Below are 72089 nucleotides of genomic sequence, written 5' to 3'. Positions count from 1 at the left end.
AAAGCCTAGTCGACATTCTCAGACAAGTACCCTTTAGAATAAAATAGAAGGAAAAAGAAAAACCACTGATACATCAAAGTTGGGGAGCATTTTTTAAAGGTGGTCCCTTGGTTCTGTCTGTTCCCTCATGGTGAATGTTCATCTATACTTTTTTTTTTAATGTCAGTTTATCCCAACTTTCTACATATTCATCATTCAGTGCTTCATAATGCCCATTCATGAAGGTAATAGATATTCTCATACTTCTCTTTAGCACTGTAACGTTTACTACCTTTGTACACAATGGGATTGGGGAGGTGGGATCATGTAAGTGATACTAATAAAGCAATTTGCATACTACATATTCATGTCATTTGTGTGATGGTATCATGGTCCATGAAGCATTATACTGGCTTGCAATGAATGCCCATGATTTCTGTTATTTTGATTGTTGATGCGTCTAAAATCAACTGGTTCACCACATTTTCCTTTTTTCTTTGATGAAGTCCATTGTGCATTTGTCCTCAATATATGAAGCCTGTTACCACATTTATGACATTTAGTATTCTTGAATAACGTTATAAAAATTGATCCTACAAGAGGGTGGCTGATTCAAGGTCACCAAAAGCTTTACTTTGGTGTAAAATGTAAGGCTACAATACTTACAGGCATATATTTTAATCCTTCAGTACAATCCACAATATTTATCCTATACATGAATAAAATACATTATTCAGGGCACATTATTCTTTCTAAAGAGGCTTTCAGGGAGAATTGTTTATATACTTAGCAGTGACTTTGTATGAGAAAATCTAATTGTGTTTATCAGAAGTGCAAGCATGTTTAATGTAAACCGCCCCAGGGTTGCTTATGACAAGGTGGGTGGAAGATAAATTTAATAAATTAATAAAATAAATAAATAATAAACCATAGGGTTTTCTACTTCACCCACAGCCCAGAAATATCTAAAATGAAGAGTACAAAAGAAATGAAGTTGTATAATGTATAATCTTACTATTTAATTTCTTGGAAGTTTTATTTAGAGCAAGCATGTCAAACCTGCGATGTCACATGATGTCACACAACGTATTGCATCTTTTTCCCCATTGCCGGCAATGGGGTGGGCGTGGTTTCAGTATGATGCATCTGGCCCACAGGCCGGCAGTTTGACATGGCTGATTGAGAGGATTTGAAACTCTAGAGCAGACATGTCAAACACAAGGCCCGAGGACTGGATGCGGCCCGCGAAATGGTTTCATGCAGCCCATGAAGCCATCCTGGAAACAGTGAGGGAACAGCCCCCGCTGCCTTGGCCCTGGCCCAGGCTGGCCGGGAGCCAATGTACAATTTTGTGGTGGCCATCTATGCTGAAACGCATTCAGTCTTAGCTCCACAAGGCCGTCTAGAAACAGCGAGGAACCAGCCCCTGCTGTGTCGGCCCCTGAGTGCATGCTGGGGAGGTGTCACCCTTTGTGAGGAATGAAGAAATCGACCATGCCTTGGCGCTTGCCCCGGTCCCGGCCCCTTCTGCCAGAGACCCTCAGATCTGTCCCACTCCTGCCCAGGCCCCCACAGGCACCCTTGACACGAACGATGTAGAGCTGGCCATGCCCACCCAGTAGGCCACACCCACTCCATCCACGCCCACCCAGTAGGCTGCACTCACCCTGGCCACATCCACCCAGCCCCCCGAGGGCAACCGCAATGCTGGTGCGGCCCTCAATGAAATTGAGTTTGACACCCCTGCTCTAGAGCAGGGGTAAGGAAGTTGGCTCTTTTATGACTTGTGGACTTCAACTCCCAGAATTCCTGAGTCAGCATGGCTGGTTCAGGAATTTTGGGTATTGAAGTCCACAAGTCATAAAAGAGCCAAGGTTCCCTACCATTGCCCTAGAGCAAAGGTGGGTAATTGGGCCCCTTTATGACCTGGGGACCAACTTCCAGAATTCCTGAACCAGCATAGCTGGCTCAGGAGTTCTGGGAGTTGAAGTCCACAGTTGAAGTCCACAGCCCCTGCCCTAAAGTAATTATATATATTTTAAAGAAAAATGCAGGTAACGACATATCCAGTCACTATAGTCCAAATTTTTGTTGTGTTCTCTAAATGAAAGAGAAAAACATCAGCTCACTAGGTCGTATGGTATGAAATGAGAGGCCTATCAACCTCTTCCTGAAGTTTATGGGAATAGAAGAAAGCCTCTTCTATTAAAGAAATCATGTGGAAACAATGGAAGAAGTGTGTAATCTAAACGGCCTGATGTGATCATCTGAAATACCATCAAAACATAAAGTGGATTTTGCTGTGGTGAGATGCAGGCAGTCATCTGGTGAACAGCACTGTTGGCTTGTAAATGAGGAACAGAAGTAAGAGATGGAGAAAGGAAGGCTAATTGTTTGTAATCCTTTATTCTCTTCTATTAATCCCCTTCCTGCCATTCCTCTTTGGAATATAAAAGGAGGTGATATCTCTTTCCATCTTCAGGTACATATATGTTGATTGTTTGACTAGAAACAAAGGTTACGTGTTCTAAAGCATTTTGAAAAGATGTTTAATTTTTGGCATGAAGGTCTACAACTCCCCTCTACTTACAAGCTGCAGCTGAAAAGTTCTGAAAACTGTGCATGCTTTGGAAGGAAACAAAAATATTTTATAAATACACAGATGCTGGACTATCACTCCTCTCATTACCTTTTCACTATTTTAAAAAAGATTGTATTTTTGTCACTTTATAACTGATGCAACATTTAAATGGGGGGGGGGCGCGAATCTCCATAAATGTGTTTTCAAACTCCCCAAACTTGCACACAGCTTATCTGAATCATCTATTCTTCAAAGATAGCTAAGGCACATCAAAAATGGAATGTATATTTACATACAATACGCATATTGCAGTTTAAATATAAATATATATGACCATGTTTAGAATAACTGTACCCAGATGACTTGGCCAGATCCTATGTACTGAGGAGAAATTTCATGGCTTCCAGGCTCCGTTTTCACTTAATCCTTAAATTGGTCTTGTACTGAATATTGTACTACAAGTTTAGAAGTATCAGCCAAATCTGTGATGAACGTGCTCAGGAATTTCTTGGACACAACATGAGAAAAAGAATGGAGTCATACAAGACTCCAAAACCAAGACTGCCCAAGAGTTAAGCACTACGGAGAAGCAGAACTTAGCCACTCAAGGTGTCATCTAACCCATTCCATCCATTTCATGCAAAGCAGTTGCTAAATTGTTCTGCAAAGCTTCTGAGAATGGCAGACACCAACTCAGCTGGAAAAGAGTGAGTTGGTCCTTGGTATCCTGCCTGGGTTACCATTAAGGAAGAGGCTAAGAGGGTTATTTAAGATAACTGGAGCTCACACAATAGAAGATCTTTCTTAGAAAGATTATCTCTGAAGGGCAGGCTGTTCCACCATTTTGTCTTCCTGGTCTGAGAAACCGTGGCACATAGGGTTTCTTCCAGCAAGGGCAATTTTTTTCTGCAGTATGTGAGGGCTGTACTGCAGAAATACTTGTCTCACTATTGCAACCTCAGCAATGAGTTTAGCAGTAACTGGGCCCATATAAAACTGTAGTAGCCAAATCAAGAAGAACCTTGTTTAGAGGTGGACCAAGCAAGGTATTCAAGAGCCAGTGTGGAGCAATGCTTCTATTTCAGGGTAGCTATAATTAATTTACCCTTGCTTGGTCCTGACAGCTTCCGGGGTACTCAAACTAGAGGGTCTGCAACTAGGGGTCCTTAGTGAAGTACATGCAACGGGGGTATCTGCTAGAGCAGTGGTTCTCAACCTTTTTAATGCCGCGACCCCAACCGGTCGTAAGTCGAGGACTAAACCAGTCATAAGTCGAAGACTAAACCAGTCGTAAGTCGAGGACTAAACCGGTCATAAGTCGAGGACTACCCAACCGGTCGTAAGTCGAGGACTTTCCCTGCCCGGGAGCGCCACGCATGCGTGGTTCCGTCCCCTGCGCCAGCCGAGGCGTAGCTGGCAAGCGGCAGAGACGGAGCAGGCCGACTACCAGCTGGCCCAGCCCAAGGGAGGTAAGGCAACCGCCGGAAAAGGGGGAAAAAATGGCAGACAAAAAAAATGGCGGACAAAAAAAATGGCGGACAGCCTTGCTTGGCGACCCCCATGAAATGGTCGATCGACCCCAAATGGGGTCCCGACCCACAGGTTGAGAACCACTGTGTTAGAGAAATCCTACAACTCAGAACTTATCTGGAGGAAGAGGGGCTCTGATCAGGTCCATACTGTAGTGTGCCCACTGCAGTACAGAAATAATATGTAGGAACTTTAACTACCACTCCAGCTGTGCAGAAATCTCAAATTGAGCAAACTGGAGGCTTCCAATCTGTTAACATTCATATCCTTCATCCCCAGACAGTGAGGCCCTAATTGCTGCTTAGCCTGAACCCTTTATGATTCTACTAACATAATGAATTACCATTGGAAAAAGTTGTTGCCTATTTTAGAGAAAAGGCTCAGAGCAATGCTTCTTACTCAATTTGGACAGCTTATCAAGAAGATAATCTTGATCAATCATAGCCATAATCAGTACTATTGAACGTTGCTAAGCATTCAGGGAAAAAAAATCAAAAGAACTACAAGTCTCCCATTTTCTGATAAAACTAATTCCACAAAGCGAGCAAGGCGGTGGTGGGGAGAGAATTATTTGTTTGCTTGTAGGAACTGAGGACTGAAATCTGATCGTAATTGCACAGTCAGCATTCTCATCCTATATTTTACCTAGGAAAAGCATTTTAACAAATAAGGTTCTAAGTAAATGCCACTTGGGTTCAAACTCAGCTTCTTCAGGATCATGGTCATTTAAAAAAAATATTGGATTTACTCTTTCAGTAAGGTTTTACTCACCTCTTGGGCTAAGGTAGACATTAAGTCCCTCTAGATTTAATAAGTCTAAACAAAGGTCTAACATCCTCAGACATCAACAAATGAAAGATATCCAAAATAAGCAAACTGAAGAGGGCTACAAACACTTGCATTTGCCTGTACAACTCATGATGAAAATGAACAGCTTTATCCCTAATTTCTTCTGCTGCTCTGCCACAGCATGTTCCTTAAGGTTTCTCCAGGTTTCTCAAAGGCCAGATATAAAACAAGGTTCCACAGAAAGGAAAAGCTCTGATGGGCAGGACTGAATGATGCAGTGATGGAGTGTATCATATGCAATGAAATGTTCCATCTTTAGCAGACTAAGTCCTGTAATGAATTCTCAGTGGGATGTTTTAGGGGCCTTCCTGTACTTGTATTACAGTAGCCTTCCTGCTTCTTCATTGTTTACATTTTAGGAGCTCACATATCCTACTCAACCAAAGGGGAAACTTAGAATAGCCATCTCAAGTCATTCAAGTGATCTTTCTATAGAAGTGACTATTAGAGCTTCAAAAGATACGTCAGACACATCAGTTAGAAATCATCCAGACCCCTCAGAAACCCATTAGAATCCATTAACCGCCATTACAGACAATTTTGCATTTGCAGCAGGGTAAAGTCACTGACTGTTTAAAAAGAAAGTGACCCAGCCAGGACAAGAGGGCTATTTAAGCCATGATGAAAGGCAGAAATATTCATTTGGCCATCTTCACTACCATCACTGCTATCTCATTGCATCCAATATTGGTATAATTTTTTTTCTGCTACTTTTGTCTCCACTGAAGTCAGTAGTTCCAATCAGGAGCCTGTGGGAAAATCTGAAATATTAAAACAGCTTTTAACTGATTAGTTTTGCTGCCTTGGATGAAAATTATTGATATACCTATTATTTCAAATATCAAATTAAACTTGTAGTGGGCCCCATCTTTCGGAAGGATCCAGAGAAATTGCCTTCTGATGCCAAGCAAATAAATCAGAGGTCAAAAAAGTCAAGATGGTGGCTACAACAATATGATCACAGTTCCACTTCCTTTTTTTCTGTATATCATGTGTCTGGACCATCAGGGTTGTCATATTTTTTTTTAGCTCACTCTGTGAAAGGTATTCCTTTCCAGAAAATCAAATCTACCTTGTGTTCTGGTTGATTTCTTACACCAGCATCCTGCATAGAAAAATCTCATGATTGTCATAGTTATGAAACTCCTGATAATGTTACAGAATGAAGACGAAATTCTGCAAGTCAGTTTTCATAATGTAAGGAGGCTGAAAGTAAGTTTGGTTTTCTTAGTTTCTATATCAGATGATAAACTTGCAACCTTGATTTTTTCTAAGAAAAAAAAAACCTACCAACATTAAAATAAATAAATGCTTTGAAAGATAATTATATAGAAGAGATTAATATCAGTATATAAACAGACTTTTTAATCCTGTCTGCATTTATATAATTATTTTAAAATAAAGAACTACTAGCTTTATATTAACTTCAAAAGTTTTCACAGTTGTTTTTTCACCTTAACAGTTACATTGAATTACTACCTACCTTAGGGAAACATGTAGGAAACAAGTCCTAAAAACTGAAAGGACATTGATTACCTTGTTAATTCTGAATACAGCTAGACTTTAGTTAATGTCAATAATTGGGACTAGAATTTATGACTTATGATGCAGTTTTAAAGCATGATGTCACATGTCCACCTTGCTTAGTGACAGCAATTCTGGCTGTCACCATTGTCATCATTAAGTGAGTGACTTACTCCCAGGTGACTCACAAGCAGACTGGCAGGCAGGTGAGGGGCTGGCATAGAGGCCCCTCAAAATGCAGTCTGAGGGCAGCAGGGTCAGGGGGAATACTGCTGCCAGGTAGATGAGGGTGTGCAGTTGGCCAGCGAAGGGTGGAGTGAGCATGGCAGGGCTGAGGTGCCTGCTGAGGGGTGGGGAAGACTGCGAGAGGCTTACTAGAGTGACTTAAGACCTTCCTTGCTAGCTTTCCCATTGACTTTGCTTGTAGAAAGTCAACAGGGAAGATTGCAAATGGTGACCATGTCACCCTGGGATGCCGCAACGGTCATAAGTGCAAGCCAGTTGCCAAGTACCCAGATTGCAACCATGTGACCACAGGGGGGGCCTGAGATGGACAGAATTTCGTGGACCAGTCATAAATATCATTTGTTCAACGCCACTGTAACCTCATACGGTCACTGAGTAGTGGTCATTAAATGAAGACTCCTGCATTCAAAACAGAACAGAGTAAGAAAAGCCTTTTGAGATACCTGAAATGTGTTCAAAGACACACTCCTTGCATAACTGGAAAGTAGCTTTTGAGCATCGTAAGCTAGCCACATTAGACAAATCACAGCTGTTCTGCTGTTTGGAAATACTTCTGAAATAAGTCTGAAATATAAAAGTACAGTATAGAGATCTTATATCTCTCTCTCAGTGGGAGCAGCAACAATGTTTACAGTTATTCCAAATGTTTGTATCTGTCAACCACTTCAGCACAATGCTGAAATAAGTTCTTTCCTCCTGCAAGGAAGGAGAATTAAAAGCTCAGCGTTGTTTAGAAACGTGTTCTTTCATTTTGTGCCATGGGTTTTAAAAGTGGAGATTCTGAAAATGGCCATTATAGAACTTTCTTCTTTGAGGCCCTGTAATTACAGAGAAGCATAATGCTTTTATCTTTATTGCATGGGTGGAGGTGGGGAGGGGGGGAGGGAATGTAAATTGGCATTCGTATTTTTCTGATTTCGCTCTGTTTTATGTCAGAGAAAAGGTACATAGGAAGAATTTGCAATTACGTAGGAACAATTTATGTGTTCCTTTCATTATAAAGTATATGTTGGTGGTAAAGAAAAAGAAAAAGAAAAAGAAAAGAGAAAGGGATAGTATAGGGCAGTGGTGGTGAACCTATGGCACGGGTGCCAGAGGCGGCAATCAGAGCCCTCTCTGTGGGCACGCACGCCATCGCCCCAGTCCTAGGCCTTCAGCTGGGTTTTATAAAACCTTTTTGCTTTAGGCCTCCGCCACCATGTGCAAAAAAAAAAAAAAAAAAGGTTCAATCAGTCAATTTCAACTTCTCAAGGGAAAAAAAAGATCTTGCAAAGTTAGAATTGATTGATTGAACTTTTTAGTCCCACCCAGTCTGCCGTTACCACTGCAGCCACGCCCACCCAATGGGCCACACCCACCCGCACTCGACGATGCATAAGTGGGTTTTGGGTTGCAGTTTGGGCACTCAGTCTTCTAAAAGGTTCGCCATCACTGGTATAGGGCAGAGGGACTGATTCTGTGTAGAGAGGTTTTCTGTGGACCGAAGAGTGGGTGATTTTGTGTGCTGCTTGCATCTCGCGGATGGGGCTTTTCTTATTTGTGTGGACCGGTTGCTGGCATGCCATAGCCCGGTACTGGTCCACGGACTGGGGTTGGGGACCTCTAGTATCGGGTACCCATGTTATCCTGGCCTTGTTGTGCTCACTGATAGGTTAGGCGTGTCAATCTTTTAGCTTGCCTGGGCTGCATTGAGTAAACAGGAATTGTCTTGGCTTACATATAAAATATATAATATAGTTAATGTATATAAATAACAAAGGTCTTAATTTTTATATTTTTTATTATGATGTTGTGGTGCCTCATTACTAACTACCCAGGACCACATGAAGCCCAGGAGCCGCAGGTTGGACATACTTTAGATCAGGGGTAGTCAACCTTGGCTCTTTTATGACTCGTGGACTTCAACTCCCAGAATTCCTGAGCCAGCTTAGCTGGCTCAGGAATTCTGGGAGTTGAAGTCCACGAGTCATAAAAGAGCCAAGGTTGACTACCCCTGCTTTAGATAGATCAATATGACCAAATAATTTCACTTCCCAATACAGCCAACCAAGGAGTACCCAGAACATTGTACTCAACAGTTGCATTTTGAACAGTAAATCTGTAAGGCCATAAGGTAGTTTGGGCGAATTCAAACAAAACTTTTGTTTCAAAATTTTATTTAAAAAGCACCTTTCCTGCCATTTGCTAACATATTGGAGAGAGAAAATCTTCAACCATCTGTTCCTCAGATTGACACACTTGCTATTTTAATCTAGGAGTTTCAAATATGCCCATTTGGTAGAATTTGTGTAACCTATCTTTTATTATGCTCAGATGAAAGCGTATTCTTCCTTCCTAAAAAAAGAAGCTACCTATTTTGTAATTTTCTGAATGATTTAAACTTTACTATTATCAAGTCAGGTTCAAACTCAGCCTTAATCCAAGGAATAAAATCAATTTATCCAGATGGATGCAACTATAGTCTAATCAAATCCTCTGATAGGCTGAGGAACCCATCAGCACCACAGAAGCTGCTGATCCACAAATCCTATCACCTCTTTCCATTGAGTATCCTGATGGGACTTCTGGAGATTTGGTTCAACAACTGGGGAGTCATAAGTTGCCAGTTTATGCTCTCAATTAAATGAATTATAAAATAGATGATAACAAATAACTGTAAACTGGGAAAGGTTTTGTCTTGTTTTGCATTATTGCTAAGTTTGACTTTATATATATCTCCAATAAAGCAAAACAACACACATACACTTTAAATTTATGGCATAACAATTAAAGTTGACGTCATGAGATGCACACATTCGGAATAGTCACTACAGGAACATCAAGGAATATTATTCCATGAGGTGAATACTATATTTAACCATCTTTCAAAAAGGTTATTAATCAAGAAGCTGGTTAAGCAGCCCATCTTCATGGAATCTATAACTCATAGTTTCATTATTATATAGGTCCATGTTTTAATTAATCGGCTTAGAAAAGAAGAGATATACAGTAGAAAGGCAAATGACTTTACAAGGTGTTGCAATCTTTCAGCAGTTTAAGTCCAGAAGTCACAAGCATTAGACGAAGCTACACAAAGAGGGAAAGGAATACAACTGCAAATTTCACAACATCTGGATCCAATCTGATGCTGGTAGGATGAGCAACAGCCACGAGGAAGAGAAAGTGTGGGAGGAATAGCTCAGGCAACTGCTCTTTTGCCCTTGGATATTAGGCCTCTGTGAAAATATTTACTGTTATCTTTGTCCAATGTGAGATTTAGTGCATCATGAGGCTTAAGGGCCATACTATCCATCAATCCACAAATATGCAAATTTAACCCAATACATGCAAAGATTATGATGGATTTAAAACAAGGCATCTAGAAATTGTGGTGGTAGCTGTAACTTAGAATTACCCATTGTCTACCAGCTTTTCTCAAGTTTTCCTTTCCTTCCATTTACATCGCAAAATTGCAAATCCTGAACCAGGCTGGCCATTTATGACAATAACAGATAGGAAGGATTCTGAAATATGCTTTTTATTTTCTTCCCTGACCTTGAAGAGACAAATACAGGATCATAGTAATGTTCTGGTGATTCTAGGGCAAGAAATAGGGCAGTCTGAGCATATTACTACATATTTAAAACTTGTCTGCTGTCTTTTTATGTATATGTAGTTGTTGTGCATCTCCAAGGCAGGATAGATTTAAGCATCCACTTTTTCAGAGGTGGTGGACCAGCATTCCCCAGTAAATGATAAAATGCTGTCTCAGATGATGAAGTGGAAGTCCAATACAGAGTCCTAGCACAGAAGGGTGGCTGGACAAAAACAGTTGGCAAGTGCTGTGCCAGCACTTTGTGTCTGATGGATTGGATTTCATGGGCACTTGGATAGATTCATAAGGCTGGAAGGAACCTTGGAGGTCTTCTAACCCAACTCCCTGTCCAAGGCAGGTATCCTTATGTCAGAGTTCCCCAACCTTTCCGTCTTTGCGGACCAGTCAGGAGCGGAGGGCATGGTTTTGCATGAGTGGCAAGCATGTGTGCCTGCTGCTCACACAAATGGAGCACGTGTGCATGTGCTTGACAAGTATTTGTGCAAGTAAGGATGCGTGCATGCGTGCACTTGCCCATCCCTTCCGCAGCCTGGTTCTGAACAGCTCAAGGCCCGGTAGTGGGCAACCACCCAGAGGTTGGGGACCACTGTCTTCTGCCATCCCAGACAAATGGTTGTCCAATCTTTTCTCCAATTCCAGCAATGGAGCACCTATAACTCCGGGAGGTAAGCTATTCCATTTATTAATTGTTCTCACCATCAGAAATTCCCTTATTTCCAGGTTGGATCTCCCTCTGATGAGCTTCCATCCATTGCGTCTTCTTCTGCCTTCAGGTGCTATGTAGAATTAATCAACATGCTTTTCCCCGTGATAGCCCTTCAAGTATTGATTGGAAGACTGATACAATTCAAGTCAGCTTGATTGGATTCCCATAAATTGCCAGCAATACTAACCCAATGTCATGGTTCCGACAGATGAAACTCTTCAAAAGAACTTTGAGGCATTGTTTACCTTAAAGAATCTTTTATTCGAGAAACAAAGTAGCGGCACTATATAGTTGAAAGCAGAAACTAAATTCCCCTCCCCTGTATACAAAGTAACAAAGTGCAATTCGCTCCTCCAATAAACAGTCATAAATCACATTCCCCAATTAGCTTGAAGCTTGGGATTTCTCCCCAGATCTCCAGCCTGCCAAAACACTATCAGCTCTGGGCCCAATGTCCTTGGGTTCCCACAATTAAGTTATTATTGTTATGACTAGCTGGACTCTCATCCCTATTCCCCCTCCCAGCAGCAACTAATTCTAAAAGCAATAGAGAAAATGGCTGCATTTCCATCGGTTGTCAAAGCAAGAACATCCAATGTTAGCAGTGTTGACACCCAATGGCTATAATAAAGCCCCAAAAATGTGAGCTATTTGCTGGTAATACATATCCAGTAAAGTTATCTACTGTTCGTGGAGGGATTGCTAAATGATGATGTGTCACAGTATTTCAAAAAAAGCATGTGATGTACTGAACATACAGCTGTTTTTGACCAATATCTGCCTGTAACTATCTTTCCCATTCTAGTCAGGCATGTAGACCAACTGATCTCAATTGCCATTATCAGCTGAAACACAAAAGACAAATTCTTGTCTTCTTACCATACTCTCTTCCCCCACACTGTATCCTCTGAAAAGAAGACACAATAGATTTTCTAGGCTGATTTTCTTCTCAATATTGCTGCGACATGAACAGAAGAAAAGCAGAGTAAAGGAAAAAGGGATCCTTAACAGGGAAAATAAATAAAAGCAGTACTCACCATCCAAGTATATAAAGATTGAAAAGAAGCACAGGAAGTCTGAAAAGCATATTGGTACAAACATAAAAAGGGAAGAGTTTTGATTGGGCCATTGCAGCCACCAGCTTTATATTTTTGATCCCCGCCCAAAAGAACACTCCTGCTGGGAAAACAGTTTCATATAGACCACTAAAATCATATCTGATCTTCTCGCAATACTTACAGAGAGCAAATAAAAGTGCTGCCAAATAGATGCTACTAATAGCCACTAATAATAAGTGGCTATTACTCAATTTATTCAATTTTTCCATCTTTCCAAATTAATTGGGAGAGAGGCCAATCTTAGAAAATCAAGAGAAAGGAGATGAGTACACGAGAGCCTGGACTTCCCATGTAATGCCAAGAATAAACCTGAGCAATTGCACATGTAAATGTGACAATGAACAGAATCAGAGGGCTGCTTGGATGGTTGTAAGGTTTCTTTTGCATTGCATCCCTTTGGGCCAAGGTTGAAGTTTGTCTTTACCCTGTTTTCAGAACGCATTTATATTTAGCTGTAAGGATCCACGTGTTTAGTCAGCCACATCTGTAACTATCTGCAGTGATGCCAAAATGATTAAACACGCATGCCATCACATAAATGCTACGCTTATGAAACAGCATTTCAATTCTTTATACATGTACGTAGGTCATGGCTTTTGCATTAGGCCATGGTTCCCCCTTCTTCACAGACAATTACGACTGTTGTTAAACTACAGACCAGAAGCATCTTTGGCTGGTCAGTAGCTAAAATACTTTTATTTTCAAAATTGTAAAAAAAACTGTCTCTACTCAATTGACAAACGAACTGCACAAACTATTCAGGTACTCATTGGCCTTAATTGTTGAAAATAATAACTACAATAAAGCAGTGTTTTGGATCCCAGGCAGCAATTGAAAAAAATAACATTGTCTGTATACAATCCCCACTCCCACCCCACTTCCTTCCAGTTCTCTTTCCTCAGCGATGTCAGTTTTCATAAAATCTGTTAAGTCTCTAGATTGAACTCACAGTGGCACATTTAGATTTTTAATAGGTAATGTTTTAAGAAAGTATCTGCAGTTTAACCTAAATGTAAATTTTAACGCTTTTAAACTAAAAGCAGCACTCTGTCAAGGAATGATTTGTGATGGGGTTTTGGTTTTTTTTTTACATCAAAGTTTTGAATTCATTGTTACAGAATAACAGAACTGGATCCATGACAATGCAAGCTGGTTTAGTCTAGAGATAGACTCTTAAAACAAAGCAACAATTTCAAGGAGAGTAGGAATGCAGTCTTAGCAGGCAGCAATGCCCTCTTCTAGTCTTCATCTGCTTGGACCTGTGATGGCAAACCTATGACACACGTGTCAAAGGTGACAGGCCACATTTTGGATGCCGTGCCAGCTTTCACCAACACCTGACAACTATTTGTGAAAGCACTCCCTGTTTTTCTGTAATTTTCAGAGAATAGGGTGTGCTGTCATGCAGCCTCCCAAAATTGTGCAAGAATGGGGTGTGCTTTCATGTGGTTTTCTGAGGCTGCAAAGGCCGCAGGAGAATATCCCCTGAAGCCCCTTCAAGAGTGAAGGCCTTGCACAAACCTGAACTACCTTGGCTAGGCCACAGAGGACCAGAAAGAGAACATTGCCCAAAAGGTAAGCAGTGCGTGGCAGATCCTGGGGGTCATGCATGATTGGCCTTTTTTTTTAAATCAATATGTAAAGAATTGTTTCTCTTTTGTTGGAAGGGTGACATGCAGCACAGTCAAGTTAGGCAGTTTCTCAATTTTTGACAAGCTGAGTCAGAAAGATTTGTCATCAATGGCCTAGACCAGGGGTCCCCAACCTTGGCAATTTTAAGACCTGGGGGTTTTAACTTTCAGAATTCCCCAGCCAGCCATGCTGGCTGGGGAATTCTGGGAGTTGAAGTCCACAGGTCTTAAAGTTGCCAAGGTTGGGGACCCCTGGCTTAGACAATGTCAGTCATGACTGTACAACACTAGACATCAGAATACCTGTAGGTGTCAGCAAGTCTAAGCCTCGTCCAGGCTAAATACCTTGCTAGATGAAGCCAGTAGGATATACAATGGCACACAGGTTAGGTTTTGTGCTTCCTTTTTTAATATTAATAGAGGTTGATCCTGAACAACTCTACAACAAAGATCCTGAAATCTGTTTTAAAGTGAGAGTGCAGTTCTTGGTCTAAAATTCTCTACAAGCAGATCCTGACGAAAGTGATTTTCCTTTTGTCTAGTTGCCGTTTGTGAACTTCATTGGAAAAACAAAAAAAAGGAAGAAGTACTTTTAAAAGGATTTGAAAAGAATTGCAGGTAGTTTTTGACTTACGACAGTTCGGTTAGTGACTGTTCAAAGTTTACAACAGCACTGAAAAGACCGTTTTTCACACCTTCAACAGTGAACAGCATCGCCATTGTCATGTGATCAAAATTCAGATGCTTGGCAACTGACTCACAGTTATGACGGTTGCAGTATCCCAGAATCATGTGATCCCCTTTTTGCAACCTTCCGACAAGCAAAATCAATGGGGAAGCCAGGTTCACTTAACGATCGTGAAACTAACTTTAACAACTGCAGTGATTCACTTAACAACTATGGCAAGAAAAGGTTGTAAGACAGGGCAAAACTCAGTGAACAGATATCTCACTTAGCAGTAGAAATTTTGGGCTCAATTGTGGTCGTAAATCAAGGACTACCTGTGACAAAAGGAGAATAAAACAAAACAAAACAAAACAAAACAAAACAAAACTGTTATATAGAAGAAGAAACAGGAAAGAAAAAACAGGAAAGAAAAAAAAAGCGACTTCACATTCTTTAATCTGCTTATGCTCACTGACCAGCCATTGTTCACCTAAAAATTCTCTTGTGCTTTTGGGAAGGATCAACACAGAAGCAAAGTGACTTAAGATTATTGTCCTGCTCATCACCAAAACTCTAAATGCAGGACACTTAACATAGAAGTTCTACAGGAAACACAGTGGCCTCTGCAGGTTATAAATGAATCTGCAGGTTTTTCCTGGAAAGGACAGCAATTAAGAGACTAAACTATTAATCTTTTCCTAGAGGAGGATAGAGGAAGGGAGTGGTTCTTAAGCTGGAATCATGTTACTATGTTCTGCTTCCAATTTATTTCATTCATGTGAATACTGTATGCTAGAATGATTTTAAGTAATTCAGGGCACAAAAAAAATAAAATAAAAATGAATACATCAGTATTAAGTAATGTGCTTGTCATTATCCGATCAGGAAATAATTTATACAAGTAAAGGTTATCCAAATATATTTAAGGACAAGAGAGTGTTGCAAAATTATCCCTGTCAATACTTGGAACATTAAAAGAATTCCTTTCAACCAGGCATATAATCCTAACCTAAATTAGAATGAAGTCACAGCATAAAGATGTTTAGAATTGGTCATAGGTGACCCACACAAATTTAACATTTTGATTGTTAAGTTTTAAATATCTTTTAAAAGAATATTCCCCAAATGTTTCATATGATGCAACTACCTAGGTAAAGGCTTGTTTGTTAAGGAATTGCAACTTCCATTATTAGTAGTCAGAATAAAGTGAGATAAATATTACCATTTATTATTAAGTTTGAACATGTCACTAAATAAAAATGAAAGGAATGATTCTGCTCCTTTGCAGGACTTAGAAAACCATCGATAATTATTTTAGACTGCACATTGCATCATCGGGGAAAGATTCCTAAAAGGAATTTGAAGGCCTCATTGTGTACTCCATCTGTTTTACATGCGTTATTTCAATGAATTACCAGTGGCTACAAAAAAAGGCAATTGCTCCAGTAGACTTCATGAACAGAAATAGTTTCCAAATGATAAGAATAGTTAATACTAATAATGCTAAGAATTGTAGAAGATCAGTGTTTATTAGACTCCTGTTAATACTATCAAATCAAATCAAGCTTTTATTATGGCCCTAGACCAACATAACCTATTAATATTAAAGCACACAAGCAATTTGATTGTCAGATCTATTCAAATCTTCAAGATCCACTTTTGTCTATATTTAACTTAGTTTGTACTTAGAACAAAATGTTGAGATAGGAAGGGATGTGTAAATTGCATTAAATATACTGTAGCTTAGCTATACTGGTCTATGATCATAATAAAGATTTGATTTGATTTCTATGTAAGAAGTAAGAAGTAGTAAGAAGATAAAATACCAGAGACCCTTTAAAATGTTATACTGAAATAATATTACTGTATGGCATCTATATGGCAGGTATATATTTCCATAGCTGGGAATATAAACATAAGAAAAATTGAGAAAGGAACATGACAACTTATAGAATTAGGTTGTGTCTATTTTCATGTGGGGATGGGAGGTTCTATAAACACACACACACACACACACACACACCACCTTGCATAAATAAATGTACTTATTTAAATAATCTCTTAGGGCTAGCAAATGTAACATCTTTTGTCCAAACATCAATTGACATGAAAAGGATAATCCTTTGCATATAAGAAATGACAGGTTGCATTGTAAAAATAGAAAACTTCTCCGGTATGTATATATCTATAACAAATCCTTTATAATGCCATAGCTTAGGCATTAGATTCCAAAAGGTATTTCATTGTCAGAATCAATGAAATGAGATTTAACAAACAGCCATGCTCTTATTGCTATATAATATTACTAATCACTACTATATGATTTTGCATTCAATAGCAACTGCTGTTTAAGTACAAAACCAAGGATCTGAGCATTATGAGAGTAGCGATTTCTATGCAACCTGATGTTTCACTCACATAATTAGTATTTTATTATTATAATTATGTATTTGTTATATTTATCCCACACTTTCTCTACAAACTGGCTTCTATAGGTAGTCCTTGCTTAACAATTGCCCCGTTTAGTGCAGTTCGAAATCACAGTGCTGGAGAAGCAACTTTATGACCAATCCTCTCACTTACGATCGTCACAGTATCCCTGCAGTGACATGATGGAGATTCATAGCTGACAGGCATTTACAACTGTCACAGCATCCTGCGGCCATACAATCACCATTTGAATGCTTCACAGTTGGCTTCCGACAAGTCAATGGAGAAGCTGGCAGTAAAATTTCAAGTCACAATCAATGTGACATCTCATTGAATAACAGTGGATGATTTGCTTAACAGTCATGGTGGAAGTGAGATTGTAAGTTGTTGTCATGTGATGTCTGGCTTAATGACTGGGTCGCTTAACAACAGAGCTGCTAATCCCAATTACGGTCATTAAGTGAGGACTACCGTTATGAAGATCTCCCTACCTCTTATCTTAGCACAACTGAACTTATCTTAGCACAACAAGTTGGGTTGAGAGACAGGGACCAGCCCAAAGTTATCTTGTGAGCTTCTGTGCCTGAGTATAACTAGATCATGGGTCTCCCCACTCCTAGTCCAACATCTTAACTACTCACCACATAAGATCTTAGTTAATTGTCTCATTTGGATACTGGACAAGGTTCATCTATGTGTGTATTCGAGGCAACACATTGCACTAATTCAGCTCAATTCAGCTATAACTTTATCAAGACCGCAAGAGTGCCAAAGGGGTTGTTCCAAAGCACTTTTGGGACAACCCCGACCTAGATGACTGAGAATCTCCATAGATACAAGAGTGCCAGTTTACCATTCTCTGCCTACTAAGGACAATTTCACAAAGGTTTCCTCTCCTTTGGATAACTTCATCTGCAGAATTGCTCTGCAAAATTCCCTCTGGAAACAGAGAAAGGGTGGGAGGAGGAGCCAAAGCTGAACATGTGTAAGTGTGGAGGAAATGAGAAACTGCATCATTATCTGATGGGAGCTATCTGAACATTAAAAGGATATGAGAAAGTACAAAATAATGGAAGTTGAAGAATAACTATATCTCTACATATAATCTCATCCAGTAAAACAAAGGCCAAAATTATGAGATTGCAGGCTGGGACATGCATGTGGAGATACGTGTGTCTTTCCTTACATTTTTTTGTGGAAGCCAAGCCCATGTTGGGTATGTTATAAATAATAATATGACAAGCAATGGCAATGCATGAGATGAATATGCAGACTGAAAAAAAATAAACGTCTCTAGCTTTTTGCTCTACTTGCAGCTGTCATTTTTCATACAGATTCTGGTTGTATATGCGCAATCCATAATTCCATTTTTGAAAATTGAACTCGTTCAAGTTGTACTGCTTTATTTCATTTAATATGATTAATTTTTATATATATTAATGATTAATTTTGTCCAGGAGACACAGTGGAATATTTGTACAGCAAATCATAGGTATTCATTTCAGGGGGATCAATTCACAGTGATTGCAATTTTAGAGGCACAATACTTAAAAAATCTGCATGTTGCCCACAAATATATGGATATATACCCACATACATATTACACACCCAAATTGTGTACTGAGGCAGTTTGGATCACACCTGATAAAATTATATTGTTATTTAGTCCTGCTGTTTTTATACAGTAATCTTTCCCATGGTTACTTAAAACAAAAGGCAACACAGACTGGTAATAGATAACGTTAAAAAGACAATGTATATCAGCATACACTTAGTGTAAACTTGTAATATCATGTCTACCCTTTTAGCAGATTGTAATGCTTTTGAATACAGTGTTAAGGTGGGGAGAGAGAGAGAATGGAGATAATTGATTGCTGGGGGTAAGATTAGCAAATTCCGATGGGGAGCAGCCAGGTACCCAAACCGTTTCTGTTCAGATGTCTTCAAGCATCACATTATGTAATGACGGTGGGGCCTGTGCGGCCAGTTCTTTCATGAAGTTGGGAAAGGCTCAGTGAAATAGAGATGAGAGGAGCCAACATGACCTACCAAAAAGAAAGAGAAAGGAAAATGAAGAGGAACAACAGTCATCAGTTTTTGGAAACCAATGTCAGGTTCAAGAAGTCAAAAACCAAAGTAGAGTTCAAAGGCACCAAGAGTGTATTTCATGCTATCTATATATAAGACTCTGAATAACTAACGATCAAGTTAAATTGGCGCTAGTTAAGAGTCAATGAACTTGCGGGGTGGTGGTGGACTTGGGTCTCTGATGCTGGCATAGAGACTCCAAACTGATCGTGTATTTAAGCCCGCCCTCAGGCTCAGTCTGGTCGTCTCCTACAACCATCTACTTGCTATTCTCCAGAATTCTTCAGAATTTGCCATGTGCAGAAGGATCAAACTAGGATTCTAGAAACCTGCATGGACACAGTCACATTGGGATGTCTGCTGGGTGTGGTCAAAGATGACAGCCATGACTGTAATCAAAGCTTCTTTTTTTTTCAAAAATGAGTATCGAACAACATCATGGCTGTTACCTTGACATTTCTGACCAGATCCTGCAGACACCCAGCCAACACTTCTGCATAGCTTTAATTCAGTAAACAAGTTTCAAATTCTCTATGAAACTATGAAACAAGAACCCTAGAAGCAGTAGTCCTGAAGTCTTGGAATCAGAGATACAGTAGAAAAGCCTTTAATATTTCATATAACCCACAAAGCCAAATGAGTTCTTTATTTTTCTTCCTAGTTTCCTACTCTGGTTTCCCACAAGTGTAGGATCCATTTTCTTTGGAGTATTGATCCATTGGGTGTGACAGGAATGTTTACAAATTAGAATTGCCGCATCAGTACAGCCAATAAATCTATGACCTAATAATTTAAGTAACATAGACTCCTGACTCTGATACTAATGGCATTTACAGTGGTTTTACATGCATGAAAAAGATTATCTAGGGGAAACAAACTGAAAAGGAAGACACAGCTTGACAATTCAAGCTACCTGTGGATCCTGATATATTTTTGGTGCGTCTTTTTCATAGCTGTCAATATACAGTCGCACAGTTGCTCCAGCACTTCCTGTGCCACTAAGTCTGAAAATGATGCGAGAACCATCAGAAAAGATGAGCCGCAAACCCTGAAAAAAAGAAAGAAAGAAAGAAAAAGAATTTCAGGTCTCCTGAAATCTATTCTACAAAAGACTACTCGACTTTCATTGACTGCTATTATATGGCAATCTTAACAATATGCCTGAAAAGAAAAGATGAGCTCCTAATTTTTACTTTGCTACGCAGAGCTCAAAGTGCTTCAAAACATGTAGGAATTAAACATTAATTTATGTATTTTATATGCCATTCTTTCCCAAATAAGTTACATTTTTAAAGTACCTTTACATGTTTTGATCAAACTAGTTCGGTAAGCATAGGATCCTGACAATGATAGATATAATTTATCTTGGCCATATCCTTTCAGAATAAGCCACCAAGGCTAGCCAAGCTTTAATTAAAATAAGCAATAGAACCAGAATCCCAGCAAAGAAAATGTTCCTGTTATTGCTAGGATTTCGGTAACATCTCCCTTAGATTGAGTTCAACTCCGGCTGTCAACATCAAGGTGTTGATGGCAACAGTATGGATCTGTCTGCATTTGCCTTTTTTCCAACCCCCAGCTTAGTCTATAGACTGGAATCTCCAGGTGGATTTCCGTTCTCATATTGATAGTTCAACTTTGTTAGTTTTTTCAATATCAGCCAAGGTCAACTAGATACTAATAAATAATGAATATGAAAAGATTGTATGTTATGATTTGTTTTGCTAAATTACTGCTATCAGTAGTGACATGTATAGAAAGCTATTTATTAGTAAACATTTATTAATTTCTAAACACCAAAACATAATTATCAGTGCTTCTACTAGGCTGCAAATAATCATCATCATCGCTGTCATCCACCTGAATTCTTTAAGCAGGTAAGAAATCCAAGTAAAAACTCTTTTCACTTTTAAGGCAACTGCAAATAAAAATAACTTGACGGGTGAATTTTGTTTAATTTTTACTAGACTATGAATAAGGCTAACAGTAACATCATTAAATGTACTGATAAAAGAAGAACAACTGTTCCCAGATATCAAAGCTTCAAGTTTAAACATTTTCCCAACCTGATTCCTTGAAATGCTTCCATCTACAGGATCGCTGTATTCAAAATTATCAGCTTTTTCTACAACGTATGATTTGTCACCAGCGGATAAGGTCTTGCCCACAAAGGACCGGTCAAAGAACAGAGTCTCTAGATCTTTCATCATCCGGTTAGCACCATCAGCATCCACCTCTTCATAGTCATATCTAGGAATAGTCAGGAAATTTTGATCATAGAAACGCAGACCGCAACTAGCCCTCCAATCCCCCGTTTTGTTTTAGAACTTTGTATGCCATCATTTATTCCCCTTTTCAGGCAGAAAAAAGAAGAGCAAGGATGCTGGAGACCAATGTCATAAATCAAGCCTTAATTAGCATTATTTAAAATAAATGGTAGAACTGTATTTCTCTTTTTTTCCTACCCACTGGCATTTCTGTCTCGGCAAACTGGTGTTTAGCTGTTGTTGTGTTCTAAGGTCATGGATATTTATTTATTAAATTTAGAGTCACATGTGATTATTTTCTGAGAAAAGATAACATACACAAACACTCATATACATACACATAACATACACACGTGTATCTTTATGTATGTGCATATATTTTAATTAATTAACTAATTATATAGCCTGAACAATTCTAAAACAATTAAAACATTTGAAAACAGTACAATAATGAATATACACAGCATCTGAGATAATTATCAGTACAATTGTTAGTACAGCTAAAAAACAGTGTCCTTGAAACATTCGGGACTCCAGGCCTGGGCACTAGCCAAGCTTTTAAGGCCTTGCAAAAGCCCAACTGGGTTGGGGCCATACAGTCTCTGAAGGAAAGATGTTCCAAAGGGCAGGGGCTACAGCAGCAAAAGCATGTCTCCTGGTCTCTGCCAGCCAACATTCTTATTGAACTGAATTTCCTGGCCATTCCAGTCAATTTTATTTATAACTCTTATTCTCAGACTCAAAAGACTCTCAATTTCTTCAAGCACAAACAAATTTTGTCATGCCAATCTGTACAATATGCAACAATTCACTTACTTAAATTAATTCATAAATATTAGTTTTATGTATGCCATATGTTTTATTCCTAGTAATAAAGACTGTAGTAAAGAATCTATATATATATACTAGCTGTACCCGGCCACGCGTTGCTGTGGCTCAGTCTGGTAAAAGCATGTGTTGCTTTTACGTCCAACAGATGGTGCTGTTTTTCAAAAAAGCATGTTTTTACCTGTCACAGGTGTGACATCTATGTAATATAGGTATATAAAAACACGTGCGTATTCGAATGCAACATTGTGTCAAAATTTCAAAGCAATCGGTGAAGAACTTTCGGAGATTTAAGATTTTGAACAAACGAACATTTACATTTTTATTTATATAATATATAGAATAGATAATGCCAACTTTTAGCATGTAATTGTTGGTAAAGCCTTTTCCAAGCTGAGCTTGACTCCAAGTGAGAAGTATGGGTACTTCTATATAATTTTCAGTAAGAAGAAGCAATAAGACATGCTTTGCTGTTGCCTTCTTCCAGGCGATTTCAGCTTCCCATTTTGGCCTCTAGCCCTGGGATTCCTTAGTGGTCTCTTCTTCATATACCACACAAGACTCACCCCGTTTAGTTCCCTATGTAAGATGAGATCAGCGAGGCACTGTAACCTGCTGAGATATGCACTACATTCATAAGTCATAAATATAGCCACGGTATGACCAACATTAAGAAGCTAAGGAAGTTTAAGAAAGTGAATCCATGGCAAGAGATAAAATCCACATTTAGAGGCCCCTTCACCTACATTACTTCTAAGTGGGAGGGGACCCTTGGAATTAATCAATGAAAGTATTGGATATGCTCTATTTTTAAAAAATCTCTCACTCTGCAGACGTGTCCCTGAAGCAGCCCAGAAAATACAGCAGCAACAAAGGTGATACAGTACTTATGGGAGGAGAATGCTGAACACATAGGCCAAAACCAGACACATTGTACTTCCTAAACTAGTCACACTGAAATAGTAGAATACAGCCCCAAAAGTTACATGGTAAATTCTGTCTCCCACAAACCATGTATCTTCTCTACTCAGAAGTTACATAAGACTGCCAACTTCTACAAAGGCAGTGCACAATTTTGTAATATCATCATAGGATTATAGTAGGTGGAAATCAATGTAAAGCAGCAGTGGGCAACTATGGACCCTTTATGACCTGTGGGCTTCAACTCCAGAATTCCTGAGCCCTCTCAATAATGGGGCAATTAAGAAAATCATGTTATGCATTTTGCAATGTGAGATTTTTGCAGTTTTTTAAAATTACACATCCAACAGTTCTAGTTATAAATTAGAAATCTACAGAAGGTAGAAGAAAAGCAGGTCCAGTATACTGGGGGAACATGAAACATTCAAACGTCTATATCGCAGTTTAGAATCTTACCTTTTAAACAGTGAATTCTACATTCATTTTACATAACAGAATTTAAAAACAGAATTCTTGACTCCCAAGAATGTCTGAACTTTAACTGTATTATTTCATGAAAGCTGAACTTAGTGATTTTATCCATTCTAATTAATCACATCTCAAATCTATGAAATTACTACCTTGTGAAGAAATTCCGCCCATAATGTTGCCAGTGATCTTTCAGGATTGATTCCACACTCTGTTTTCGGGTAGCTATAATTGACAGCCATGCCAAGACAGCCCAGAGGCCATCTTTTTCACGAATATGATCCGATCCTGCAGCACAGACAGATAAACAGCATATAAATGGGACCAATCCTTCATCTATGTGAAGAATGATGAAACCAAGAAGGATTGGATAACCTGTGGTCCACTAGGTAGGTGGCTTACTAGGTATGGACCACCTTTAAATTACTGAGTGACACAAGGCCAACTTATCTATGGGACACCTCTTCCAAAAGGTATGTGCCTGTTCCATTAGATCTAACAGAGTGGATGTGATCCACGTCCCGTCTGTCAAATGTTGCCATATAGTTGGACTCAGGCAGTGTTCCTTTTCCATAGCTGTTCCTTCCCCGAAAAACTGGCAGGACTCGTGGCCTTCTGAGAAGCCATCAAGACCTGTTGTTTCCCACAAGACTTAGGGTGAAATGAGGCGGAAGCCCGGAAAGATTATATTTTGATACCAGGAATTTTCCATATTGACTTTTATGTTTTTATAGTGGTTTGTGAGCCACCCAGAGTTACGTTGCATAAGATGGGGGATAATATATTGTACATCTTATAAATAAACACATGTTAGGCCTGTCTTTCTCCACATTTGAAACAGAATGACACCATCACCACCACCCGAAATCTAGGAACATAGATACAAGTGGCAGATGTTGCTGCAGAAAAAAATGCAGATGAATAGAAAATCTAGCTATGTAATGTTTCACTAACCAATGTCAGATGTATGATTAGAATGTGGGAACTAGTATTTTACAGATTTTATACTTTATTTGCTATTACCAAGAATTCAGCTGTCACAGGAACAAATTAGTTCACTTAGAATTATTATTCCACAGGAACACCTTTAATCTAAATTCTGTTGATGGAGTAAAACAGATCTGAGTCCATTATTCTCAGCCCACCACTTTGTCTTACTTCACAGGTAGTGGCTAAATTCATCTGTCATGCTAAACTAAGGCTGAACAACTTATGTTGGCTTGAGGGCCACACCAGGCTTTGAGTGGCATGTCAAGGGCTACACTCTCTAAAGCAGTAAGAATAAGGACCAATTGGGAAGCGGTAGGGGGACATCAAGGGGTAAAAGCAGTGTTTGGCAGTGCTTAGCACATTTATAATGTCTTTTAACATTTTGGGGTCCACCAATCTAGGGATCGCAAAATGGAGTTGCATTTTACTTCTAAGCCATGCTTTTCAAACTTTACAGTAAGCTGTGGCTTGCAATGATAACAGTTTGTTGTATAAGTCATGTCTAGTTTCAGATAGAATGGAAAAGCACATAATAAGCTTCATAAAAAAACATTGACTGAATTTACCTGTCACCTGGTTGATAAACCAAAGGAACTAAAGTTGGACTTCTGGTAATGTGTAAACCTAGCCACTATTACATGAATGTGCTCTCTGTTGGCCTTAAAAGTCTAGATGTCTTGTTTGGGGAAGAAATGTGAGGTACTAATGTTGTAACAAAAATAATTAATAGTAGGAATGTTTACGTACCAGTACCAAAACTCTCCTCTCCACACAGAGAGAGTTTGTTTGCATCCATCAGATTTCCAAAGAACTTCCAACCTGTTGGAGTTTCGTATAAAGCAATCTTTGTATCCTTGGCCACCCTTCAAAAGACAGGAATAATAGCACCGTTTTTGACGAATAACTTACTGTAGAAACACAGGAACTGTTCTTGGGCATCTTATTTAATAAACAAGATTACAAATCCCATTTTAGAAGTCATTCCTTTCATATTTATTGTACTCAGTCATTAGGTAGCCGGCATTAAGCTGAATGTAATTACATTTCAACTTTTAAAGCACACTACTGAGGGAAACCACATTTCAAAGAATGCTGTAACCATTTATCTACACTTCAAGAACAGAAGCTACATATGAAATTGGAGAAGAGTTTCAAAAGCAGTTTATTTGCCCAGTTCTATTGTTAAAAAGAAAAGAAAAAAGGTCATAATCTCACTGACTGCCCATCAGGTTCTTGAAGCCAAGATCCATTTCGATATTTAGCAATAATACTATTATTCATTTTCTTCCAAGGGTAACTAATTTTATTTCTGGTTCACGTTTTCTTCTTGGTGGGCCCCTCCCCCACCAAGAACCTAAATTAACTAATTTTAATGAAATCATTCAGGCAAATTAAACCATACAATGATTCAGTGGCACTATAATATTAAAAGCACCCAACAGTGACAGCTAAGGGACCTCATTCTTAAGCTATCTTAAAATAGAAGTCACCTTAAAGAAACAATGTCAGCATCCTAAATCTGAGCATGGAATTAGCCTATTCCAAATTGATTTCTTCTAAATAGGTTGGACTGCAGTCCCATTGTCCCAAAGCAGGACAGTGTCCATTCTTTAGAAATGGGAACTGTAATCTAACACATCTGAAAGGGCACCGAGCTGGGGAAAGCTAACCTCGATGGTGTAACTCTTAAATGAAAGTTGCATGTATCTTCTTCTGGTCAGGCACAAGGAACCATCCACGTACGTTTGCAATTCTGATTCATTGTGGATGCTCCTGCCTCAATTTTAATTTTCTAAGAATACTCTTTTAAGCCTGTATTATTAAAGATACCTAATACTCCTTCCCCCTACTTTCCCCACAACAACAAGGTGAGGTGGGTTGGGCTGAGAGAAAGTGACTGGCCCAAAGTTATCTAGCCAGCTTTCATGTCTAAGGTGGGACTAGAACTCCCAGTCTTTTGTTTTTTAGCATGGTGTGCCTTAACCACAAGACTAAACTGGCTAAAAGGTACATGGGAAAAAATGGGACCATCCATGATCTTGTTGCTCGGCCCCAGCTCGTAATCAAGCTCAGAAAGAAAGGCTATTCCACTCGTTTAAAAAAAATTACCTGTCAATTGCTCCACTTGTAGGCATACTTCGGGCAAATCCTCGAACCCCTGTTTGTTGAAAATAAGGAATACTAAAAATATTTGCAGCGATAACAGCAACCGAGTCTGAAGGATTCACGAAGAACCCATGTTTTCCAAGTATCATGTTGCGATCCTAATGAAGGCATTAAAAAAAATGGTGGCAGAAATTACCTTGTTGAACAGTTTCATTTTCTAACTGGTTGCTATGTCTGCAATTTGAAAAGAAGCACCCAATTTAAGTAATCAGAGGCTACAAAACTGAGGTCAACTCCTTTGTATAAAAAAGCCCCCAATCTACAGAATTGTTCTTTATGCCTTTTAAATCAGTTCTTTTATGGTAATTCCAGAAAGTAAGTAATTTTGAGTCCTTGGTTCTCTCTGAGCTTGGTTGTTTTTTTTACAGACGTTTCATTACCACACTAGGTAACATCATCAGTGCTGCAAGAAAACTACTAAGTTCAGAGACCAATAAGTACCTCACAGTTTACCTCTGAGCTATAAATATTTCCTTCTTTTGATAAATAACTTCTGTTATTTTATACCCTAGTTCAGTGATGGCGAACCTTTTAGAGACCGAGTGCCCAAAAACTGGCCCCGTCCTGCTCCACCCCGTCCTGCCCCCACTCCGTCCCCCCATCTCCCCCCGTCTGCCTGCAGGGCCACTCACCGCCTCCAGGGCCTGCCGCAGGTCGCCCAGGCAGCCCAGCAGCGCTATGGTGGTCACGCCCTCTGCCCGCGCCCTGCAGCATCAACTGTGCACTATGGGGTGTGAGGGCAGAGTCTTGTCTACCTGCCTGGCTGCCATGTCCTTGGCTACGCTGCTCCGTGTGGGCCATGCTCGGGGCAACTCTCCTTCAGGGGGGCTGCTGGACAGGAGGGGGTCATGGGGGGAGGCGAGGCTGGGGCAACAGCGCGTGTGCCCACAGAGAGGGTTCCGAGTGCCACCTCTGGCACCCATGCCATAGGTTCGCCACCACTGCCCTAGTTTGTAATGTACTTTCATACTGGCTGAACAAAAAAAATTATAACTGCCTTAAATAAATATATAAACAAGAAATTGGGACTCCCCCATCTTTAATAATCATCTTTAAAGGAAAATTTCAGCAGATTTTGTTTGTAATCTTTTAACTCTGTTCTCCAACTATTAGAAAACAGAAGCCCCATCTTTAAACTGAAATGCATATATTTAAATGATTTATGAGCACAGGACCTAATAATTAAGGCAATGTTATGTCATTAATTTTACATACTGTATATTGCTGTAAGACAAAAGGGAATAATGAATAGCTATATACTCCTGCAACGTTCAGAAATTTGCACTGCAGATTTTGGGTTTGAGATCAGTTTTGCCACTAGTAACATGAGTAAAAAAATAAAAAAGAAGCAGGGATTCACTTAATAGCATGTGTAACTGGAATGGCACTTTCCTTACCAAGTGAAAAACATGGAAAATAGCACAAACTATCTTGCAGTGTTTATTTCTTAAGGATTTGTGACGGCTCAGAAGCACTCTTTGAAAAATATTGTCACCTGTTAAATGTGAATCTTTTCTAACATTCAACACCAAACATGTTTCCCCAAACAACACTATCATATAAAGCTATCAACTGGAATTCAATTTATTTCTATCAAGGTAGTCCAACTACTTAGGCATGCATCAGCTAAATCCAGTTCTGCTTCCTGGTATAGTCTATGTTTGCAAAAAGGAAGAAAAAACAAATCCAAAAAGCACATACGTACCCCATCTCCATCAAAGGCTGCACCAAAATCATACTCTCCTGTCTTCATGGTCTGCACCAGATCGGCAGCATAAGTTAAATTTGGATCAGGATGGTGGCCACCAAAGTCTTCAAGAGGTACGCAATTCACAGCAGAATTAGCAGCTGCTCCAAGCTCTTCACAGAGAATTTTTTTTACATATGGCCCAACAACTGTTTCAGCAAACAATAAAAAGATACATGAGTATCATTTTTAAAGTAGTGAAGAATTTTGGGGAATATTAATGAAAATGTCTTTTCCCCATCTTCCCCTCACATCTGAAGGCCTATAAGCATAAATCTAGAAAGTTATAATATTCCTCTCTCTAGAGCAGGGGTGTCCAACCTTGGCAACCTTAAGACTTGTGGACTTCAACTCCCAGAATTCCTCAGCCAGCCATGTTGAAGTCTACATATTAAAGCTGCCAACCCCTGCTCTAGAGCTTCAAAAGTTAATATTCATTAAAGTTTTTATCTCTATATTCAAATAAATTTCCCATATCAATAAAAATATAAAAAATGAATGTTTACAAATATTCAATGGGTTATTGTTTACAGTAGAGACATAGTGTCTTTACTGACACATCTGCTATCACTTTCTATCTATACTATCAGTAAGATTTACAAAAACGAAAAAACATGGCAATCCTTATCACAAAGAGGACAGATGCTGTCACCAACACACAAGGTAATGAAATAACTTTTCCTTGCCCTAGCCCTAAGAGAAGTAAACTTTACTCATAATGGGGAAGTGGTATGTGTTTGTGTGTGTGTGTGCTTGTGTGTGGTATGTACCTATGTAAGATCGATTCCAATCTACAGGAGAATGTAGATTAGTTTTTTTCCCAGGCATATGAAAAGGGAAAGAACTGGATGATGATCTATGGGTTAGACTGGCAATCAGTGCTTACAGTTACTGCACTTACATTATCTTACATACCTCCATGCATAGCATCTAGCCGAATCTTTAGATGGTTTGGACCTGACAATAGTTCTTTCAGTGCGCTAAAATCAAAAATATTCCTCAACATATTTGCATAAGCTTCTACAGAGTCCACAATTTCAACTGAAAAACAAAAGCAAGAAATTAAATAGAAGAAACTAACCAGATCGAAGCATCCACGACTATTGCATAAGCGCCTTGATAAGTGTTACAAGAAAAGCTACCGATGCAAGTGGGAGCCCTTTTAATGAGGGAAGAAACAGATTTTACTTGCCTGTAAATGGTTTAAACTTGTTTTCTAAGTCAAACTGCTGCTTTCCAATTGTACTGAGGTCTACATTTAGATCTGGGCATATAGCATACTCTTCAATAGTCTTGCTAATTTGGAAAATTTTATCAGTAATGCCTTCAGGAGCCGGACCTAGTAAGAAATGGATTATAAGAGACAAATAGGCTTCTAGAAAAGATGTTAAGTGTAGGACATTTTATTAGAGTTGTATGTAAACTTAACAGAGACAACGTATCACATTCCAAAAACAGTAGGTTTTTTTTTTTAATATCATGAGACAAAGTAATACTAGCAGTGATACACTCAGTCCTTAATTAGTGACTACATTGGGTAGGAACCATTTGCAAATAAGACTGTAATAAATGGTAATAAAAATCATTTTACAACCAATGCAGGCATTTATGACTAAATTTGTGTGCCTGACAACGATGCATGACAGTGTGAGAATAATACCAGCACAGCACTACAGTTTAAGAGTAATTTATCTGAATGACTTGGCAGCCATCAGTGATCTTCATAGCCTTTCTCTCTATCTCGGGCAGTGTTCACTTAATGACCAGTCTGATTAAAAATCTAGTCATTGGAAGGGAACTAGGAGAGGGTGCAATAGTAATAATAATTTGTTAAAGTTTTAAATATATATGTACTAATCAACGTCTGTCAGGAGGAATTTCGTGCAAGCAACCACTACTGTAGGTAATAGAGTGGCGTTGCTTGTCCACATGCTGCCAATTTTTTCTCTTCTGTATCATTATTACAATCCTATTGTGTTTTGCATCTGTATTTAAAAAGATATAATCTACCTGGTTTCTAACAGGTGCCTTGGTAAGAAAGCAGTGATTATCATCTTAGAAACAGACTCTGTTACAGCATTGTTGAAGTTAATGTAATTGGCTCTGAGATTTCTCTTGCAAAGTGATATGGTTGTAAAGCATGATATAATTGGATGGCAATCCCAGAAATCCTCACTGCTGTCATTAAACAAGGACCATAGGTCATTGAGCAAAGACCTCATATGACCATGAGTTGGCCAGTTTCTGGCCACTTTCCAACAAGTAAAGTGAATGCGGAAGTCGGTCAGAAGTCACAAGCTGGGGTCGCTAAAAGATTTTCCTTTTTAGGCAGTTTGCAAACAGGTTGGTAGCTAAGAACTATAGGCAGGTGGGTGAGCGCTATGGAGTGTGGGAGAGTGGATGCGAGTGTAGGCAAGTGTGTGGGTGGATGCTATGGGTAGGTGCGAGTGCAGACGCTAGCGCCAGGCAGGAGAGTGTACAGGTAGTGTGCAAGCAGTTGGGTCGGTGCTATGGTAAGTGCAAGTGCAGACAGGCTAGCGGGCACCATGGAGTATAAAATTTGTCTGCCACCTGAGGGGTTCTCAGGAGAAAAAGGGACTGGACCAAGAGCAATTTACGGGAACGTCTTGCAATTGTCTGCTGGCTTCCCATTGATTTTGCTTGTCGGAAGCGAGCAGACAAAATTGCAAATGGCAATTACATGACCTCAGGGGAAAACTGCAACCATTGTAAATGTGATGTGTGTTTACCAAGTGCCCAAACTGCATCACCACAGGGACGCTGCAACAGCCACAACTTTGAGGACCTGTCATAGGTTCCCCCTTGTTAGGGCAATTGTGGCTTTGAATAGTTGCTGAACGAGTGGTTGTAACCCAAAGACTATTTGTACATGGACTAAGAGTTGTAAAGGGCTAGAAAAACTGAGTAGACATGGAGGGGGACAGATGTGTTAACATTCATAAAAATTGGAAAAAAAATGAAAAATGAAAGGGAGAAAATGCAATATTTTTCTCCTACAATTTTTTAGTTTTCTCCCAAAGTTCTCTTATTTCTATGCAGGCATAGACAGGAGATCACTTGTTGTGGAAGGAAGAATATAATTGTACATGCAAGCACTGCTTTTAACAATTTTATTAAAATATGATATATAGTAAGACTGACTGCAGATAATTTCTAACAGAAAGTGATAGAAAGTATATATTTCAGGATAGCCTAGGCCCTAGGCACTTATATGTTTAAGTCTTTCTTTCCTTGTCTTTCCTTCAATTAAATATTTTTCCTCCAGAAGCCAACTGTATTCCTTCAATAGATCCAAATCATAAACATACTATAGTCAACAGTGCAACATAGGTGGGTAATGTCTATAACAATGGTGGCGAACCTATAGCATGCATGCCAGAGGCGACACTCAGAGCCCTCTGTGTGGGCACGCATGTCATTGCCCCAGCCTCGCCTCCCCACGTGGCCCCCTCACCAGCATCACCCCCAGAGAGTCGCCCCCGGCACGGCCCGCATGGAGCAGCACAGCCAACGACATGGCAGCTGGGCAGTGGGGACAAGACTCCATCCTCGTGCCCCGTCGCATGCAGATGATGCTGCGGGGTGCGGGTGGAGGCTCTGGCCGCCATGATGCTGCTGGGCCGCCTGGGCGATCTGCTGTGGCGGGCCGTGGAGGTGGTGGGTGATCCTGTGGGTAGGCAAGGCGGGGATGGGGCAAGGTGGTTTTGGGGCACTCGGCCTCTAAAATGTTTGCCATCACTGGTCTATACACTCAATATAGGAGTCAGAGAGAAGTTAACTTGGGAAGAATGGAGATGAGAAGATTAGAGCTACTTACCTCCATTTGAAATATTGAATTTAATGCCAAAATCTCCATTCGGTCCACCAGGGTTATGACTTGCTGTCAAAATTATACCACCAATGGCTTTTATTTTCCTAATAATACAGGACACTGCAGGGGTAGAAAGAATTCCATTCTGTCCAATTACTAACCGGCCAATCTAAAACAAGAACAGAAGAAAAGCAAAACTCACAAAAGGGTGTTAGGAGACACAAAAAGTTGCTTTTTTTTAGATTGCAATATTTACCAATGTTTTCTTCAGCTTTTACAACAGCCAGTGTTTCTTTCACATTTCACACCCTATTAAAAAAATTGGGCAGACAAAAGCATTTACATGTTTCTTTATCTTAAGTATTTGTTCCATTTACCAAATTACGCACAACAAATTTGCTTCATTTTAAACAACTATATTGGTTACTATAAAGGTAGTTTCCAGTTTAAGAACGAATTCTGTTCCCAAAATCTGTCCTTAAGTGGAACAGTATTGTTGTATAATATTGTAAACTTGGTATTCTGTAATGAACTTGAACCATTGTGTATTTAACTCAACTTTTGCTACAATAGGTTCCATTTTAACTACTGGTTGTCCTTAAAAGAGGGGATTCCTAACCCAGGGACTCAGAGTACTGGCATACTCTCTCATCAGTTACTAAGTTTGCATTATTCTTTAGCTTATTTTTAAATCAATTTCTAAATGTTATGCAACTATATGCTTAAAAAAATCTCTGGATATTTAACAGCACCTTCATGCTCTAGTAAACTAATCTAAACCAAGAGAATATTATTCAATTACATTTTGATGACCAAAATATCCTTCATGCCAAATATGCATACTCCTAAGTTATACTGCATCTGAGAAACAAGGTTACAATATAGAATAGTAAACTGACTGAAATTATTCTCCAACCTCTTCCCCAAAGCTAAACATGTTATTCTTTACTTTTGTAATGTAATGATGTGTAAAAATGACCTTGAGATTTGCTGCCTAGGAAATGATCAGACAAAAGAAGGGGAAGGGCTCCCCTTGCTTAATAGTCAGAGAAAGAAATTTGGGGAAGATCTCCCCTAACTGATCAGACTACTAAAACTGTCACGGGAGATTTGTACTTTCAGACTTTCAAGATTCTATTAATGTAGCCTTACAATAAAGTAGAATTAGCTTATCTGATCATGTTTCCTGTCTGGCTCATCTGTGAGCATCTCCAGTAAGTAGCAACATCTCATTTATAAAAAGGATGCTAATTTACTTTCATGTGTCTGTAAGCATTTGAAATGTGGATTTACAGGCGGCTGTTACGTATAAGCTGGGTTGACAAGATCAGAAATGAGGAGGTGATAAGCCGCCTGGGAAAGCCAAGGGAAATCATCAAAACAATTAAAAAATGAAAATTAGAATATTTCGGACATGTGATGTGACACACAGAAAAATACGGCATACTCCATTTAATCCTCCAGGGAAAGACTGAAGGCAAACGAGGTCTAGGCAGAAGAAGAACATCGTGGCTTCAAAATCTAAGGGATTGGTTTGGACAAAACTCAGCAGCACTTTTTTGTGCGGCTGCTGATAAAAACATGATCACCAACATGATCGCCAATGTCCGATAATGGATATGGCACAACAACAACAAGAAGAATGTCTGTAAGCAAGCCATTACTCCCAGATATATGGGTATGGGACCTCAAAATTATGGAAGCTATGTTTCAAGCTAACCAGTAGGCACTTGTCACTTGGGATGGGTCCCAATTTGGAACATGTCTGCTCTGACATGCCTTTAACCCAATTCTCAAATTCTATTCACTTGCCAAAGATGGCACTCAGGTCTGAGAATCAATCTACTCATCCCAGGTGATCAGAGATTCCTCCCAAATGGAATAGATACATTTTAATAACTACAATGAAATTAATGAAAAAATTTAAAATTCACCCTTTGGAGCCATTTTTTTTATCTCGGATGAGATTTAACATTTACTGGTAGATATTTTTATATTTGCATGCAAAGCCAAGTAAAAGCAAGTTTCTTCTTCCACACCCACTTGTGCACGCACACAGTTATTTTGGTGTTTCTGGTGCTTTCCTATTAGAGTAAAAAGAGCGTCATGACTCTCTCCTGGCCCTGTGGAGTGTGAGGTATGTGAACTTCGACTCAGCTAACTGTATTCAGGAGGCTTCTGTAAGAGATAGTGTACACTGATAGCCTGCCATGACTCTATGTAAGTTATGACTTTCTCATTTAGGATCAAGTTGGATGGTGAGTGTGGAAATTGGTCACAGTTACAATTTACACTTCAGACATGCACAATTCAATCTTTATCCTCTCCAGCTCTCCACTGAAGATATGCGTACGACTGTAAACGTAATATATTTACAAATGTACACTATTTAAAATGCTCTGTGAACCTCATGAATTTTTCATTTGACTTGCAAATAAAAAAAAATCCATATTACCCAGGTAAAAAGCATTCTATGATCACCTGAGATAATTTCTGTAGGATAAGAAATAACACCCAGGTAAAGCTGAAATGTTTATTTGTTATATCTTCTGTAAAGGCAAAGAATATTTGAGATTCAGTTCAAAACAGATCTACTGATTAAATGAGATGGATTTTTTCCCCATCCAGAATTATGTAGTACTTTCTAAATTTTTGGCAAATTACTTGTCATGGTACACATATCATTTTTCCTTTCAGTAGAAACACAGTTTATTGGAACCTTAAAAGGTAAAGATCAGATTCCCAATTGAGTTAGCTGCCTTAAATGCTTTCTTCTTCAGAAGAAGATCTATTAGACAGGAAGGAACCGGAACTGTAGATCAACATTCTAAATATGGCTTCAGCAGCCCCTGGACCTTGCTATAATTGTAACTCTAATTATAGATTTCCCTGTGTAGGCATGCAAACTAAGGGAATTCTATCGTATTAAGTTCTATTTTAATTAAAGTCAGAAATTAATAAAGGCATATAATTATTTAACTGTTTATCACTTCTGACAATATAAATCCATATATTCTTAGAACAACAACGTTCAATATATAAACTAATGAGTTGGCAAGAAAAAACTAATATAGAGATAATATTATCTTATTTGGAAAATAGGACTCATCCTTCTTAAAATTACATATTCCATTTGCTGCGTCTCCCATATATTGATAGAACTGATGTTCAAGTAATATGTTTACCCAATTTAACTTTAAGAGCTTTCCAACAAAAGATGCATTTGGATGCAACCATCTCCCAAGAAGGGCACAATATCAATAGATTTTAATTAAATCTAACTATGGATGACTGATCCAGGTGCCAATTGGGTTAAAAAAAATCTTAAAACAAAGCTAGCTCAATTTTTGTGGAACAAAAACAAAACAAAAACAAAAATCCTTTGTAATGTCTGCACCAAATAAATTAAAAAATGTATGATGTCTTGTACATTCATTGGTCAAGATCTACCTCTTCAGATTGATCAATGCATGAAATATCTAAAGTGAAATAGCAATTTATTGGGTACCCAATAAATTAAAGCTCACAAAATAACAGCACTGGCAGAAGTGTGAGTCACAATACTATCCAGATCAAAAATGAATATGGAATCCATTCAAATGGAAATCAACTACAGGTAGTCCTTAACGTACGAACACAGCTGAGCCCCAAATTTCTGTTGCTAAGTAAGACATTAGTTAAATGAGTTTTGCTCTATTTTACGACTTTTCTTGCCATAGATATTAAGCGAATCACTGCAAGTGTTAAGTTAGTAACACAAGTGTTAAGTGAATCTAGCTTCCCAATGGACTTTGCTTGTCAGAATGTTGCAAAAGAGGATTACATGACCCCAGGGCACTGTAACCATCATAAATATGAGTCAGTTGCCAAACATCTGAATTTTGATCACGTGACCATGGGGATGTTGAAATAGTTCTAAGTGTGGCAAAGGGTCAAAAGTCACTTTTTTCAGTGCTGTTGTAACTTTGAACAGTTACTAAATGAACTGTTGTAAGTCAAGGATTACCTGTATACATAGGATGATTATGACTGAGCCCATCCACCACTTCTCCCACGCATGATATAGTAATGTAAATAACTAAAATAGGGGAAAGGTCCTATAGGGGAATGGTCCTGTAGTAATTTCACATGATCAGGATTTCCTGAAACAAACCTGGGAATTGGTTTTAATTCAGCTACTTCAGAGGAGAAGCACTTTGAAGCTGACTGTTCCTTTGGGTAAGAACCTAGGAAGCTGGCTTACGTTGCCCAGGTTGACACATTAAAGCCATAATAATGTGGACCTTCCCTTAAGGTTTAGTGAAATATGTAATGCAGCCATTCTAGCTTATTACCTCCAAGAGGGGCTGCTGCATCAAACCAACTCAAGGCAGCTTATTCAACAAATGCTTGAGCTCACCATAGTTTAGTACATTATATAAACCCAGCCAGCGAGTCAGACCACTGGTCAGAAAAGATACAGATTAACAGCAGGCCTGAACCAAACAACAGCATGTTATTTTCAAGAACAGGGAATAAAATACAATCCAATGTAGAATTTACTCCTAAACCATGTCTATCAATACCCACTGCACTTAAGGTGTTGGACTAGGAGCAGGGAGACACAATTTCTAGTCCACCTTCAACCATGGAAGGTCACTGAATGCCTTTGGGCCAATCATTCTCTCTCAGCCCATTCTAGACAGTTCTGGTGCAGAAAATTAGGAGGGATCGCTATGTATGGTGCCTTGGGCTCCAGATATAAATAAGACATCAAATCCATTTTATATTTATTTACAGGATTCCTATACTGCCAACTCCACATGAGCTTTATGTAGTAGGAAGAATGAAATGACGCAGAGTAACTGGCTATATGCAGATCCTCCTAAAGCAGAGCTTCCACACCCAACCGATCATTTACAGAATAATGTGCAAGGCTAAAACTCTTCCCTGTTGAGCAGCTTTAGGTTGTCATTTTAAAACATCTGAAATATAGATGCGTCCATTCATTATTTAGCATTCAGCCTCACTGTTATTCTTTCCATGATTTTTGCATTGGATTGGTAGCCTATACGGCCATAGAAAGTTATAGAAATTAACAGTACTTCTCCCTTTGAATTAGCAGCCTTGTGATCAGAAGACATTATACCTCTATTAGAAATCTGCCTTATTGCTATGACAGTCATACCTAACATGAAGTGGGACATTCACAATCCGGGTATCCATATTGTAAGGACGGAATAACTCACTTATAAAGCACTTATAAAGCTATCAAGAGCATCTCCAAAAATGGCTATTGTCTTCATGTCCTAAATACTTCCTAAAGTTCCAATAAGCTACTTTGAAAAATGGGATGCTGAATTTGATAAACAGTTTGTCTAATGAGATAAGAGCTCTAATATTCCTAAATTGATAATATACTTGGGATCCACATGTTTGAACTGGCTTAAAAGCTATCCAGTGGTGGTTGCTTTAACATCTTTCATCACCAAATCCTTTTTCTTCTCTCTTCCTTGTTTTGGCAGAGAAAAGGAGGGCTACATACCTTATGCTAAATTTTGGGGCACTCTGGTTTAAAGTACTATAAAATATGAGACCCTCTTTCTGATTCAGGAAGGTAAGAAATTAGTTGACACAAAGTAACAAACCTTTCTCTGGGGCTTAGGAAGACCTCTTGTGGAAATCTGTAACCGATATGGATGGAATTTGTTCTTGTTATCTGAAGTGCCACTTCTTGCCAAAGACAATCCTAAAAGTTTACACTAATCATACTATAGAATAAAAAAGTATCTGTATTTAAAAAAAAACTAATATTACATAAAGGAAGCCAACATAAAAAGGTGCATTGTTTAAAAATGCCCAAAATATATCAGAATTAAGCTTTGGTGAAGCACAAAGAGAACATCATTCCACATGATAGAGAGTATGACCAATTTACCTGAAGGGCATCAGATTATGAAGGCTAGTGCATTCTTTTGATTTTTTAAATTTCCCCATTTGAGAGAAACCTTTTAGATATCACATTACAGTAGTCTGGCATGTTGAAAATGAACTACAGCAGTGATGGCGAACCTTTTAGAGACCGAGTGCCCAAAAACTGGCCCCACCCCTGCCCTACCCCCTGCCCTGCCCCCACTCCATCCCACCTGCCTGCCCGCAGGGCCACTCACCGCCTCCAGGGCCCGCCGCAGATCGCCCAGGCATCCCAGCAGCGCCATGGCAGCGACGCCCTCTGCCCGCACCCCGCAGCATCAACTGTGCGTGTTGGGGCGTGAGGGCAGAGTCTTGTCTATGCTGCCTGGCTGCCATGTTCTTGGCTGCGCTGCTCTGCGTGGGCCACACTTGGGGGCCACTCTCCTCCCGGGGGGTTGCTGGTGAGGGGGTTGCGGGCGGAGACAAGGCTGGGGCAATGGCACGTGTGCCCACAGAGAGAGCTCCGAGTGCCGCCTCTGGCACCCGTGCCATAGGTTCACCACCACTGAACTACAGAAAACTTCTGGTTCAGTTTGAAACTATAAGAACTTTAAAAGCCTTCAATGACTTAATTACAGTTAAATTGTTTTATATGTTTGCATTTGGCCATTGTCTTCTACAAGCCAGCCAAACTATAGATGCCTTCCACCCAAATTTGCTGTTGAACTAATTTAAGCAGAACCAAACAAACGTTTACATAAAATAATTCCATTTCCAAAGTATGACTGATTTCCCTTCCAAATTAACAATATTCACATTTGGCACAAAATTGGCATTCGCGAGGATCAAATGCAATTTTTAACATTATTTTTTAAAATTTCCCAGGGACAGCAAAGATAAAAATTATTACTTTACATTTAAGCAGAACTCTAAGGGAATTTTGTCACACCTGAAGCTTACCAGATAATGTACTCAATATTATGGTTTTCAAGCACACCAATATTTCTCATGACAAAACTATTTATGCTCATTGAGAAACTTAACTTTGTCACATCATCTACTGTGCGGCTCAGATGTACAGTGAGAATTTTGGCTATTCTAACTATAGCAGGAAAAAATGCACACACGGTCATATACTTCCTAATTTAAGCACAAACTTTGAGTCTATTATTAAATTCACATAGTAATCAGTCATTTGCAATAGATAACAAAGAAACAAATAGCCAAAATATTTTTTTATCTGCAACAATTTCCATCTACTGTTCAAACCAAACCATGGAATAAGGATCAATATTTTCAGCACTAACTTTCCTCAGCTCCTCATAATCATCCTGGTAAAAATATATATTGGCACATTTACAAAAAAATTATAGACATGCACTTAAATGAGCCAATCACATATGAAGCATTAGTGATATAATATTTATGATATACCAACCCCGTTGGCAGCAGCCATCTGAGCTATCAGTTTTATTGCAATCTTATTAAAATATCTCCCATCTCCTCCAACCACCATGGTAGATCCTTGTCGATCTCTTAGGTCTATGGAAAAGAATATACTCTGAATAAAATTGTGCAGGTAGTTTAGCTTGGTCTGAAAAATGAATGTCTTCTTCCGTAAGCCACTAGTCCCTGGTTTCTGATCATTATAAGGTGCTGTTGGCAAAGTCAATATTGGTAGTGGGTTGCCTTCCATGATCCTTTTTGATATAAATGCATTAAAAATAAGGAATTATTAACGATGAAGATTTACGATCAGCTTAGATACCAATAATATGAAATAGAGGTTCAGTGAAGTAGTTCTATATCCTAAAATAGCTCCTTGAACCTTCAGCCAAATGTGGTTTCTGTAATTGAAGAGCTTTCTTGCACTTGCTCTGAAGGATCACTGTCAGAGAAAATACATACAAATTTCACACAGAGATCCCCCCAGGAAAACGGATGTTCTGGAAAATGGTGAAAGTCTTTTGTTTGCTGTGGTGTCACAATTTTGGGTCTCCTATAACATCACAAACAAGATCTGACAGCCGTAAATTCTGCCTGGTATTCTTCTTTTTATCCGAGAAGGGTATACAAGAGTCTTAGAGGTCTGCTCTTCAGTCAGAAGTACTGATGAATTGTCTCCAGCTGTGAAATCCAACTAAGGTAAAGCTAAATTGATTTAGGTAGGCAAGATTAATAAATGACTGCCTGGTTTCAATTGTGGCTTCCATTTTCACATAGTCTTCATCCAGACACGAACGTCATAAAGGTAGGTCTTGAATGGAGAGCGCTAGTCAAGTGCTAAAGTTATTTTGTGGAGACTTTAAAGGTCACTCTTAAAATGGAAGTCAGGACTTCTCAGTTACTTACAGTTTCTTTATCCACCTGTTATTCTAATAACCAGAGGTTCTATAGGGCCAAAAGCATATAATGTCATCCATAATATTAATGAGACAATCAAAAGAATTATCTAGCAACTGTCAACATTTTTCTTAATTTCTTTATTCTCACGTATAAAGCACAGCTTGATACGTGATTTTACCCTGTTTCAAGTTCATATTAAGTAAAAACACTTTATATAAAATTTTAATAAAAAGAAATTTACATGTTTACCATATATATTACTAATGCAGATTTCTTAACTTGAATGCGTACATTTTTTTTATTCTTTGGAAATACTTGAAAATTATCTGACCACTTTTCATGAGGAATTAAGATAAATATAAGTTCTTGGAATTTACTTTCCTAGACGGCTTGCATTTCTCCAGAGATTCAAATTTGGCTCCTAAATCTGCTTTAAATAATGATGCTGAATTAAAATTTTTAATGTAACAGAAGGGGAAAATTATTAAATACATAGATTGTCATCATAATAAAAATAATTAATTTTAACTGATCTAAATCAATTAAATTATTACCTTCTGATTAGTTGTTTGGGGAGTATTTTCTGCCCCATGTCTACTAAATGTTGACTGTTGCCCTCAGTTTGGCAAACATTGCACATCCTGTCCTGCTATAAATGTGATTGTTTGCAAAAGCTTCCATAAAGTTATTTCCTGCCATGATGGCTGTCCAAGCATGCAACTAGTGTGTAACGGACTGGATAGTTAAAGATTCTTTGATCCTTTGCAGAGAAAGAGAACAAATGTATAAAAACTCCTAAATTAATATAGCTGATAAATAGCCTTTCTGTTGGAAATAAATCCTTATGTTGCAAAGCAAAATCTGGTCTTTTTTTTTTTTTTTTTTTTGCTACTGCTACAGATTTATACTTTTTATATATGTGGATTATATCACCTTTTTTCTTCTTGATACATGCAATCTGATTACTAAGAGTATTCAAAGTACATCATTCTGAATATTATGCACTTTGTTAACCTTTCTCTCAAAGCTGGCTGGTGTATACAGTATATAGCATGGAAAATAATTGAGGACACAAAAGAGAAACAATATTTGTTTTAAAAGATATTATTGAAAATTCTAGGATACATGCAGGCTAAATTCACAGGTAGAAGCTGCCCCCTTGTGGTGTACAATGTAATCATAAAATTCAGAGAGTTTTGACCAGTAAGGACTGTACATTGGTGAATAATTTACAGCAACTTAATTACTCAAAGTTAACTAATATCCTATAGTTACAGTCTGCAGTAACTATTAATTTACATTACATTAGCCAGACAACAGACTGCACTGCAGACATTTAGACATTTAAGATCATTGTGTGGGATTGAAACTCCTATTTTTTCACTACAGTGATGAGTTTTTTCAATAACAATTTGAAGGCAACATGGGTCATTGGAGAATTTGCATTCATATTCTTATTGTATCCTGTTATTCACTGCACGACCTTGGGAAAGCATCTCCTTGTCCAATTTCACCAGATTCTTGTGAAATTGAAACAAAAGAAATGCTAATCTGAGTTCCTTATAAGAACAGCCCCCAAAAAACTTTTATCCTAAAAATGACCTGCAATATGTGACATTGAGTGGGATAGTAGAGAACAATAAAAAGAGAGAAGATAAATCCATTGACAGTTTATTTCATCTTAAAAGGCAATAGGAGGAGGAGTACTTAAGTTATTTATAAAAATAATAAAGGCAGGATAAAGTAACAAAAAACATGGGGACAAGCACTTCAGTTCATCAAGCCATGATCTTAAATAATTCATTGTAAATGAGGATTGGAAATTCTTGTTATGGATTCATACATCTCATATTACCTTTAGTAAAATATCTTATATAAATCTGTAATTGATATATTTCCTTGATGTTGTCCAACTAAATAAAGCTTGGCAACTAAAAAGTTGGTTTCCAAGGAACTCTGATATGCTTAAAATTCAGTAAGAAAAAAAAAAAAATCTGGAACAGAAACCTCAGTTGGATTCTTGTTTGTCTTCACTAACTCATGAACTAGTTACTAGACTACAGAAATGAATGATTGGACTTAGTATTTTCTTCAAATACTTATGTACAAAGCATTTAGCCCTCTCTATCCTCCTGATTTGTGATACTGCCATATATGGTTTAGCAAAACATATATAACTCTCATGAGTAATATTCATTTGTACTACTAGCTCCATCTTAAATAAAGAATATTTAAGCTTGTATCCTAAATTGCATGCGTCTAACAAGAGTTTACAGTAATTCATATAATAGCCATCTATCTCTGATGGTAAGCCATTAGCTAGGTTCCCTGATCATGATAGGATTTGTACCTAATTCAGTTTAGTAAGATCTAGCCACTGAATTTTGAAAACCATGGTTTATAGCTTAATATTACTCCACAAAATATGATTACATAAACATGACTTAGCACAACGTGTAATGGGTTATCAAAATGGAGGTACTGGTTAATCAGTAATTATTTTTCAATTAGCATCTGTTGCAGACAATATAATAATTCCTCCTATAAAAATGCAGAGCAGCTCAATTTACAGGTTAAAGCTACTCTCTACTCGCAAATTATATATTGCTGCTAGCTTTAAACAGGCTGTATGTTCTCCTGGAGGTTATGCAAGGACCTCTCTTACTATAGCTGGTTATAAACCTTTTGTGCTCCAGCAATGATATTATCAGTATTTAAAACATGAATTACAAGAACATCTCAAAGAAAGACGCTAAGCAAATGCAAGAACATTCTCCATGGATTGTAAAGATCATAGCAACTAATTATAGAAGATGTTTCAGATGCTAGCCTCAATAGGTCAAAATCTATGCTAAGATGTTAGAAAGCCCTGAAGTACTTACAAAAGCATTAGGGCCTGTTATCTCAGAATCCCAGTTCAATCCTAGCAATGTTAGGAGGTAGTTTACTGGATTTTACAGCTTCCCACACTTTAGAAATCCTGCCGAGCTAGTTATTTAGCCTGCAATTCCTCTTTCCTGTCCAGCATTTCTTATGAAAAATTAGCCGCGTACTAGGATGGTGAAAACCATTAAAAAGGAACAATTTATTTTATGCATGTTGTGGGAAGAGAGAATGGACTTGAGGGACAAGAACAACAGCTACCACTAAGACAGAGATCAGATAAAAGAAACCTGAGTCTGGGCAGAACTATGCCTGCGAAAATATCTTAGAGAAAATTCTGTTACTGTATTTTTAATACAGTAATAAAAATATTAGCCTGCATGACTTTGATTTCCCAGTGTGATCTTTCATGAAGGACTGACATGAATTTTGCAAGTCTGAATGTGCTTTCCTCTTCTCTCTCTTTGTCTCTGTACAAACAAGGAAGGGTCTTCCCTGAGATGTTTCCTCGGGTTACACTTCCATCCCAGACTCAGGTTTCTTTTATATGACTATTGTCTTGATAGTGAGTGCCTTTTCTTGCTGTCCCTTTTAAGGCCACTCCCTTTCCCCATTACAGCGCCTCAACATAATTGAAGTATCCCTCCTTTTGAGACTTAAAAGCACCTACATTATCTTCCTGTGGCTATTTAGCTTGCTTGTGGAGACAGAGAAAGAAGGCACAATCTGAGCCTATTGAATCTCAAATTTCCCACCGATTTCTATAGGATTTATTCTCAGGCAGGGGTGTGCAGATCAGAGTAAATCCAACCTACTTCATTACTTTTGTTCCGGAAGATTTCTCCAAATTTGTTGCTTGTCTATTTAGGGGCTCTTTGGTATTATTTATTTGTACAAATACGTGGTTGCTAAGATTCTTGGACTTTTCTCTTTTTTTCATGCCAAAAAGGCCACACACACAGTGGTATGAAGCTCTTGTGGATGGTTAGTTCCAGGGAATACAAAAATGAAAAGCAATTTCTCAGATAATTCCACAGCATTAGCACCTTTTTGCTATGAAAAATAGAAGCCAAGTTAATTTTTTTATGCAGAAGAAATCCAAGTAGACCTTGGATTACAACTATTTGTTTAGCAACCTTTCAAAGTTACAACTGTGATGAAAAATGTGACTTATGGCTGGTCCTTGTACTTACAGCATCCCTGTGGTCATGTGATCAAAACGTGGGCAACCAATATGTATTTACAATGGTTGCAGAATCCTGGAATCACGTGATCACTATTTGTGACCTCCCCAGCCACCTTCCAACAATCAAATCCGAAGGAAGCCAGATGTGCTTAACGACCACACAATTCACTTAACCACAGTGATTTGCTTAATGACCATTGCAAAAACATTGTAAATTAGGTGCAACTTACTTATCAACCACTTTGCTTAGTGACAGACTGGTGGCGCAGTGGTTAGAATGTAGAACTGCAGGCTACGTTTGCTGACTGCCGACTGACAGCAGTTTGGCAGTGCGAGTCTCACCGGGCTCCATCCTTCCAAGGTCGGTAAAATGAGGACCCAGATTGTTAGGGGCAATATGCTGACTCTGTAAACAGCTTAGAGAGGGCTGTAAAGCACTGTGAAGCGGTATATAAGTCTAAGTGCTAAGTCATTCTGCTCACAATTATGGTCGTACGTTGAGGACTACTTGTATCCAGACTTTTTGCTGCAGAAACATATTATGTTTTATCCCACTAGGGGTAAAAAAAACCCCTCAAATTTAGTCTCAGCAGAATCAAGGCATGCTGTGCCTCAATTCACTATTTTCAAATTTTCAATTAACAGTCAGGTACCTGGGCTTCATCTAGAGATCATGGAAGGTTGATCTCCAGTATGAATTTGGGGAACCAATTGCAGATGAAATCATGAGCATATAAACCTGCTATTTTAGGTGGGACAGAGAAATCTGATCTTAGCTTTCAACAATTATGGTATGTGAAGCAGGTCTCTCTGTACCATAAAAAAAAGAAATTTGGAATATAGGAAAGAGGAACTTTTTTTCCTGTGGCAGTTTCAGAAAAGTACAGAAAATCCTACCTATACATACTGAGGAGTCAGTCCTTCTATATTCCTAGCCAACTCCTCCCCACCCCAAAAGCTACAACAAAAGAAGCAGCAGCTGGGGACTTGAACATGACCTAGATTTGTATTCAATAATTCCTTCTTGGCATGCAGAGTGACTGCTACTCTTGGACCGCTACTTACTCTGCTGGAAATGTCCCTTTTATTATGATCTTCTGAGTATGTTTCCAGATTCAGGACAAACCAGCCTTTCTAGTTAACTAATTGTGAGCATTGCCCATTTGCATGCTCTCTGCAGGCAAGAGGGGTTTGTACCACCTCTTAGCTGTGATTTGAAAACTAGGATAATATTGTACTATTCATCTCTTCTTCCAAAGAATCTCTCTTAACTTTCAGTGAAATAGTCTTATTCAACAGCTCTTATTCCGTAAGGTCTCTTTTGTAGGGGAAAAATTCTTAGTTTATCTTAAAAGAAAGGGAACATTTCTTCTATAACCTTGAAGATATTAGTTATAAAACAGTAGAGATGCATTTCATTTTTATACTAAGGAAATTGTATTAGTTTAAAATGAATTTTCACTAGGCATCATGGGGATCTGCAAACTCTTCTGATGCTTGTCAATTAAAGCACCCTCATATTGTACACCAGCAGTATATGAACAAAAGGGGTACATCTCATGCTGAGGAGATGGGATCTTGCTTTCAACAGACTGACCTGCTGAAAGACAGGCATAATTGGTTATCAAGGATTGGGGATTGGAGGCACTATTCTATAGTTGCTTCCCTCCTTGTTGACTGGATAGTTCCTATCTCTATAAAAGGAAAAGAGAAACTTAGTCCTTGGGTCACCCAATGTGGGGTGCCCAGGACTTGGCCCACTCTCCCATATCAATGGAGGAGTCATCCATTAGATTGGGGTTAGACATCTTCAATATGCTGATGATATTTTATGATTGTAAGCTGCCCAGAGTTACCTTGAGATAAGATGGGTGGGCTATAACTTTTATAAATCAATCAATCCAACTTAACATCTCAAGCCAAACAGGAAATGATGAGGTCAGGTTATTTGAGAGATCACATTTTCCCAATTACTTCCATCTGTCCAATCAGGTCCATCAGAAGAAGCATACTCCAGGTCCCATCTAAGGAATTATGTTTGGCAAAACCCAAGATATGAGCCTTTTCTGCCATGGAGCCCAACCTAAGGAACATTAACTGCCACTGCCAACGCCCCCCTTAAGACTGATTCCTTTTTTGATGTCATTCTGGAAGTCTGATAAACTTGGTTATGTCTAAAGGCTTGAGGTTTCATGAAAATGAGTTTTTAATGAGATGGCTACATTGTATGGAACATCTATGCTCTCCCTTCCATTTTTAGGTTTTTTAAAATTGTTATGTTTTAATTTTAGAATATTTTTTGTAATTATTCTCTTTTATGGTTTTATTGTATGCTACCCAGAGTTATGTTTCTGTCAGATGGATGTTATATAAATATGATAGATAATTATGTCCTGATTTGGTACTTGGAAATTGTGAGGGACTGAATGGGTGAGATAATTCCAGCAATACAAAACTAAATTGTTAAAAAACAAGATGGGCATTGTTGCATAATTATATTTGTTGTTGTAGATAGGGATGCGCTTTCCTGAAAGATCTGGTACGCAACCTGGGATTTTTCTTAGATTCATGGCTCCTGCTAGAACTGAAGATGGAAGTCATAGTCAGGAGAACCTTTGTCCACTTTTGACAGGTTAGTTATTGTGCCCCTTCCTGAATAATGAATCATGAAAGATAGTGATTCATTTATTTATTAAAATGATATGCCCCTCATCCCATTATCTAAAGTGCACCATCTTGGCATCTCTCAGACGACTGTAGCTTCCTTAATGGGGCCCTGCCCTCAAAGAAAAGTTAAAAGCTGCAGCTCACATAGAATGTGGCTGTTTGGTTGTCCACTTGCTGAATTGTGCCAGTTGACCTAATATTTTTTTTTTTGCAGGGATTGCATTGATTGCCATTTGACTGCTAAGCCCAATTCAAGATGCTAGTGATAATCTATAGCAGTGGTGGCGAACCTATGGCACGCGTGCCAGAGGCGGCACTCAGAGCCCTCCCTGTGGGCACACGCACCATGCCCCAGAGATGGCAACCGTCCCTCTTCAACCAGCCGCCCACTAACTTGCCGAGGTCCCACGTGGCCGGATGTATCCCAGCATGGCTGGTTTCCCTCCACCTTTCCCATCCCTCCTGGCCTCGCATGCTCTCCTTTTCCCGGGCACGACCCACTGCATCGCCTCCTTACCTGTCGGCAGGCCGGCCAGCTCAGAGGCGGCTTCTCTGAACTGCTGGCGGTGGGCTGTGGAGCCCCAGAGTGCGCCGGTCGAGGGGCCGATAGGCTGTGGCTGCTGACGGACACTGTCGACCCCCATGCGCTCGCTGGCCTCTGTGTGCGGGGGCCGATGGTGTCAGGCAGCAGCCGCCCCGGCCCCTGCCTCGCCTTGCCCTGCGACAATGGCACCCCCGCCCTGCCTCGCCTCACCCCGCAGGACGAGCCTCCTGCCCACTGCCCCATCTGCCAGAGACCCCCTGGATCTCCCCCAACCCTCACAGATGTCCCTCTCCACGAGCAACATCAAGGTGAGCACACCTACCTTGGCCATACCCACCCAGTCTACCATGACCACCACAGCCACGCCCACCCAGCGGGCCATGCCCACCTGGCACCCGGCGATAAATAAGTGGGTTTTGGGTTGCAGTTTGGGCACTTGGTCTCTAAAAGGTTCGCCATCACTGATCTATAGCTTGGGTTCTTCTTACCCTCTATTTTATCCAGGTAAAGTATGCTCATCCTACCGAATCTAGCAGGGATAGATTGAGCTTACCCCATAGAGACTGGGTAATTGGAACACAGAGTATGACATCCTTGAGGAATCTCACTTGGGAATAATATGTTCCTTGAGGCAAGGCTGCCCTCTACCCTTTCTTCTTTCAGGAAACTAGTAAAGTAAATCCTCTTCCTAAAACATTTCACAGGAATATTTTAGTTAGGAAAGCAACTGCCTTTCTTTTGATGTTTGCATTGTTTTATGGATCATTTTAGCTCTATGTATCATAAGCAAATTTTAGATGAATCCACCCACACGTTTTTTTCAGTGCCATTGCTTGAAAAATATGCACATGCAAAGTCACTTTCTCTCAGCTCAACTTACCTCACAGGGTGGTTATTGTGGGAAAAACAGGAGGAGGAAGGTATGTTGGAAATAAATACATTTATTTATATCCCACTTTTTTCATTTTTACAAATAACTCAAGGTGGTAAACATATCCAACATACCTTCCTCCTCCTGTTTTCCCCACAACAATCACACTGTGAGGTGAATTGGGTCTAGGAGTGACTTGGCACATGCATATTTCTCAAGCAACAGCACTAAAAAACTAGTCCTGACAGTTATGACCATCGTAGCATCCCCATGGTCCTATGATCAAAAATTCATAACATAAGATTTCCAGATGTGCCCACTAGATGTAAAAAGTTGGCTACCATTGCATCAGGATCCTAAGAGTTTCCTTTCTGGATCTGAAAAAAAGCTGAGAAACTCTGACAAATGATGGGGAAAAGGGCTGCAAGAAGATTGACATATACCAGAATTCCACCAATTTAATCCCCTGCCGCAGTAAAGGTGTGTCTATCTTTCTGTTTTTGTTTTCAAGCTGGTATCTTTCACACATGTTGTAATTCACTATAATAAATCCCCCCAAAGGGTGTGTTTTTAAGTGAGACAGGTCTTGAAAAAAAGATCTGGTAAGCACTAGATTATTTTTTTAAATTTATATGCTGCCCATCTCACCAAGGCAGCATATAGGTAGCTTACAACCAAGTTTAAGGGAGCAGCAATTCCACTCTGCTTCTGAATAGCCCTTCTGAAAATCATACCAATAGGATAGGTTTTTTTGAACCACTAGTTTTAATGCAGTTCCTGATTGGAAAGAATTATTTATATAAATAATAAAGGCAGGTTATAAATAAATAAAATGTTTTAAAATATATAGGCAACTCTTCACATAAATCTTTAATCAGAGGAATTTAATCCACACTTGCTTAAAAATTTGCTCTTTTTAAGGACAGGGTTTTGCACCATCCAGTGCTTGCAAAAGTATTACAATGAATTGTGCACCTGCATGCAAAAAAGTTCGAAGACTAAGTTTGTCCCAAATGTTCTTAAATCAGGAAGGAATCCAAGATGAAGCCTATTTCCCCATGTTAGGAAAACCCTATTTATTTTAAAACAAGGATAACCTTTAGATTAAAGGACTGCGTTAAGAGCTGCTGGTACCTCAGGGCAGAAACCGTATCTGTAATGCCCGAAAGGTTAACTTAAATGTCAAAAGACTACAGAGCCTTTTACAGCTTAGCCAGCCGTGAGTGGCATCAGAGTCACCCCCTCAAAAATGACAAGGAACCCGGGTGTAAAAATAATTATCTCGCCAGTGCCACAATCCCAGATCGCCCTAACGTTTCGAGCCTTGCCTCCATTCTCTGCAAGAGATCATTTCTCTCACGAAGGGTTATTTGCAGCTCCGAATACACATTTTCAAAAAAAAAACACCAAAAACCCAACAAACTAGGAGGCACCAACTAGGAAGGCCCATTGCAAACCGAGTGCACTTCCCCCAACGTAATCTTTATTCGGGGACTGACAGATGCAAGCCACGGGCCCGAGCCTTGGTGCGTGGTTTAAGGAGGCCTGTGGGGAGGAACCGAAGCAGGTTCTCGGTTAGGAAAAGGTCTAAAACAGTGTTTCTCAACCTTGACAATTTTAAGGCATGTGGACTTCAACTCCCAGAATTCCACAGCCAGCATTGCTGGCTGTGGAATTCTGGGAGTTGAAGTCCACATGCCTTAAAATTGTCAAGGTTGAGAAACACTGGTCTAAAACATGTCCCCAAACGGGCGCACTTCGCCTGCACTCCCATCTCCACCAGTCTCAAAGCTCGCAGACGCCATTCAAAGTCCTAAGGCGTCCCCCTCCGGCAGACTTCAAGCCAATCCAAGGGTGGAGGCCGAAGGGCGCCCGCCAAAACCGGGGCCTCGGTTAGCGCCGCTGGCTACTTCTCCGGAAGGCATTTCCTCCCAGCCCCGTAACCAAGCTCACCGGTAACGGAATTGAGCGGAGGTGGGGGGGGAGGCAACCGGAAAGAGTCGCTCTCCCGCCGCTGTCCAGGCACGTACAACGCGGCGTTCCCACAACCGGCATGCAAACTCGCGGGCACCCGAGGCGAGGGAGCAGGGAAGGCGACACTTACCCCGTTGGCGGCGGCGATGCGGAGGATCAGCTGGATGGCCTCCGTCATGTAAAACCTCCCGTCGCCCCCCACCACCAGCGTGGCCGCCTGCCTCTCCGCCGGCTCGATGGTGGAGATAATGCTCTGGATGAAGTTCTCGGCGTAATGGGCATTGCCTTGGAAAACCTTGACCCGCTTGCGGAGGCCGCTGGTGCCCGGCTTCTGGTCGAGGTAGGCGGTGGTCTTGACGGTCACGATCTTCACCATGGTGGCCGGGCGGCTTGGAGAGGAGCTGGCTTGGCTGCAGACTGACTCTACCTTTCGTAGCAGCTGCGGGGCTGGCTTTACCCCCAAGGAGCCATCTCCTCCCACTGAAATTTAAAGTCGCAGAGGATCCTTTCCCCACGACCGGATTAAAACGCCTATAAAGCACCCGTCTGGCTTTGCAGAAAAGTATCCAGGCGCTGCCCAAGCAGATCCTTCTCTTCTCTTTAGTGCCAGCCTGCTCAGAATAAGGCATGGAATACTAACTTAATGATAGTACAGATAGGGACTCCTAAGTATATCTCAGTTATAGGCTGAGAGTGAGACAAAGGCACATCCTGAGGTCACACCAAGTTTCCATGGCATGTCTGTACACTAGTTAGATACTAGTGGAGAAAAAAAACAAAGTCAGTCTAAAATTGTCCTTAGCTGTACTCATTTTTGCACCATCCAGCAGTCTCAAGGTGTGTAGAAATTTGTAAGCTGTGCCACCACCCATTGGGCTCGAGGAAATCTAGTGTGGCCTCAGGATGTGCCTTTGTCTCACTCTCAGCCCATGACTGAGATATATTTAGGAGTCCTTATCTGCAATGCCATTAAATTAGTATTTCATGCCTTATTCTGACATTGTCCAAGGATACCTAAGATGTCCAAAGATGACTGTGTCCTTGACCAAACTGCCACTATATCCTCAGGGAAAACCCCAAACTTTTGCTAGAAGTCCCTTGGATCCATCATACACCTGGCACAGTCTGATCCAACAGACCATGTCTCCCGGCATGGGAAGGGTAATCCCAGTGATCCAAAAGTCAACTAGGAATGATTTTTACATACCAGTGGATCAAAGATTATGTCCTCCATTGTCAATCACATCTCAGCTACCCTGAGACAAAGCCCAGATCTAACCTGCGTCAGGCCATTGATGACTTGGGACAGGTCCATGGTTGTCATGGAAGCCACAAACTCATGAGCTGCTCCAGACTCAACATTACTGTTGGCAAATTGAAATTTCCAAGAACTAGCAGCTACAGGATTCTGTTGCCAGGGAATTCAGTAGCTCAGACAGGGTAGCCACTGGGCAGAAGGGAGGGGCGATACAGTAGCAGTAATCCCAATTGTTCCTTTCAACCCAGATTCAGACAGACCTCTCCTCTCTTCCCTGGGCTCTCAGCTGCACCAACACCTGAAACCCAGCGGGCACATTTCTGAGAGGGGATCCTCACCCTCTGGGCCAAGACCAGATTCCTGTAAGATGTGCCAGGTTGGTACCCTCCTCCAAGATAAGATTGTGGACAAGGGCAGTTTTGTTACACAGCAACTTGACACTTAAAAGCAATACCCACAAAAGGGAAGAAGGTATGGCAAACATCTTCCCTAGTTTCTTGGACTGTAATGGTGAGGGGAGAGAGATGTAATGTCAGGCTTGCAAGATTCTATTAACCTTACAATAAAGATAGTCTTAGTATTTCTGGGGGTGGGGCTTTTTGTCTGGAGTATCTTGCAAAACTAACATCAATCTTGCAAGTTCTCTTCCTAAGAAAAGAAGATCCTCTAGAGCACAGGTATCAAACTCATCGTGTCACGTGAGGTGTTGCGACGTATTGTAACTTTTTTTGCATTGCCGGAGTTGGGGTGGGTACGGCCTCTGCATGATGCAATTGGCTTGTGGGCCAGCAGTTTGACACCCCTGCTCTAGTCTAGAGTTTTAGAAATAGCCTAATTTCTGCAGCTTCTTCTCCTCCTCTTCCTCCTGTCTCAAGGACATTCTCACAGACCATTACAGAACTGGGCTTTGAAGGATGCTATCTCACTTACCCATCTGCTTTCTCTGTCTAAAACGTACAGCCTAAAGTAGAATAGAATAGAATAGAATAGAATAGAATAGAATAGAAAGGGACCTTGGAGATCTTCTAGTCCAGCCCCCTGCTCAAACAGGAGAACCTATACCATCTCAGACAGAAGACTTTGTAGCCTCTTCTTAAAAATCTCCAGTGATGGAGTGCCCACGATTTCTGGAGGCAAGCTGTTCCACTGGTTGATTGTCCTCACTGTCAGGAAGTTTCTCCTTAATTCCAGGTTGCTTCTCTCTTTGGTGAGTTTCCAACCATTGTTTCTCATTCTTTCCTCTGGTGCTCTAGTGATCAACGTGACCCACTCTTCCTTATAGCAGCCCCTCAGATACTGGGATACTGCTATCATGTCTCCCCTATTTCTTCTTTTCTGTAGACTAGCCAATCCCAAGTCCCGTAGCCGTTCTTCGTATGTTTTAGTCTCCAGGCCTTTGATCATCTTAGTTGCTCTTCTCTGAATTTTTTCCAAACTCTCGACATTGTTTTTATGATATGGTGATCAAAATTGGCTGCAGTATTCCAGGTGTGGTCTTACTAGGATTTTATAAAGTGGTACTAATACTTTGCGTGATCTTGATTCTATGTCTGTTTATACAACCCAGGATTGTATTAGCTTTTTTGGTTGCTGCTGCACACTGCTGGCTCATAATCAAGTGATCGTCCACTAGGACTCCAAGGTCCCTCTCACAGTTACTGTTTTTAAGCCAGGTCTCGTCCAATCTGTACTTGTGCCTTTAATTTTTCCTGCCTAAATGTAAAACTTTGCTTTTCTCCATATTGAAACTCATTTTGTTGGATAGGGTCCATTGTTCAAGTTTGTCTAGATCTTTTTGGATCCTGAGTTTGTCTTCTGGGGTGTTGGCTACTCCTGTCAGTTTGGTGTCATCTGCAAATTTGATGAGTTCCCCTTCAATTCCCTCATCTAAGTTATTTATGAAGATATTGAAGAGTACTGAGCCTAAGACGGAACCTTGTGGTACCCCACTGCTTACTTCTCTCCATGTGGATATAGTGCCATTGAGGACTACTCATTGAATATGGTTTGCCAGCCAGCTACAGATCCATCTGGTGGTGATGCTGTCTATTCCACCTTTTTCTAGTTTATCAAGGAGTAGGTTGTGGTCTATTTTATCAAATGCCTTACTGAAATCTAAGTATACTACGTCCACAGCATTTCGCTGGTCTACTAGTTTAGTCACTTTATCAAAGAATGAAACAAGATTGGTTTGGCATGATCTGTTTTTAACAAACCCGTGCTGGCTAGTGGTTATGACTTTGTTTCCTTCTAGTTGTTTGCAGATCTGTTTTTTGATTATTTTTTCTAGGATCTTCCCAGGTATTGATGTTAAAAGTATCTCACTTTTCTTCTCCTCCCTACAAAGGGGATGAGCTGATTTCCCATTTGAGCTTCCTATTTTTAGATCCTTGTTACAGCTTTATCACTGCACAAAAGGTGATTTTTTTGAGTCAAGCTTAACTCTTGGTGACTACATGGACCTGTTCTTGCAATTTCCTTAGTAGTAATATACAATTAGGTTGCCATGCTTTCTTCCAGAATTCCTTAATTAAGCTAATTAACCCAACTTCTCACTTAGCATACACACCTAGGAATTTCTTAGATATTTATCAAGGATGGTGTAAATGTTCATTTTTCCAAGATTAATCAAAATTACTAACTGCTGTAGCCATTATCTTTAGCCTTGTTACTTCAAATCCGTTCGGCTTCATCACCTAAAGAAAGAGATTGAGTAAGCCATGATGCAAAGAATGAATAATCAGTCAGACTGTCACTGCCAGTCACAATCCTAACTATCACCTTTGGTGAGGTTGCAACAGGATACTCCATAACCAAGCTTCTTATTCTTTGACCATGTTACACCCTGGTTATGGGTTGTTTAATGGAATAAAAATGCTGCATGAGGTTTTCTTTTTCAGTGGGACATACCATGATGGATGTATTCCAACAGTGGCTTCAGTCTAAGGCAGGCTTTGTGCTCAAAAATTGTTTTCTAATTATAATTTCATTTCTTCCATAAATTAAAATACAGCTACACTAAGCATCAGTATGAATGCCTTCAGCTTGACTTGAAGGACAGATTCTGAAATTACTAGCATGGTTTTAATTTCAGAACTGACATTTACTTGTCCAGTGTTCTGTTACCTCTGAAGTTAATGTGTGAGATGGGCTCTGAGATAAATATAGCATTTCAATACTTCTTGCTCTTGAAGGTTATATAAATCTGATATCTTACTGAAATTTTAAGCTTGTTTGTAGAAGGAAGGCAATAGATAAGACTATCAATCTTCAGATTGAATAAACACGATAAATAAATGAAATAGCAGTGTATTTCAGTATTAGTGTAAAGAAACATTGAATTTTAAAAATTCTTCATTCACTGGACAGAACTACTATTTTTCAATCTTTTTAATCTGGAACCAACCAACATGCTACAAATAATTTATATAACCAGCCTTTCTCAACCTTTTTCTATGCTCAGATTTGAAAATTTAATCATGGAAGTTATATTCAATGGTGATGCCAGGATTCTGGAGACTCTATATTTATGGTTGACAATGATAATATTTTCATTACTGAAACTGACAACATATTCATTTCAAACAATTTGAGAAAATGTTCATTTTTTTTCATAAACCTTATTTAATCACAAATTTACTCAAAGACTGCAATCCTATACTGTGAGGCTCTATTGAATTCAACTGGGCCTTTTCAAGTAGTGACAATAAACATATTTGGATGGAAGCTGAACATTACAACATACTGGGCTCAGTGGAAAGTGAGAACAGAAGAAAAATGGAAAAAAGCCGCAAAAATTGTCACAGTCATTACTTATGGCATGGCTGGCCGAGGAATTCTAGGAGTTGATGTCCACAAGTCATAAAAGGGCCAAGTTTGAAGACCCCTGACTTAAAATATAAAAAAGATATGAATGGTCATTATGCATAATCCCTTCATTCCAGAAGATTTCAATTAATCATCACCCTGTTTAGGATTCTATTATTTTCCCAGGGCTTTCAAAAATCACTGAGGAAAACCATATATCTGATCTCCAGTAACTACTGTAAATCAACACTTCAAAACCAATACAGTTTGCTAATTCATTAAGTGCAGGTAAGGCAATTATCCTACATCTTCTGTATGATCATTTTTTCCTATTTTTTTTTAAAAAGCATCCTTTAGATTTTTAGTCAATGGATGCCAAGATATAGTTAAGTAAAAGAGTACAGAATATAAAGTCTAACTAGAGTCTTCCACAGGGTGCAATAAAGGATGGGTTTATGATGCTCATAATGAAAATAGGGCTGTTACAACTATGTCCCCAATATTACTTGTGACATTTTGGAGACTATAATAATTGAGTCTCAACACTGAGAAAAGAATAGCTTTTTATGATATATTTTATCTGTAACAATAGTCAGAGAATTTGTAAAAAGTACCACTCTTCCAATATCATTCACTTTATACCCTGGGTAGAAAATCAACTACCAAAATATTTGTGATCAGTATATAAACACAAAATGTAAATGTTCTCATAACATATTTAAAATTGTTTTTGCATTTCAAGATAATGTTGAATATTATGTAGTATTGGAAATAAACAATCAGGGCATTATAAACAGATTGAACTTTATTCTTTAGATGCTTGATGTGCTGCTGCTCTTTCATGGTCTATTTAATATGTTGAAATCCTGAAACAGTTCATTAATTTCAATTTCTCTTCTGCATTGTGCAGTTTCTTATCAACATTAATGAATTCATCTATATGACATCTATGTGCCAGACAATCTGTTCTCTGGATGCTTTTCCCAATTCCTTACCTTATCCTAAAGGTGATTTAAAAGTGTTAAAGTGAATTGTATCTGCAGATTACCTATATATGGTTTCATGAAAGAATCAGAAGGCAAACATAATTTTACAGCTTTATAATTGAACTATAATAAAGCCATTTTGACAACATATGGAGCTCTGTTAGCTTCCATTTAAGTATATATACTTTATTGTACAAACTCAGGTACTCCCAAAAGACAGTAGATTGACATGAATTTTTTGGTTGGATCAAGGCATCTACAGTTTTGCATGTGGTCATTTGAATGTTTTTAATGAAATATGACATATAGAAAATGTATGCAGTTAGGTTTTTTTTAAACAAAGTTCTTAACAGAATCCTATTTTTTTCTAAGCAGCTGACAAAAGATCCTTCCATTCAGAGGAGTCCTCCCTAAAATGTATGATTTAGAAATATTTATTTAAAAAATAAAAAATAAAGCTACTCCCAAGTTGATTTAGACTGTTGGTGGCTACATTAATGCACTATTTTAGCAGCATAATAATGGACATAAGCAGCAAGAAATTACAATGGAATTGGTTTCCTGCTACTTGGCAGACTTTTTTTCCTTTTCAGTTTGAAAGGATATGGTGTGCTGCTGGGACATTACTGTAGACATGACATGGGAAAAGCCTTTCAAAACGATTCCGAAAGAAGAATGGGAAACCTATCACTCATCGCTGATAATCTCAGGAGTCTAAGTCGCCTAGTGCCTTCAACATAAACAAATATTCCAAAAAGTACTTCTTCGAAATCCACAAGGTATGCTAGTTGGAGGAGAACATGTTTTTTCCATGAACAAAATAATACCTCCGGAATGCTAGGAAATCGGAAAGGAAAGAGTTCCTTAAAGGAAGGAAATTTATATCTCTTGCGAAAAAAAAAAAAGGGGGGGGGGAGAGAAAGAGAGAGAATAGCTACATATTTATTGCGCAATAAAATGACCACCTGGAACACCTTCCGTAACTGACGTGAGATTTATTGAAGCTGCAACAGCACAGGTAACTGAGAGGATAGAGCAGTGGAAGGATAGCTTTAATTTATTTTGTTATTCCCTAACATAAGCCTTTACTAAAGACATTTGACGGTAGGCACAAGCAAAATAAAACACAAATGTGAATGTTATGCATTTGCCAGGTATGAGGGTGTTTGTTTGGGCACCTTATAACCCTCATGTTTCTTGTGTGTGGTTGGTTTCCAGAGTTAACACAAAAATAAAAATAACATCCAAATTGAGTAGGTAAAGGCCTTTAAGTATCTAATTACTGATTTTCAATCCTTTATTCCATGGAAATTTCAGTCTTGAACTTTTCTTTAAATTGAGAGGCTTATTTTACACATTTCTTATGTAAATGTGGTACATGTTTTTTTGGGTTGGGTTGAGAATCTACATAGGGCACATATGATTTATTATCAAACGCCTAACCGTTCTGTCTTGCAGAGAAGTAAGATATTCTTAGACTGAGAGGTGATTTTGCTGGCATGTGGCATTTGTATTTATTGATGCTTGTTTTTTTAATTTTTATGTAATGTAAGGATATGTAAGGAGTTTCTTGGAGAACTTTGTACGTTTATGCTGGTTGTCTAGCCTATTGAAATGGTCAGCATTCAAGCAATATTTAATTCTATCTCCTTGCAAAAGACCACTTTCATATCATCTGACAGTCTACTGATTACATAGAAATACAGCCTAAATTGAACAAACCAAACAAATTTCTTATAGCTACCAGCCTGATAGTTTACTAGCAAGAGATTGGAAAGCTAGTTCTCATTATTTCTTTATTAGGCTGTTGAAACAGAACCTGTTATTAGTGGTACAGAATTCTATATTTTCACACACCATATATCATCTTTGAACATATTGGAATTACAGGCTAAATTGTGTAGGGGTTCAAATATCTAAACACAAAGAAAAAATATCCTCAGAGAGGATTCTTTAAAATTTTAATATAGAACAAATGTCACTGCCTAGCGGTGTTCAAGATATAAAGGACTTCAGAGTTCAATAACAAATAGAGAGTTGTTATTTGAAACAAAAATGTAACTCCAGAGAAAAATCAGTTCAGTCTTCTAGCTGCAGTTACATTACGTGGTCATAACCATTCTCTCTCCCTTATACAGTGGTCTCAAGGTGCACATTTTTAATGCATTTTAACAGTTTCCAACTAATGTTTTTTATTTCTCTAGCTATTATTTTCTGTTGAAAGAAAACTAGGAAAGGTTGAATCAGGAAAGGGAAAACAAATGGGAAAAGATCAATATTAACACTCTACAAATATTGACTTAGCAAAGTGACTTGGTTGCTTTTCTCCCACCGGAATGGGTATTGAATGGATGACTTATTTAAAAGAAATTACCTGTAAAACTTATTAGTCTAGATAACAGTCAATATTTTCAAGAAACAGTGTATATTTACCAATTAATGTCTTCTGATCTGAGCAGGCTTGAAGAAATTTGTTTCCAATTACCTTTCCTATAGATGGTTGTGATATATAATCTTTCAGGCTACTTAAGCATTTAAGGTCCTAATAAATTATTCAATGTTGAATTTCTCGGTGCAATTTTATTCAATAATGCTTTGTTTTATGGAAAGACATTTAGATTGTGTTCTACCGAACTTTCACACCTGCAGGAGCTGAATCTGGTGAGGAAGGCATAAACAACAACAAAACCCTTACTTTTGTTTCATTTGCCTCAATAGGTTTTGAAGTTTCGTTGTTCCTGGCATCCATACCAACAGAGCAGTACATGAGATCTTCACTGACTTCACTTATAATTGGTAATAAGCCTCCCTCCTATATCAGCCAAGCAATATTGTACTCAAGTAAACAGTTACCATCTGGTTTGAATTAATAAACATTAGGATCCATATTTTGAAATCAGCATCATTATGATGCTAAAGGGAGCCCTAGTTTAGTGACTATAATTGGGATTGGCAGCTTGGCTGCTAAGTGCTACAGTTGCTAAGTGGAAAAATCACATGACTGGCGGTCTTATGACCATACTTCCCTTAAGCGAAGCGGCATGGTTGAGAAGCAAAAAAACCCCACGACTGCAAATTATGATTTTACATCCGCCTTCTCAAATAACTCTGCTTGTCACAAGCTGGTTGCAAAGCATGGGAATGGTGATCATTTAACTGTGGGATGCTACAATGGCCATCAATGTGAGGATTGGTCACAAAGTTGATTTTTTTTTCATGGTTCTAACTTCAAACCGTTGCTTCATCAGGCAGGCAGTAAGCAAAGACAACCTTCTCATTATGTTCATTAGCTTATGTTTTTTTCAGATTATCAAAATAATGCCTGAATTGAATACAGCCAGAAGTAAAAAAAAGAAGTTTTTATCAGTTAATCAATGAATGGGATGAACTAGCTTGTTATATGACTGGGTATAATGAAAATTCTTAAGCTCATATTATTTGCCCAATAACATATTTATTACTTGAATTTAGATATAAGGACAGAGCACTGCTAGTACATTTACGTAATCTTATTTGCTAGCTGTATTTGTACTATTTAAGCAAAAATGAAATACTTATTTATGGAACTTTTATGCTATTTCCTTTGCAATTGAGGGAAGAACATAAATTATAATACAAATCACAGCCAATGATGATATTTCAGTAGTTTTGAGCCCACCTGCGTTTAGAGGGACAATCAAGTATCTAATTAAGCTTACTGCACTACAGTCAATGGCATAGTTAAATGTTTTTTTGCTAGCTGCATCACAACCAATATTTAAAGTAAAATCTACTCAATCTGTCAAATCAATGGAGTGATTCACAGATGGTTGATATACCATATTTTATATTCAACTGTTTCTTCAATTTTTGAACGTGGTACATGAGTCAACTAATAATATACAAAGAAAAGAACTAGAATGACAGATATTACCAAGTTTTTTTTTTAACTCTGTGGGAATATTGACAAATTATAATTTCTGGCTTTAATGAAGCTAAAGTTATCAATGAAATAATGAAGCCAACTGATTTTGTCCACTGTAAAATGCAGTGTAGTAGTGTCTAATATTTATTACTGTAACAGGCCTTTGAGATGGATTTTGCCCAGCTTGCTGAAGGACTGTACAATAAAGCAAAATATTCAGATTTGTTTAAACTGATACATTTGGGATTTTTTTCAAAGCAATCCAAATTTGTAGTGATTTAAATTTCACTTTCTTGATTATAGTACTACTTCAATTCTACTGTGAACTATTTAAAATCCATTAGCACAATAAAGTAAAGGAGTCCTATGGATTTTATTCTGCTAGTCATTGCCAACTATAGTGGGTGGTGCTTATCTCTGTTTCATTAGCACAATACCAGAAATCAAATAAAAACTAATATTTTTGCAATCATTCTTGAACTAACCGTTTTTGCTGTAAAACTTATGCTGACTTATCTTTTTCCAATTGCCACATTGCCCTGAGGGTCACAATTTGTTTTAAAATTACAGCTATAGTTCTGCTTTACTGGCTTCAACCCACACCTTATATGCAGGTATAACATGTGACCCACCTGTTCATTGCTGATGAAATCTATTATAAAATAAATTTGTATGGAGGCTTTTGATATCTGATTCCTATCAGTTTAATCAATACGTAGCAAAATAGTATATTTTGGGCATATGAAATAAAACCTGTATCAGAAACAATTTACAGCACCTATTTACATTTTTAAATCATATCTAGAAACATTGATCACAATCCATAAATTTCCTTTAGGCACTGTATTACCTAGTGGCACTTTTACGGTTGTTGTTGTTTTTTTTAACAGCAGCCTCCAATGCTAAATGATTAACTATACAGTAATCTGAATTCTGCTAAGTTTCCAGCATAGTTTGTGAGAAGGCTTCAGGTATGGAAAAAAAAAACCCTTCTAAAGTCTGGCAGCATTTATATCTACAGTACTTTCCACTATTCATATTTTGCGATTAACGACTACGTGGTGTTTTTTGCTATATAGCTATTTTAGTTTCCTGAAGAGGTTGTTAGCCTTCTTCTTTGACACAATGTTCATTAAAAAAAAACTGGAAAAACCCCAACTATCTAGAGAGATACTGTAAAATTCTGTTACCTGCATATTGTACTTCCTGGGAACTATACTTGCTGTGAAATGCTAACTTGCCTCCAAAGACTTTTAAAACAAGGTCTTTTACATTACTCTTTAAATGTACTTGTAAATGTACAGTTGGATACCAGTAAGTGCCTTGAGACATTTTCACCTAGTTCATAACCTTCTATTTCGGCAAGTAGTTACAATTCATTTATGTACCTCTATTTGAAACTTTGGTGCAGTGGATAAGGCATCAGTCTAGAAACTGGGAGACTGAGTTGTAGTCCTGCTTTAAGCACCTAGACAGTTGAGTGACCTTGAGCTAGTCAATGCTAGGAAGAAAGTAATGGCAAACAACTTCTGAAAAATCTTGTCCGGAAAACTGTAGAGATTTGTCCAGGTAGTCTCAGAGAATTGGACAAGATTGAATGGGAAAAAAATTGAAGCATACAAGCATACATATAAATATGACAAATTATAAAGCAGAATTTATCTTATTTATCAACTATCTTGCATTCTATCTCATTCTAGTAATTTGACTCCTTATCAGTAGTTTGATATAAATGTAACAGATGTTTTTCAGACATTTCTAATTATATAAAAAGCTTGAACTCAATACTGTCTGTACTGAATAGATCTTCAAATGGGCATTGGCAAATATTTGTTATGTACTCAAGGGTCATGTGGACAATGATGAAAGAAACATGAGGGAAAAGTTCACACCATCTTTAATATGCAAATTAGCAAAAGCTAATGCTGATATTTGTAAAAGCCACAACTACCTACCAAGTAAGGAGACTACAAAACAAAATTTGACACCAAAATTAAAAAGTATGTGCATTGTATTTCTTGTTTGCTCTATATCAGGGGTCTTCAAATTTTGCCCTTTTATGACTTGTGGACTTCAACTCCCAGAATTCCTCAGCCAGGCACGTTGGCTGAGGAATTCTGGGAGTTGAAGTCCATAAGTCATAAAAGGACCAAGTTTGAAGACCCCTGCTCTATATCAATTTCTTGCAAACTCAGCATGTTCTTGTAATTGAGAGGTAGACAACCCATGAAACTTATGACCCCAAAAAACTGTAGGAATACCATATGCCAATTTGATTAGTGATTTGCAACAATTTACGATTTGCAGCAAATCACTAATTTGGGCAATCGTGTTTTTTTTTCAATTTTTAAATGAAATAATCCACAGGTGTATTAATCCTACAGTGAGCTTAATGCATCTACTTTGAGCCAAATTCTATGGTCCTCTGCATGAGGCATATCTAGCACTTGGTTGGATGGGGAAGCGTAAAGCAAACATCGTGAAAAAGTGTTCTCTTCCTCCTTGGGCCTCATTTGCTTATCATAATTAATCCTTCCAGTTGTGCACTGATACCTCATACTTAAGATCCACCAACACTGTATAATAACAATGGCGGGCAGATAAGTCAGAGGCAGTCAGCAGGTTGATGATCCAAAATATGCTACAATAGTTTTAAAGTAGGAATCTGTTTCCCAGATATAAGACAAAATGGTGAATTAAACACTCACATGCTATGCACCACTGATACTCTAACACATTTCTTAATGATATTTAAATTAAAAAACACTTACAGCTGTTCTTTTGATTCAGTGTTTTCCAAGCTACTTTTTGAGACAGCTAAATAAGCTTCTCTGCAATCTTTATAAAACATTTCCCCTCTATAATGCTGAAGGTTTTTTTACTTCAGAATTTTGAGAGAATGGCATTTGCTTACAGAATGGCAATGTAGTGCTCTTTTGACTGCCAGACATCCTGTGAATAATGCAAACATATTTAGAGCCCATTTCTTTTGTTTGGAAGCTTCACTACACATTGCCATCTGTCCATTCCTTCTCTTTATGGGAAATACATTAAAAAATTAGCACTGTACTGTACTTCCATTTCTGTAAAAAGAAACCTTCACAAACATCCATGTACATTTACATTTTCATACAAAAGTGTAACACTAGTATACTGCTATTAAACCACAGTGGTTCTGGAACAGTTCACAATAATAATATCAAACTCATAAGTCAATCGTTCTGCCAAAACTCAGATTTTAGGCGCAGTACCAAAATGCATTTCATTAAAATAAATCACAGTATCATGATAACATGCAAAAATGAAACTCCATAAATTTGGTACAAGATAATGTTCTACAGTGAATTGTTAGGTCTCCCAAGACAGAAATCTGAAGATACCAAACTCTCTTTCTCTTGTGCTCCTACCTCTTGCTTTGGAGTAATACGCAGGTAATTTCTGCTGCAACTTGTTTTCCAGATGTACAGGTAGTCCTTGATTTATGACCACAATTGGAACTTCCATCACTAAAAAAGGGGGTTGTTAATTGAATTGTGCTTGATTATATGATTTTTTTTGCCATGGTCATTAAGCAAATCATTGAAATTGTTAAGTGAACCATGCAGTAGTTAAGTGAAACTGGCTTGCCCTAATCTGGCTTTGCTTGTCAGAAGCCAGTTGGGAAGATTGCAAATGGTGATCATGTGACCCTGGGATGCTGCAACCTCTGTAAATACATGCCGGTTGCCAATCAACCAAATTTTTACTACATGAGCACCGGGACATAAGTTATATGTCAGGTTATACGTCAGGTTATAAGTCTGAGGACTAGTCATGACTCACTTTTTTCAGCACCATCATAATTTTGAATGGTTGCTATGATCATATGTCAAGGATTATCTGTACCTCACTGATACCATTCCCTAATCTGAGTTTATGAGAGGTAAGACTCTCACACACTGCGCTGCCTTTCTGAAGATTAAACAATCAGAAAGCAAAAATTTAAATACATTTCAATTTTGCCAACTGCTGGCCATGTAGCACAGATGCCTAGAGATTAGATGATTCAACTTTTCTTCTCTACCGCAATGTTCCATCTGCAAAATAAAGAATGCCGTCCAAAGTAGTAATTACTATGGGCAAACAACTGCTAGGTTTTATCCTCCCACTATCTAGATTTACACATTATGCTAAGTCATGACTTCTTCTGACCCTGAGTTGAATAACCCCCAGTTTTAAACCATAACTGGAAAGCTACCATGCTAAGCTTTACATGCTAAGACCAAAACAAAATACAATTCTTTGCAATCTAATTCCATGTAATTAATTAATAATACAAACTCCACCAAGTGGAATGGAGTTTGCCTTTTAGAAAGAATGCTTAAGAGTGCAGTTCTTTTTAGACCAGAATTGGCCCAGATTCAAATTGCTAAACTGCTATAAACTCACTGACTCTGGATCACTTACCATACTTATCCTATAAGTGGAAAATTCTCTAGAATTCCTCAGAGGAAAACTGAAATATAAAATAATTGTAACACCTGAATGGGAGCTATTGTGGCACATTTGGTTATCTATGTATATCAGTGATCCCTAACCTTTACGGCTTGGCGGCCTGGCTGGGGGGAGAAAAGGGAACTGGACTGCGCAAGTGGTGGCCCGCCATGCACACATATGTGCTGGCCTGTGCTTGTGCAAATTGAGTTGCGTGCATGCCAGCCCGCCACTTGTGGAAGTCAACCTGCGCGCATGCACACCAGTCTGCCACTTGCATGTTGAGCTGCACCTGTGCGCCAGCCAGCCAGTCACCCGGCCCAGTTCCAACAGGCCACAGCCAGGTAATGGGCTGTGGCTCGGGGGTTGAGGACCCCTGATGTAGATGTTCGAATTGCTAAGCATGCATCAATGAAAATAGGTTTCGTTAAAATTATTGTAAAAGTTATTTGGTGCAGAGCTGTGGGTTTTATTTTTTCCAGAAAAGAGTCAAAGTGAATGTAAATTCATTAGGTCTATGGAAAGCAGCACTACATCGTCCACTGTAAGTGGCAATCCATACAGCATTTCTTTTTAAGTAATTATAATGGAGCAAGCCTTTTTCTTGTGTGTAACTAGTAAATGTCAATTGTCATTTTCTTTTTTTACCAAAAGTGATTTAAGCTTTTAGAAGACCATCACAAAATGCATAAAACTATAGTATGCTGTACTGTTGGTAGAACAGCCTGTAACATCATTTTATCCAGGGCTGACTTCTGAAAAATATATTCTGGTATAATAAATTGAATACATCAAGTTCAGTAAGAAGACAACAATAGGTCGGGACCCTTTCAGGACTCATTGGAGTCTTAACTTGGGAGGCCTAAATCACTTGCAACCTTTTGAATTATATAGGCCTTTTACACTTGGGAAAGAAAGATAATAATCACTTATCATGGATAAAGTACCCTATGTATAACACACTGTTCACCTTGCTTGACAGTTTCATACTATAGTGGCATAAGGAGGACTCCAGGGACACAGTCCAGTTACTGCAAACTTGTGTCACTATAATAATTAAGGACCAGTGTTAGCACACACAAAGGACAGTGAGTTCTAGCCAATGAGTGAACAAAAGAATGTTAATTTTACAGTCAACCATTCCATCAAGTATGAACACTTGTTTCTGCTCATGAATTCTGTCATTATTTAGCCATTTCTCATTTATTTATTTATTTATTTATTATTTGGATTTATATCCCGCCCTTCTCCTCGTAGGACTCAGGGCGGCTGACAATCAATTAAAATACATAAATAACAATACAAATTTAAAATTAATTAAAAGAGATATTTAAATAATTGTCAAATTTAAAATATAATTAAAACCCCTCTAAAAATTACCCTAGGCCAGTCCTGCAAGCTGGAATAACCAAGTCTTGAGGGCGCGGCGAAAGGAAGGGAGATCAGGGATGACCCTGATCTCTGGGGGCAGTTCATTCCAGAGGGTGGGAGCTCCCACAGAGAAGGCCCTCCCCCTTGGGGTCGCCAGCCGGCACTCTATTTTCCCTTCATATTACTTTATGAGTCATTTATTTATTTATCAGCAAGACTAGAACACAATCATGTACATCTAATAATTCATATTGAATAGCAGTCCTCCCAATATATTATCAATGTCACCTTGATGTACTAGGATAGTAGATCTGATTTGTACTAAAGGAAACTGTTAGTTTCTACTCTTGTTCACTCTGCAATTGAGACTTTGCAGGATTAGGGAATAGTTGTTAGTCACCTAATATGTCTTCTCTCAGATACTACCTATAATATGGCCACAACTGAATGAAAATGGCAAACAATGTAAACATTTATTTTATTTATTTTATTTATATTTGAATTTATATCCCGCCCTTCTCCCGTAGGACTCAGGGCGGGATGATTCTGTTATGCTTCAGATGATAGCACATGCCTGCAGTCTAATGAAGATCTATGCTTATAAACATATTGATTGGGAGCTGCCCAGAATTGGCAGAAAGAAGGACAGTTCTATAAATGTTTTAAATAAATAAACCTCAATAAAAGAAATCAATTGCATCTGACAATAAAAATATTACTCAAAAGTGATGATAATTGATAGCTGGGGGAAGGGGGGAAACCAAGGTTTATTCCATAGTGTATAAGAGAGATGAGCAAATCACAGGATCATTAAAAGAAAAGGGTAGTTAGAGGTATTGTTGAATTGCTTTAATGAGAACTCTCTTGATATTAGTGGAGAGCTAATTTTATGAATTGGGAAACTGCAATGTTGTATTACTGCATAGAAATGTTAATGTGCTCAATAGGTAGCCAGAAATAGGTAAGATTTGGGAGGCTCAGATGCAGTGACTCATTTAACACTTAATTTATATCTTAAGTTTACAAATAACTGAGAAGCAGTAACAAATATGACTATTAGTACAAGCAACTATTTTTGTAGATTCCATGGCCATTGGCCACAGTGCCACTCTTCAAAATCTATACCAGATCCCATTGGGTGTAAGGAAACAGCTAATTCCTAGGATATCAACATAGACACTGGTTCACTTATGCAATAAAAAAACCCTTAATCTTCTTTAGAAATCAATTCCAAAACCTTTTTTTTACAAAATTAGTTTTATACTTGGAACTGACAAAGTCAAAACATTTCAAAGCCTGTATAGAGAGAGCTTTTTCTTTCCAGAGCACAAGCATAACTATCCTTAGAACATCTGAGATAACAACTGATAACATTCACTTTTTATTTACTACAGTATTTTCACACACCTGGAAAAAAATTATAGCTAATTTTCCTTTCAGTTATTCATGATGTTATCTATTTTAAACCTTTGTCGGTACGCCCACATGTGTATAAGAAGAGTAATGCAATACAATGCTTGACTGAGAACAGAAGAATAGTTGCAGAGAGCGCTGGTCTTCTAGGAACTTTTTTTTTTTTTTTTAAATAGAGAATGAAAGAAGAAAGAGTATTAAAATACCAGACAGCAGCCTTAATTTCATTTGTGAAACACCAAAGGACCTAAAACACTGCAATTCTTTTCAGGAAAACGTATAGCTTAGCACAATTCGTCTTAACCACTGAAGAAAAAATACCAACCCAACTCTGGTTATTTTCATTGTGGCTCTGCTTGATCTTTAAGATGAAATTCAGAGTTTTACGACTGCCTCTTCTCTGCTTCTTGCCACTGCTCGGGACATTTTATCTTGGTGAGAATCTGATGGTGCTTGAAAAGGGCAAGAGAAAGCAAAACGAAAGAGGAGAACGAGACAGCGAGCAGAATAAGGGACTCGACCACTGATGCTAAGCCAAGCCAAGCCAAGCCGTTTTCAGGCTGAGGGTTGGTGTTCCCGCCCGGCCCCTTTTGAGTGGTGCACCGTTCGTACTTAGGGCGGGAGTATCAGCATCGCTGCAGAGGAAAGGCTTTGGAAGCGGTCCTGATGCCGCGGTAAGTCCCGAGCTCAAGCGGGAAATGGTGTGTCTGTGTGTCAGCGCAGAGCCGAGGTTGGGTTTGCTCGTCGCAATTCAATTGACTCTGTTCTGAGAATCCTGATCAGTAGGTCTTGCGAACGCAGCCAAAGACAAACGGGTTCTGATAGTGCCAAAGTGCCAGTGAAGAGTGCCTGTTAGCAGGAGGACGGACAGAGACCTCTTTCGCTATTGCATTAATATCTGTGTTCCGCTACACTGGCAGAGGAGTGTATTTAGGTGTCGCTTTTGTAAGTAAGGTGCTAATTTTTGCATGCGTTTGTCAAGTCAGTTTTTCACTCTTGGTGGTGCCTGGAAAAGTCGCTCCGGTTTTCTTGACAAGGTTTTCCGGACGTTGGTTTGCCATTGCTGCTTAGGTCAGAGAGTGACTGGCCCAAGGCTAGTCCGTTGGCTTTGTGCCTAAGGTAAGACTAGAACTCATGGTCTCCTGGTTTTTAGCCTGATACCTTAACCATTACACTAAGCTGCCTCTCAGAGTGCTATTAATGCAGGAATATATAGAAATGACTGTGGCAGTTGTGCTTTGAAGTACAGCCTATGTATGAGCTTCCTCTCATAATAAATATTTCTAACACTTAGTGAACCACCTCCACCAGTCTGGTGCCCCCAAATGTATTACGTTAGCAGCCCAATCATTTCCAGCCCAAGTAACACCAGGTTTTCTATTTGGGAATGAAATGAAAAGGGCACTAGATTGTGAAAAGCTGCTGTGAACTTATGAAGTAGAATATTCATGTGAAAAGTGATTTCCACCTGTTGGTTAGAGAGCCAAACAGGTTTTAGTTTGATAAATTAGGAAAAAGTCTTGCTGATCTTTGTAATGTTTAGGTTGAGGATGACCTTTCTTTTACTTGAAAAGGTAAAACAAAAAATGCAGTACATATACCTCACTTTGTTTCCTAGTGTGAATTGAAGCATTCTTTTCCACCTGTCTTCATTTGATAGTACTTTAGCATTGATGAGAATTCCCATTTAAATGCTTGTCCTAAATATTTACTTTTGAGACTTTATATTGTTTCAGAAAAGTTTATATATTTAGCATAATAAAAGACGAGGGTACTCCTGTTCTTTGAGTTCACACATCACATTACATCATGGTGGTTTAGCACAATGTTATTAGGATCTTCAGTAACCTATGATTAAATATATGATCCCAACTATTGTGTAAAGTTTTTATTTTTGAACCAAGCATTCCTCTTGACAGCTGCTGCTGCTGGAAACTCCATACAATAATGATGATCCATTGAGTAAACAGAACTTATTCATAATTTTCACTGACCATTAACTATCGGGGTTGGATTCATACCACATGCTATGCTAGACTATGGTTTCTGGTTTAATTTGGCAGGCAAATGTAGGTTGTGCTATCCTAGTAAGATATGCAATTAAAGTAAAAAGTGAACAACATCAAACTTGGAATTTATACAAAATGCTGCACCATAGTCTGCTTGATAATTTGGTTGATTTTGGTTTTAAATATTATGTGAACCCAGCTATAATCAACATAGGTATTCATTAGCTAGAGCTCTAAAAATGTTCAGGCACATGTACATATGTGAGCTGACACATATGTGACAGATCTCTATTAGTTCTCCAAGTAGTCAATTTTTGGTGAGTGGGAGTTCTACTTAACATGATGGAGGAGAGCTGAGGACTTACATAGGTAAGTAGACAAGATTTTTTTGTCAATCATATTTTTCCCAATATTTAATATTCAAATTTTCCATTTAAATATATCATCCCAGTATTTTCATATTTCATATATTATAGAGATACTATACTACTTATCTATCATAACATCTATCCATAACATCTTTCTAGTCAATTTATATTTCACTTCTATTTGTAAAAATTAGTTAAATCACTATATATCCTTTTTTTCAGAGTTCTTATTAAGCTTAATTTCCCCTCAATATTTCAATCATTCCTTAATCCTAAATCTTTTCAAACTTAATTTGTCTTTAAAATTCAAACTTTTCTTTCACTTACAACAGACATGTCAAACTCGTGACATCACACAACGTATCGGAGCTTTTTTGCCATTGCGGGCAATGGGGTGGGCGTGGTTTCCCGATGATGCGTCCGGCCCGTGGGCCGGCAGTTTGACACCCCTGACTTACAACATCCTAATATTTTTACATTTTGTATCTTATCAAAAAATACTATATTACTTATATCTCTTATCTTACTTATTCTAAAGTCCCTTTATGGCCAAAATTATTTGTTTATTTAGCCATATTCAAACAAGTGTTTATTCATATAATATTCCATCTGGTAGGGTGAATCCAGTCTCTTCAGCCCATCTCTAATCTTCCTTTGCCAAATTGTTTTCCAAATTAATATTTTCAACTTGTCCAATTCTTGTATTTTTGTAGTTATTGTTAGGAGTAGAGGATACAGAGTAGATAAGATGTATGCTTTTTGTCTCCCAAACAATGATTCTCCTAGCAGTGTCCATTTTGTTCAGTCTTCTTCTCAGGTTTATTTTGACGTTCTAATGCATAAGGTATATTTTCCGTATTTATTGTTGTATCCAAGTGTTGTAAGTTTTTTCTTGTTTGTATTAAGTTATAATTCCCTTCATTTGTAACTACACCAGTTAAATCATTTTTTTCTAGTTCACATTCTGTTGTCTGGATTGTTTGTTCATTTTTTACCATAGATTTAAGTTAGAAGTATAATCACTTATAGCAGCCACGTCAAACTCGTGACGTCGTGCAACGTATCGGGACAGTTTTGCCATTGCTGCCAATGTGGGATGGGTGCAGCTTCTGCGTGATGAGTTCGGCCCGCGGGCTGGCAGTTTGACATCCCTGACTTATAGTATCAAAGTTATGTTTAATCTCCTCGTGGTTTAAGTCTATTTTAGTTTGTATCTGTTGTAGCGTTGCATAAATTTCGTCTTGGAAAGTATTTGTCTTGTCTTGAAGTATTTCTAAAAGCTAAATCTTTCAGGAGTAGATATTAAGTGTGGTTTTCTATCATTTTTTTGATGTATGTCATATCCATGTTGTCTCCCCCTTTTGAGTAGTCCGTCATAAGTGCCATAGTCTCTGTAATTAGTCTTGTCAAGCTAACCAAAACTCAAAATCCATACAGTCCAATTTTGTATAGTTCTTGTTTTTATATATAATTTTTGTAATCCACTGTTATTTTCAGTTGTCAGGGTTTCAGTAAAATCAATATTTTATAACAATTCTTTCTTTCAGTAATCAATTGTCAATTCAATATATTTAGCCAGCTTAAATCCTTTCTGTAACTTCCCTTCTCAATAATTTATCATAGATCAAAGTTTTTAAATAGTTCATAAATTTAAACCACAATCAAAGTATTTCTTTTCCTTCAAACACTTTCCAATCTTATAGCTGGACCAGTATACAATCTCTTCTCTGTTCCTTAGCAATTATCTTCTTAAAGAGTTCATGGGAACAGAACTTTTTTTCTTTGTTTCTGGGCATTGTCTTTAATATGCTACATTCTCATTGTCCACTATATGTCAGCAAATATTTATTTTCCAGCTTTTTTAGACAAAAACTTATTATTTTTCTTTTTTTATGTAATTCAATCAAAATCCTTTAGAATATAATCTTAGTAGTTTGTTTTAATTTTTAAGTTTGATCAGATTGTAGTATTTTG

At 38.6% G+C, this 72089-nt stretch overlaps 2 protein-coding genes across 3 annotated transcripts in view; one reads left to right on the top strand and one right to left on the bottom strand.

Annotated features, from left to right (window-relative positions):
* Window positions 1-18218: 18218 nt before the first annotated feature.
* On the bottom strand, window positions 18219-50949 carry PGM1 (phosphoglucomutase 1). Of its 2 annotated transcripts, none has more exons than XM_015815536.1 (11): window positions 50657-50949; window positions 32170-32332; window positions 29524-29670; window positions 29247-29372; window positions 28290-28480; window positions 26528-26682; window positions 25166-25281; window positions 23581-23716; window positions 21011-21194; window positions 19858-19992; window positions 18219-18901 (listed from the first exon to the last, which is right to left on the bottom strand). In XM_015815536.1, exons 1-11 carry the CDS (start codon window positions 50900-50902, stop codon window positions 18812-18814), a joined length of 1689 nt encoding a protein of 562 aa, XP_015671022.1. In that variant the 5' UTR covers window positions 50903-50949; the 3' UTR covers window positions 18219-18811. The 2 variants fall into 2 exon arrangements, with proteins under 2 accessions (XP_015671022.1, XP_015671021.1); XM_015815535.1 differs by lacking the exon at window positions 50657-50949 and adding an exon at window positions 39494-39779.
* A 17410-nt stretch (window positions 50950-68359) lies between these two features.
* ITGB3BP (integrin subunit beta 3 binding protein) overlaps window positions 68360-72089 on the top strand; it is a 36270-nt gene continuing 32540 nt past the window's right edge. Inside the window, exon 1 of the mRNA XM_015815534.1 lies at window positions 68360-68412. Within this exon, the coding sequence (XP_015671020.1) occupies window positions 68405-68412 (8 nt within the window). The 5' untranslated portion in view covers window positions 68360-68404. The remainder of the gene's footprint in view (window positions 68413-72089) is intronic.

Source organism: Protobothrops mucrosquamatus, unplaced genomic scaffold (genome assembly GCF_001527695.2).
Source record: "Protobothrops mucrosquamatus isolate PMUCROS unplaced genomic scaffold, P.Mucros_1.0 scaffold347, whole genome shotgun sequence".
In the NCBI taxonomy this organism is placed as follows: domain Eukaryota; kingdom Metazoa; phylum Chordata; class Lepidosauria; order Squamata; family Viperidae; genus Protobothrops; species Protobothrops mucrosquamatus.
This window is presented reverse-complemented; position numbering and strand designations above follow the sequence as displayed.

What these genes read in the sequence shown, in the direction of transcription:
- PGM1 (XM_015815535.1), bottom strand. Translation starts at nt 39,751, where the DNA reads ATGGAAGGCAACCCACTACCAATATTGACTTTGCCAACAGCACCTTAT. An exon ending in CAGCCTTTGATGGAGATGGG is followed by an intron (nt 26,683 to 28,289) that starts GTACGTATGTGC and finishes TGCCTTCATTAG; the next exon opens with GATCGCAACATGATACTTGG. An exon ending in AAATATATCAGGATCCACAG is followed by an intron (nt 18,902 to 19,857) that starts GTAGCTTGAATT and finishes TCTTTTTGGTAG; the next exon opens with GTCATGTTGGCTCCTCTCAT.